The sequence below is a fragment of the Phaseolus vulgaris genome, chromosome 5, assembly GCF_000499845.2.
Source record: "Phaseolus vulgaris cultivar G19833 chromosome 5, P. vulgaris v2.0, whole genome shotgun sequence".
Classification (NCBI taxonomy): domain Eukaryota; kingdom Viridiplantae; phylum Streptophyta; class Magnoliopsida; order Fabales; family Fabaceae; genus Phaseolus; species Phaseolus vulgaris.
In genome coordinates, this window is record NC_023755.2 from 38,221,418 (window position 1) to 38,282,365 (window position 60,948).

Here is a 60,948-nt window from a genome sequence, read left to right on the forward strand (position 1 = left end):
AATTTTTATGCACTAAATTTCTTTTCTTAATACTAACAACATGTACATATTTGAACTACAAATAGAGTGCTGAACAGTTCTAAGTTTAAACAGGTTCATTCTTACAAAAGGAGTCTAGATTCAGAATGTCATTTTGAATTTTACTTTAATATTTCAAGCTGAGAGAGAATAGAAGGACTATTGCAAATGATAACTACTCAAAAGTCAAAAACAGTTTCAAGACATGTGAGGATAAAGGTAAAAAGACTTGAGTAGTTCTCAGCAATTCATTCACTGTGACCAGACTTATAAGTAGAAACAAAGGATTTACGATTTCGTTTTTGGGGTGCTATGATGATGAAAGAGGGAGAATGGAAGATCAAATTGAAACTGAAAGTGTAGAAAAGGGTTTAAATTTGGAAGTGTTATAGCATTATAAGACAACAGGTAGCATTGTAAACTCTCAAATTCATGATTGAAATAAAGAAAAGAAGGAATTAATGATAGGGTATCACCGAATGGAACCATCAAAATCAGACTTACCCAGGAAAAAGGAAACTAAAAATGAGAGCAAAGAACAAAACAAGTAGATAAAATAAATGATACTGGGCCTCACTTCCTATCTGATCATTGTAACTGGTAACATGAAAAGGAAGAAAGCTATTGCACAACTTTGAAAATGGTTACTTGCATTGCACACCCGCTTCAGCAGCACGACGAGGCGTGTTTTTGCGCCTGCTTCCATTATGCCTAAAGCCATTGGACTTTGTCAACTCTGCAGTGGTGCTTGATCCATTGCCAATGCCATTTTCTTCCTCAACTGACTCTAATTTCTCTTTTACCTGTGAGCTTCTCTTCCTTTTCCTTCCATTTTCTGCTGCTGTGGGACTTTTAATCTCCTTGTTAGAGATTCCATTCTTCACACTGATGTCACTGTCATCTTCTACTTTCTCTACTTCTTCTTCATCATATTCATCCTTTAGCGGTTTTTGTGGCCTCCCTCTTCTCTTTTGCATGGGAACTTTTTCATCCTCCCCACTTGCAGTATCCTCGTGATTGATAACAGTTAGTTTTTTACCCTTTCCTCTACCTCTACCCATGCTCTCAAAATCCTCACAAAACTCGTGCTCATGCAAACAAGGATCACACCTGCAACAAAAACACACAATGTCACACATACTATATTCAATAGAGATGCAATAATAGGATTCTTAGAGATAAAGAGGTAAAGCCTTTAAAAAGGGTTGCACAAACACAAGCTTAAGAGCCACCTCCACAGCATTACAAAAATGAAATTCTGATCTGAAATAATATCATGGCTATGATTTGTCACAGGACAAGAGAAGAAACAAAAAGAAGTGTATTCCCCCATTTGATTTTATATAGAAAGAACAAAACTTTTTCCTGGCCAATTGTGCTTCAGCTTGCCACACTTTTATTCTCCTGGCTTAAACCAATATACTGTACTTCTGGGGCTTGATCTTTCAGTGAGACCACAAAATTACTAAATACTTCAATTTTTAGCTGTATGGAAAAACTTCAGTCTTTAAAAAACTGAAAAAAACTAGGTAAAAGAGATGCATCTTCCCAAAACTCATAAAAAAATAGATTAGGGCATATAGGAACACTAAGAGAAATTGACAGTTCAGTGAAATTGTAAATCAATTGAGAAATAATGAACAAGATAAGCTTCTAATCTCTAAACCCCAAAGAATCTCCAGAAGAATCATAATAAACCACGAAAGCAATAAGCTTGTAATTGGAGAGAACTGACAACAATCGAAATCCACCAAGTCACCATAACCTCTCGAAACCCATAAATCGAAAAGCACAGAGAACATAAGCGGGCAAAAGAAACGCATTTCTAATCCTAATCCAAATTCAAGGAACAGAATAAAAAAAACAGCAGCAAAAATAGAAAGAAATAATTAAAAAAAAAAACATACTAACCGTGAATGATGATAAAAAGATTGGCACAGGCAGCATGAGACTCAAGGAATGGAATCTGCCAAAGCCCTCAAAAGAAGAACTCTAGAAGAAGCAACACCCAGAGAGTTAGCATTATTATTTATCGGGAAGCAAGTAGATTCGAACAGTGAAAAACTGAAAAAAGAAATAAAAAACGTAAATTTTTCAAAAGGGCATAAAGAAAAAGGCAGAATGATCTTAAGAAGAAGAAGCAGAAGAAGAAACAATGAATACCCATATGATGAAACATTGAGAGAGATTGATTGGTAGAGTAAAATGAGGATTGGGTCTAATGGAGTTCCAAGTTTGAAGAGTGAAAGAAAGGGCCAAATGAAACAGAGGCGAAGTAGGGATAGAAAGAAAGGAAGAAAGAAAGAAAGAAAGAAGAGTTAATAGATATTTGTGTATTGGTTCTGAGCCTGTGACTCTGTGTACACTTGGTGTATTTATTTATTTATTTAATGCTTATATCGCTCAATGCAAAGCGTGAACAAGGGACATTCTCGTAATTTCGAACCAAAGTGTCTGCACAGATAAAAGAACAGTGTACAATGAGCAGGTACACACATATAAAAGAACCGTTAGTGGTTGTGTTTGGTGCTTACGTGTGTTGTGCACTTGTGAAACCTAGTTCAGTGCATGTCGAATTTTCAAGTGCAGATTGCATGGAATCTGTGGTGTCTTTCAAGTTCCAACAACAACGATAACTGAAACCTAGGTAATTGGAAAATGAGACATTCTCTTTAGGGACATAGATTATTATTGCATTGCATCATGTTTCAAATTAGAATCTGTGATGTGAGTAGGATTCAGACACTGCTTTAATTTGTACCCTAATAGAAAAATATTATGAAATGGACTACATTGAAATCATCAATGACAACAAAAATTAAATCTAAAATATTTGTTTTAAGCTATTTTGCACTAATCATGTTCGTGGATAAAATAGATGGAGGATTATAAATAAAATTTGTAAAAAATATTTGTAGGGTTTAGGGTAACGTAACAAATGATTGGGCTATCAATGTGTTATTAAGTCATTAAAGAACTAGTGCTACTTGATGAAGAAGACTAAAAGTGACAATGAAAAAATGTTCAAGAATTTTCACCCATCAAAATTTAGGGCAAAAATTCTTAAAAATGATCTACGGGTGCAGAAAGTTTTGAGAATGAGAACTAGAAATGGAAATATAAATTCGATTCCTTCCACTCAAATGTTAGCTAAAAGAAATCATACATATGGTGATTCAAGTCAATAAGCTTTGAAAATTTTGGATTTGTGTTTATCTCTTTTGTTTGCTTTAGTTGGTATGAGTATTTCTTTTTTTTATTATTGTTTTACTTACCTCTATCTGAATTTGTATTTTGTTGTTTGTGTATTTGTTTATTTTATTTTTTTGCTGTTTGTGTTTTTAAAATGATTGTATGAAGGTAGAGTGTTAAAATGGGTGTAGTATGTAAGAATTTTGCAACAAGAGTTTCTCTATAGGGTAGGTAGGAATTGCAGCAATAGCTTGTTTAGGTGATAGGTTGTTTGGTATTATGCATAAAGGTTTGGAATATCTTTGGAGTGTTCTTCTATTTAATTATCTATTTATTTTTGCTATAAAAAATATATTTTATTCACTAAAAGAAAATTATCAAATAAAAATCAATTTTAGATAAAAAATAATAATTAGTTGTTATATTGACTAAATTAGATATCATTTTAGAAACTAAACACATTTTTTTTCTAAATTAGTTTTTATTTTTTTAAACGGTTTATAAATTGATATCTAATTAGCGACCAAGTTTTTTTCTACCAAATTTAGAATATAAATAATTGGTAGTTAAAACCTTGATCGCTAATTAGATACTGATTTATAAACTATTTAATAATAATAAAAACTAATTTATAATTTTTTTAAAAAATAGTTTCTAATTTAGTTAATATAGCAATTAATTATATTTTATCTCTATAGTTAATTTTTATTTGATGATTTTGTTGTAGTGATGGGAATAAAGTGATTATATTAAGTACAATAAATCAAAAGTGAAAATTTTATACAAAATTCCCAAGTTGGTAAAAGTTTTTGGTGTGTCTTTGTGGTTGAATAAAAGAAAATCAATTGAAAATCAGCTCTTGGACCCTGCTATTGACACCCCAAGTTTGTCTTAAAGTTGTGAAAACACAAAAATAATTTTGGGTACTTGGTTAAAAATACTTTCCACAAAAAATATGTTTCCATTAATTAAAAATCAAGAAACTTGTATATGTGGTGTTATTTTTCATTTTCCAAATAAAAACAAGGAAAACTTGTTTTTTTGTGTTACAGTTTTTTAAATAACACACCAAAGATAGATTTTCATAAATAAATAAAAAATTCTTGTATAATTTTTTTATATAATAGAAACACAATGATGACACTTAAGACACAGTGCATTTAATTTTTTTTATACTAAGTGGAGCACTCAGCTCTCACACAGTATAGCTACATTAATTAACACTGTATACATTAATTTCAACCAACCAACCCACACTAAGATTGAGGATCCCAATTTCACTTCGAGATATCTCTTTAATTGATATTAATTTTTTTATCAATGAAAAAAAATTAAATAAAATATATATATATATATATTAATATATGTATAAAACTAAAAAACAGTATAGAAAATGATTGATATTAGACGAATTATTACGAAGTGGACTTTAAGTCTAACTCAATCCCATAAAATCGACTCATGAAATTGAGGTTTGCATCCAGTTATATATAATGAAATGTTCTCATATCTAGTCGATGTGGGATCTCCAACACGAATTAAAAAAAAATAAAGATGAGCTTTAGACACAATTTGTGCACTTGCCCGTGTTACACTTTAATTGCTATTAGTAAAAAAATACACACTTAACACATAAAAGATTAGTCTAAATTAACATAAACCAGTAAAATGAGCCACATTTTTCTTGAGTTGTCTTTTTTAGGTGAGTTTTTTCATTCCTATTACATTTATATTATTATTATTATTATTTACTAAAAAAAATTGTTGATTAGAGAGAATCTACTACATTTATGTTATTATAATTATTTATTAACATTAAATTAGTTAGAGTAAATCAAGTTAGCTCTCGTAACTAAATATAAAACTTGTAATAAATGTACCAGACGAGTTTTCTAATTATGATGATTATTATTATATATTCTTGTTATGATGATTATAATGGTGATTATATTATAATTATATTATTATTGTTAATAATATTATATATAATAATAATCATGTATATTATTATTATTAATCATATATATTATTATTAGTATTAATAAATATTATTATTATTAATAATAATTTGAATTTTGTAATTTGTAAATAAGTGGAATATGTGATTTAAATTTGAAAAATATTTGAAGAATCGAAAACAAAACAAAAACATAATGTAGTTTTGGAGTTTAAAAACATTATTTTATTTTATTTTTTATTTACCAAAGAATTAATTATATATATATATATATGATTTAAAATACTTGCAGTTCTAAAAATAGGACTAAAGTAACAAATTTTTAATAATCATTGCCTATATTAAAAATAATTTTAATTAAATATAATTTAAAATACTTGTAATTAAATGTTACTTTTTTATTATTTTAAGTCACACTTTTTTTAATGTGATATTTTTTTTTATGGCCACGTCATAAAATTGTGGCTTAAACATCTATGATTCGAAAAATATGATATATAATAATTCATAAGTCTCATTTGTAAAATTATTATCTTTTTGACTTTTAGTGCAATATGGTATAAATAATCTATGATTTTATAAGTGGGGTTTGTGGTAGTCCTTAAACAATAGTTATAAAACTCTTGCATTTTCTATGTTTAGACAATGATTATATATGTGTGACCTAGTTTAGTGTTGCAATGAATATACTTAATTTTTTCATGTGATATAAAGTTAGGAATGAGTTCTTAAAGATGTAAAATTTAATGGATAAAGAATAAAAAGAAATTATATAAAAAAGAATAAAAAAAATCGTTATAACAGTTATATTAAATATTAAATTTATTCACTCAAGCGTCTAGTATGAAACTTGAAAAATACAATAAAAATTATTTGCTTAAGTGATGAGATGACACTCAAGTAAGAAAGAGGTCAAAGCAATTTTCGTTTCATTAAAGTTGGTGTCATTTATTAAGTGATGTAAGGTTGTTTCAAGCGGAAAAAATCTTCCTATATTTGAAGAAGCAAAGTCGTCCAAGCAGCTTGCATATGATGATATATATTTAAAAGATGAGATGATTTTGTGATTATGCTCAAAGAGCTATAATATTAAGAAATTCATTACAAAAAGAAAATAACATAATTTTATCGATAATAGATCACATGAATTAATAATTAAAGTGTGAGAAACTCAAAAAGATTTGTGCATCTAATAATTACAAAAGTAGATGCAACAAATCTTGTTTACATATCAAACTGATAATGAATTTCCAATATGCTATAATGGGTCAGTTGTTGTTATTTAGTGAAACATGTCTAATATGAGTAATGTGAATTTTTTAGAAGACATCTAATATACAAATTACTTTGATTTATCAATATAAGGTAAAGAATTTTGTAATATTAAGATATTTTATAGTATATAAATAAATATAAATTTTATGAAGTTAATTTTTTTTTTTAATAGGAAACATTGAAAATGAATAATAGAGTTGAGGTATGAGTGTGTTGAGAAATCCTTGATTTGCATATTCTATTAGTCTCTGGCATGTTCCCAAACTAATTGAAAATTTGAAATGCAATAGAAGTTAGCTCAATGAATGGAGACAGAATCAGAAAATATGATGGGAAGAAACATTAGTGCTGAAAATGAGAATATTTAGTAAGAAAAAGAAGGTACATAAACAACTTTCTATTGCATTCATATAATTAAGAAAGTCAAAAAGGGTAAAAGTGTAGTTAACTCAACACGCATGTTTGCCTTTTCGTTGTCACCAAAGTTTTGCAATCCTCTGTGTTTATATTTCAATCTCAGCCTAATATGATTTGTTTTCATCATTCTGATTTCTCATGGTCGTACATGAAATTTCCATAAAGTTGAACTTTACTTAATATCTATCTCTTAATATTTTTTTAAGAAAAAAAAAAAGAAATTAAGCATGTGAACATCAAATGCAAGTGAGTTGCTATAAATTTCCATAAATGTGTGTTTTCATTTCACATTCAACTGTTAACTTTCTTTATTTGCTCATCCTAATTATACTTTTTATATATTATTTTTTTTCATGATATTGTTATATGACACAGAGAAGTAGATATAATTTTAAGTTTTTTATATTTTTATTTTATAATTAAGGAGTTAATTGTCATATGAAAATGTATTGATTAGGCCGAGATGTTGAGAGTCCAAAAGACCGTAAGAATATTGAAATTAAAATAATATAATAATAGAATAAAATAACACGGTATCAAAACTCAAAAAATAATAATTAGGTCAAAAACACTAAAAATATACTTAGTAACGGCAAGATGTGAAAAGTAAAAGCTCAATCAAGTTAAAGTCTAACAACGACCATTATAAATGGGTGATTTGTTAAGTCTAACAAGTAAGTAGAGTGTTTTTATTTGATAATCAAACAAATTGATTTTGACTTTATCATTGGAGCCCCTTGCATACACAAATCCACTTGAGATTGATCTTGAACCTAAAAGTTGAGAGTTGAACCAGATCCAATAACTGAGTGATGAGTCGATAACAAGCCCAACATCAAAAGACTAGCAAATCCAATAACCAAAAAAGTCAACATCAAAAGACTGAAAAGTCGAGAGGAAAATGAATTAATTGTTTATAAGACCCTATAAAAACAAGAAAAATTAAGATAGTAGTGGAAACATTATGGTTATTGTTGTTTTGGAGTCATAAATATATTATAGTAAAAATTGTTGTTGTTATTTTTTATTTATTTATTAAGTTGTCGATTGAGTGACGCTTAAACGAGTATACAAATACATCAATCTTATCAACCAAATATGTGACTAAATTATAGTATAGAAGTGTAGTATAAACCTCACATTGTAAATTAATTTTGTAAGGTTTAATTTGACTTAAAATCTATTACTTAAAACATATGACAATGATACACGTGTGATGAGACGAAATATGATGAATGAATTATACACAACAATTTTATATTAAGAGAAATTTATAGTATAATCAATCTTCATTATAAAATTAATTTTATGAATTCTTTAAAAAAACATCTTAATTTAAATGAAAATGTTATGAATGATATATATTACAAGAAGTGTTGTAACTTTTGTATTTTTTTGTATTTTTTTTCTCTATTTTTATTCCCTATATAAAAAAAAAGCACATATACAAATTAAACACATAGATTAACCATATTCGAAATAGATTATATCTTTTATAGAGTGGTAAAGGGGTTTGCAATTCCATGATTGGACATGTATAAGTATCATTTTGTCCTAATCATTAAAATAATTTTGATATGGTGAAATCAACCAAAAGCATCTAAACCATATATGAAAACCATTTGATTAAAACATAAGGATCGCGGAATATTTGTCCACGACAAAGACACCTGAAAGCCTTCTTCCATCATACTCATACTTTCAACTTTCAATTCTCCATATATTCTTATATTCTTTCATCCCCTCCCTTTCAACTCATAAATTCTTTCTCCTTTCACTCTATTATAATTTATTTTTTTAATACAATATGCCCTATTTCAACTCATATCATGTCAGAATTTGTCGAAGTAATTGTGTTGAAGATCCTTCATCGATCAGAGATCATAATATTTCATAATATATAGTGGATGTCAATCTTATCTCATGAGTGGTCTTATAAATTTTACTTTATAATATGGTATTAGAATCATTTAAAGTCCATTATAACGAGGTTTGTTGGACTTATCAAGTCACCTGCTATCAGAATATCCATAATTATGCAATTTCGATGTGAGGAATGTGTGTTGGAGATCCTACCACTGCAAGAAAATCATTGAATAGAAACTAATTTTGGAGACAAAAAATAATTAGTTGTTATGGTGACTAAATTAGAAACCATTTTAAAGACTAAAATAATTTGTTGTTTTTAAATTAGTTTCTATTATTGTTAAATAGTTTCTAAATTGGTATCTAATTAGCTACCAAAGTTTTAACTACCAATTATTTAGATTCTAAATTTGGTAGTAAAAACCTTGATAGCTAATTAAATAACAAATTATAAACTATTTAACAATAATAGAAACTAATTTTTTTTAGTCTCTAAAATGGTTTTAATTTAGTTAATATCATAATTAATTATTTTTATCTCTAAAATTAGTTTTTATTTAATGATTTTTTTATAGTGTACATCGACAAAAGATTAAAGCATAGTATGGACCCTAAATTTTATCTCATAAATCGATTTTATAAAGTTTAGTTATCCTTAAAATTTACTCCTTAATAATTTTAATAATAATAATTACAATACCGTGAATGAAATTAGTTTATGAAGAAGGAAATTAGTGAAAAAAAATGCAATTTCAAAGCCTAAACCATTTCGATTCCATCAAAAAGTTTCAGTAAGATCTTAATTCTCAGTAACTTTCTTTTCATGGTCCCTTTCTACACCAGTTTATTCTATCATGATGCATCACCACCAATTATTCTTTTTAGCTTTTGGAAGGTTTTTTGTCATTATTATTTTAGTTGAGTGTGGTTCTGACTAGTTTCGTTTTACCAACTCTTGTTTAGGTTTTTTACTCAGCCAACAGGTCAAAAGTTGAAGAGGAAAAAAAGAGATTAGGGTACAAAAAAAAGAAAGGTATGTATATTAAAATAGATTAACTTTAACAAAAAATGCTAATTATATTTTAACACATAGCACTGGTAGTATCAAAGATTTTGCATTATTAATTCATTTCAAAACAATTTTGGCTTTATTTTTGGATGATTATCATCGAAATTAATATATTCACCACACGTATTAATTTATGATTGTATTACAGTATTAAAAAAAGCTATAATTTCCATATATTTCCCTTTTAGATAAGTAGTAAGATGGATAATAAACATAATAAAAAACGAATTAATATGAAAAATATTTCATCTGCACATTTTGATAATTGTATTTATATATTATTTATATCTTTCTTTTAATATATTATCACATCGTTTCGAAGTCGAATCAATAAAAATTTATATTTATCTTTCACTCTTAATTCTTCAGTGTGTTTTTTAAAAATAAATTTATGACGAAACTATAAGTTCTAGCATATAATAATTGATCATAACTTAACTCAATAAATTTAAGATTAAGATTGAAACATTGACACCGTGTAAGAACCTTATAAATTATACATTAAATATATAAATATGTATAAGTTTAGTTTGTGTTGAATTAGACTTGTTTAAAAAAATAAATTGATATTTCAGTATTACTACATTTGTTATTTTGTTTTAAAAATATACTTTTAGTTTTGTTCAAAAATGCATATCGGTAATTTTAATTGAATGTACACTTTACTTATTTAACATGTTTATTTTGAAGTATAACTGGTAATGTTATTTTTAAAATATAAACCAACAATAAAAAATTAACAATATTCATTTCTTGTTTTCAGAGCTAAAAATTTCCGTTTTATATAAAAAAATAGGGTGATGGAAGGGGATGGAAACATATTTTAATTTTTTAAACCGTCCCATTATTTTGCTTTTAAAATAATAAATTAACAACAAAACATTCAAACTTAGTTGTCTGAGATACTAGGAAAACGTTTGTTACTGCATTATTTTATAATCGAAAATAACAATTTATAAGATTTATTATTTTTAAAATCAGATATACTTAGTTAACTACAAATACCGTTGAAGATATTAATTAATGTTTCCGAAAATATTAATTTATTTCATTACCACATTAAGTAATCTAATAACCGTAAACTTTTTTTTCAGTCCATTTTTTTTTTCTTTTTACTACTAAAAAATGTTATCTATAGAACATTTGATGAAAAAAAAATATTATCTTAAAATCTAATTTAAAAAAAGTATTATTATTTATTTAAAATTATATATAGAGATAAAGATATAATTATATTATTATTATTATTCTTCCACTTTCCAAACCTCTCGTTAGTTAGGAGGAGAAAGGATCGAAGGAAGAAACCATAAAGCAAGACACTTTTTTCCTTCTCCTTCACCTTCCTCTCTAATCCTGGGTTCTGTGCCCTAGATTTTTTTCTATCACTTCTCAACACTTTCGATCGTTCCTAAATTCCAAACCCTTCACCTTCCGCTAGGGTTTCTATGGATTCCGAAGACGATATGCACGACGCCAACGACATGGAGTCACTCGACGACGATTTCTACAGTGGCGAGACCGAGGACGCTCCCATGGATTACTACAGTGACTACGATGACGTCGCCGACGACTATTTCGAAGACGCCGATGATTCTGACCGGATGGAGTCTCGCCGCCCCGAGGTAGGTCTATTCTTCCACTCACTTTTCTGATTCATTTCTCTTTTCTAGCTGCGAATGTTCTATCACCTGCTTTTACCTACTGTCAAGTATTAAGTGATTCGAGTCAAGGAGGCTGGTAACTCGACTCTTGCGGCGGAGTAATTTGCTGCACTCCAGCGTCGATGTATTCCGATGAAAAGGATACTGTTCAAGCTTTGCGATGATACGTGATTAGTTTGAATAAATTCTGGAACTACACCGGAGTGTGTGGTTGGTAGTGCCGGAATTTGCGCTCAATTGATCTCGATGACTGATGGTGTTGATCAATCGCTGTAATCGGTTGATGTATCGGGAGGACGTGGGTTTAAACGGTGGAGACGATTTTCACTCCTTTTCTTTCCTGTTTTCTTGGAAATGAAAAACATCGAATGGATTGTAGCATGCAATCTCTTGGTTGCTTATGGATGTGATCACGAGTGCCCTAGTTTCTAATTCAAGACCTGTTGTGTTACTGGTGTCTCTGTTTTTTTTCTGGAATCATGTTATTCCTGTCCGATTGACGGATCCCTGTTTGGATTTCAGCAAAATTTTACCATACTGAGGGAATTGGACATCCGGCAGAGGCAGGAAGATGACATCACAAGAGTATCGGCAGTTCTTTCAATACCGCGGGTTTCTGCGAGCATCCTACTTCGTCACTATAATTGGTCAAATTTTTTACCTTTTGACCTTGTATTGATTTTGTTTTCTGTTGCAGTTTTGTGTAAACGTTTAGTTTGAAGCTGCCTTGTATGATATGTAAGGTTTTGTCTCTTTTATTGTTTACTCGTATACTGAAGGAGAGTGAATTGGCGATGCAGGAGTGTTAGTAAGGTGCATGATGCTTGGTTTGCTGATGAAGATCAAGTTCGAAAAACAGTTGGTTTGTTGGATAAGCCAGTTTACCAGTATTCTAATGCTAGAGAGGTGAGGCGTGGTTGTTTGGGGTTTAAAACAGGTCAACTAATTTTAAATTTTCTTGTCATATGCTGTCTGGGTTTCATTTAATCTTCACTGCATGAATTATCTCACATTTACCTCTTCTTGTGGTCAGCTTACTTGTGGCATCTGTTTTGAAATGTATCCTCGTTCACGGGTTAAATCTGCTGCTTGTGGTCATCCTTACTGCTATTTGTGCTGGGCAGGTATTACCTGTGTGCCATCCTTCTGTTCTTTGCTTGTCTTGACATTGTTATTTAATCATGCCTTGCTCTGTTGTCTTTTTCTTTGGTTATAGTGTCAATACATGTACATCAATATTCTTTCCTTATTTTTAATAATTGTGTTAAATCACGTTCTTCTATTCCTTTTTACATGCTAGGATATATTGGCACATCAATTAATGATGGTCCGGGATGTTTGGGGCTGAGATGTCCAGATCCCACTTGTGGTGCTGCTATTGGTCAAGATATGATTAATCTTTTAGCATCTGATGAAGATAAAGCGAAGTATGACCGTTACCTTCTTAGGTCCTATATTGAAGACAATAAGAAGGTATGTTGTAGATTATTAATTTGGGCTTTGGTGATGATGGTAAAGGAATTTATACATTTTTTTGTACTGCCAACTGCAATCTTGTATTAATTTGTTGACAATTTGTGTCCAAATTATGCATTCATAATTCTTCACATGTTGATTTAACTGTTGTGCGGCTACAAAATGACTATGAATTCCTACATTTTATGATAAATGGTCCATTAGTGAACACGTAATGTTCCCCTACCATTCTTATTAAAGTCATGCTTATTTTTTATGATCATTGATGTTCTACACTTTTTGACATCCTTCTCTATTTCATTGTCTAATCCTGCTCTCTGTATTATGTAGACCAAGTGGTGTCCTGCTCCAGGTTGTGAGTATGCAGTTACTTTTGATGCTGGAAGTGGAAATTATGATGTATCTTGCCTTTGTTCATATAGCTTTTGCTGGAATGTAAGTTATATATAATTTGTTTTAGATTTTTATAGCATTACATTTTAGAATTTTCATATTCCACTAACTGGTGTGTTGTTGGATCTACAGTGCACAGAGGAGGCTCACCGCCCAGTGGACTGTGGCACTGTGTCAAAGTGGATTTTGAAAAATAGTGCAGAATCCGAAAATATGAACTGGTACATAATATATTTTGAAATCTGTAGATATTAGCTTCTTGATGTGCTGTATTAATTGTCCCTGTTTGTAGTTTGCAATAAAATTTATAGCATTTTATGCCTACTTTATGTCAAGGAGTTTTTATTACTTCTTATAAATGTGTATTTATCAATGCCTTCTTATACGTGTGTATTTATCAATATTTAATAAACTGGACTGGTTATTGAACCTATTATCACACTGGTTCAAGGTTCAAGGGCTCAACCATGTTCGAACTGGTATCTATATAGTATTCTAATTTTATTTAATATATTACATAATATTCATTAGACTCATTTTTGTGAAGACTAATGTCAAATTACAATCCATTTGTTTTTTTGAATCTTTACATGTGTGTGTGTATAGATAGATAGATAGATAGATAGAAGTTGATGACACAATATTAATTAAAGGGAAAATTGGACTTCCCTCTTTAAGGTTATACTAAATTAAACTTGCATCCTCTGTAGTTTTAAAATAGACTCTTACCTCCCGTATGTTTTAATAAAAGCACACCCACACCCTATAATTTTTAAACAAGCATTCACCTCCTTCATGAATTTAGTAAATGACATTTACCTTTCATATGTTTTTAATAAAGTGACACTCGTATATCTCCCTTATTTTATTAATTATTTGTTTGTTTATAAAAAAATCTTTAATTTATATATTTTAAAGCTATAATTTTTTATTTAACTTTTAGTCAATATGATACTCTTAATAAAATAAGGGAGTTGAGTGTCACTTTATTAAAAATATAAGGGAGTTGAGTGTCCTTTATCAAAACTATAAGGGGATGAACCTCTCTTTTAGAGGGGATATGAATTCCCTTTTATTAAAAACATAAGAAAGGTGGATGTCTATTTTAAAACTAGAGAGAGGGAATTATTTAGCATAACCTCAATATGGTAAATGCAATTTCCCCTTAACGAACACATTACAGAACGCTAAAGGGGAGCAACATTATACAACACTGATTGCTTGTAACTTTCCTATATATGACAAATGATTCCTTTGTGATGGTTTTCCGCAACAAAACTAAAGAATGTTCTACAAACTGGTGATCCTTTGCGAATATTTGATTTTTATACTTAAATTAGGTTTAATGATAAGCTGGAGGAGTGTTAATCCTTAATTTGAAAGAATGAAAAAACAGAAAATGAACCGTACAAAACTGTGTTTTTACTCTCTTTTTTTATTTACATGTTTACTGTATCAGTTTTTAATCCATGGAGTATTCATGTATTGCACTGCTCTATGCTATGCAGTGAAGTTCATAGTGTAGAAACCTAGCAATTCATGTTTTTTATTTGATTGTTCAATACGGTTTGGGATGCAAAAGATTCAATTGAGGAGCCAATAACATGGCACCTGAAATTGCTTTGCTACAGCTCAGATTTTTGGAATTGCTGTGTACTACTGATTCACTGTGTAGGTTTGTAAATTGTGTGGGCAACACAGTTTCTGCAATATGATTCAATGTGATATGATGAAGTGAAAAGACACTTAAACTAAAAGTAAAAATGGACAGATATGCATAATGTGCAGTTTCCACATTAGTATGTAGGAAGAAAACCTATTTTGTTAATCTCTTTCTGCCAATTTGTCCTCAACTATACCTGAGAGCAGAGCTAGGAACAAACTTTAGAGTTCAGATTTGGACTACTTGGCTACCTACTGGTTTTGAGCTATAAGTATATGAAAGATATTCTTATCAATATATCTTAAAATATTGTATAACATCTTAGGTGTTAGCTTAGGATTGACTTTCATAACTCTTCATGATTTCTTTCCTTATTTGATTTGATTAGGTTATAGAGTATAAATAGGGGTCGGTGTTTTTTTTTTTTTTAAATTTCAGATCATAGCTTGCACATAAAATAATTTTGAATTTTTGCTTTGTAATTTTTCTTTGATTCATTCTGTACATAAATCCTCATTTTGTTTTCGAGAGATAGATGTCTCACATTTTGTTAATAAGATATAACTATACATCAAATTTGTAATATATTTCAAGCTACTCTTCATTGCTTCTGTGAATGATATGATCTGTTACAATTTATGATTCGCACTTAAAAGTTGTGCTTCTTGATTCAGAGGTTGAATTATGATTTGATATATGATGACCAGTGTCCATTTTTATACACTACTATAGTATCATTTTTGGAGACTCAAGATTTGATGCACTAAACCAACTATTAATTAATGTCTTTCAGGATACTTGCTAACTCAAAGCCGTGTCCTAAGTGCAAGCGACCAATTGAAAAAAACCAAGGGTGCATGCATATGACTTGTACGCCACCTTGTAAATTTGAATTTTGCTGGTATGTTTTTTCCTACCGGATTATTTTGCATGCTTCTACTAAACTTTTAACTAAACTTGATATATTTTTTTTTATCTGCATAGGCTATGCCTTGGTGCATGGTCAGACCATGGTGAAAGGACGGGCGGTTTTTATGCTTGCAATCGTTATGAAGCAGCTAAACAAGAGGGAGTGGTAAGGGACCTTGGAATACTCTAACTTTTCTTGATTCAGGTTTCAGGCTATACTATTATCTGACTACCCCTGGCATATATTTTGGTAATGATATCTGCTTATTAACTTAATCTTGTTGCATGTAGTATGATGAAACTGAAAGAAGAAGAGAAATGGCAAAGAATTCGTTGGAGAGGTACACACATTATTATGAGCGGTGGGCCAGCAACCAATCTGTATGCACAACTCCATACTTTTTCTATTCATTATCATTATGATTTTTTATTTACAATTTCCACATCCACTGTTTAATTTTTATTTTGCTTGAATTCCTTTGGGTTAATGACATATAACTAATTTTATTTTTCTGTAACTATCAGTCAAGGCAAAAAGCTCTTGCAGATCTACACCAGATGCAAACTGTTCATGTATGTTATACATACTTTATTTCTTGTTTTCTCCCATCTTATCCCTCCTTCCTCTTCCCTCCAATTAGCTTCCATGTGGTTTTGACAACTAAAGTGAACTATAATTTTTTGCACTAGGGAAAGCTGATTTTTAAACGTGCTTTGAAACTTTTAGGAATAATGGAAAGTGAAATTGCAAAAGGCAAAATATGTTTAGTTCCTCAACTTGACACAGTAAAAATATTAATTTATTCATCCTTTCATTGTACAATAACAAAGAATTGAACGTTGAATAAACAGACTGAAAATAACTACCCAAGTTCTTGGTCTTTCCTGCATTCCTCATGGCTGCACTTTTTTATTTTATTTTTTGCTTCTTTCTTAGCCTTTTGATTATTTTACTGTCAGTTGTTTGTCAATATAAACTCTCAAAACTAAAAAAACAAATATACCTCCTGTATGGCTTTGGCATTTTCTTGCTTATAATTAGAGCTTAATATATATGTTTTTCAGGAACTGTAAAATTGTGTAGTAATTGTCCTTTTTTCCTTTGGCAGATTGAGAAGCTTAGTGACACACAGTGCCAGCCTGAATCGCAGCTTAAGTTCATAACGGAGGCCTGGTTACAGGTAAATGAATATTAATGATTCGGTATAATAAATTGTATAATTTGCTGATTGTTTTATGAAACTTTCAATTGTTTTTGGACTGTAGTAGTTTTTTATGAGGAACATGTCTAGACGACCTTCTTTATAAAGACATGAGAGAGAAAAAATAAAAAGGCACAATTTAAAAATACAAACCTAAGAAAAGTTAGATGAAAAAACTTCTGCAAATTAACTTATGCAGTAGTTAATTTTAATTTTTCTTTATTTTTTCTCCTAGAATTGGAAAAGTTCTTTCAAACAAGTTTTCTGACTCATGATGGTCTTATGATGAGAATGTTTTCAACTGTTGTAAACTGGAAGGCCTTCTAATTTGAATTTCATGTTGGCAGATTGTTGAATGCAGGAGGGTGCTGAAATGGACATATGCATACGGGTACTATTTACCGGAGCATGAACATGCTAAAAAGCAGTTCTTTGAGTACTTACAAGGTTTGTTTATCACCTTTAATTTAATTTGAAATGTCTTGCATTTGTGGTTGTTCCCTCTACAAACGATACTCTTATTCCCACCAGGTGAGGCAGAATCTGGTTTGGAGAGACTTCATCAATGTGCTGAAAAGGAACTACAGTTATTCCTAAATGCCGATGGCCCATCCAGAGAATTCAATGACTTCCGCACCAAACTAGCTGGATTGACCAGGTAGATGCCCCTGTTTGTATAGATGCTCACGTTTCTATATTTTATATACATCTGATACCAAGATCCATATCAGTGTCCAGATTCTGGAAAATGTCGGTTCTCTCGGTCTATCAATTTGGTTCCAGTGTGCAGTTATGTATGTTCTGTAATTCATTTTGTTTTGGCAGTGTGACTAGAAACTACTTTGAGAATTTGGTGAGGGCATTGGAGAATGGTTTATCCGATGTGGACAGTAATGGGGCTGCTTCGAGCAAAGCAACGAGTTCCAAAAATGGAGCAGGGAGCAGCAAGGGGAGAGGAGGAAGAGGAAAAACAACTATTCGAACTAGCATATCTGGCAGAATGACTGATGACAATCATTGGTCTTGTGAACATTGTACCTATGCAAATGTTAGGTCTGCCACCACATGCCAGATGTGCAATCAACAGCGGCGATGAAACTTGGATCCTCCATAGAAACAAATGTCTTCTGCCTCAGTCAGGCCAATGCAGCAAAAGCTTAAATGGAGTCTTTACTTCCTGTTATATCATCTTCTGGCTCCGTTTTGTAAGGCTATTTTAATGTGAAAGGGAAAGGGGGTTAAGTCGCGTAAGAAAGGTTATCCTCTTGCACTCCTATTGGATACATCACAATTTAATGTATATAATGTTTTATCTTAAACTTTCCGTGTTGGGTTTATGCAACAGGCTTCTGTAACTGAATCTCATATACAGAACATACTGGAGATGAACACAAATGTGCTTGTTTGTGTCCTGATTTCTTCTAAATCTCTCTGCACCTTCTTTACTTTTACCTTCACTTCTGTATAAGCTCCACTTGTTTTTTCTTAAATTCCAACAATAAGAGACCATTTCACACAAATACATATACGTATAACGCAGATTTATAGCTCTTGTTTCACACTTCTTTCAAGCTATGGAATGTGTATGCTACTTTTTATCTTGTCAAACACTGAAAGACGTTAAGGATATGTATGATAGGATAATAATAAAACATAAAATAACATTATATATTTAAAATATATTCAATGTTTAGTGTATGCAAGTAATAAATTAAATAATAATAAATAATATACTCAAATGATAATTTTTAAATTAAGTATACTTTATATTTATAAAGTAATATTTTCTTTATATAACCACTTTTATATTCTAAAAAATAACATCTTAAAAATTATTTAAATAATTAGTATTTGATTTTAATATTCTAGTAAATTATATAATTTAAGTTTACGTGTTAAAATAATTTAAAATATAAATACATATAAAGATAACATGTTAAATAAAAAGTTATAATATATAGATGAATATTAATAAAGTTATACTTTATTTATAGAGTTATTTACCTTTTTTTTCTTAAAATTATATGAATTTTGTAAAATTAATATTACGATTAATTTTTTCTCTCTCTCTAAAGTAATGATACACTGTAGTAATAAAGATAAAGATAATAGTATTATGTTGCGTAACAAACAATTTAATTCAAAATTAACTTTGTAAATGCTTAACCAAAACCAAGGTTACTCAGATTCTGCAAATCCTCTGACATAACGACAGCAAGATAAAGAATAATGAAAGATTCCACCTAAAGAAGGAAGCAAGACAATGTTGTCGTTGACTTGGAGGTGTTAGATTTGGACCTACCAATGACTAAATTAGAAGTCTGAAAATAATTTTATTTCAAAATCCCTTTAATTAGGTATTCTTGAACATCTTCAATTAATCAATTACTCAAGTCAGAAAGAGTGTGATGATTTTCAATTCCTCCACCAACAAAAGCAGAAGTTCAAAAATGTATTCTGCTATACCATGACTGTAGAATTTAAGAAACTCAACATAAACTCACGAGTTTAATCCTCATCTTAAAAAAAAACATGTAAATTTACTTATTCTTGTATAAATCATTATATATTTACAATTAAACAAACAGTAAGAGAATGATATTGCCACTCAAAAAAGTAAACAAAAATAGGCAAATATTGAAAACTGAACAAAATCTATGACTTCCCCAATTTGCTTCCAGGATCCATCCCCTCTTCTGAGTTGGTGATGACATAGCTAGATTCTGTGAGAATAGGGAAACTGCAATCTTGCAGTATCAGAGAAAATCTTTTGTTGGTCCATGAAGAATCCAAGGCTAGTAGAATCACATACAAACCCACCAATACAGAAATTGCAAGACAAAGATATTTGTCTTCTGTGAAGCTTGCTTGAGACATGAATCAACACTTAGAAGAGAGAGAAAGAGAGATGATACTGAAATGGAGTGTTTGAAGTTATATAAGCATAGAAGTTAAAGGTATGAGACAGAGATTTTTTAATGATTAAGTTAAGATTATGTGTATCTTGTCCCTATGTTTGGGGGGAAGTATGTTCCCACCAACTTGCTCTAAATTCCAATTCCAAACATTTTCAATTCAATCATGAATCTCTGGGTAAACATCAACACAACAAGGTGCATGTATCACAATTCAGAAACAACCACATCAAAATATATTTTAATTAACAAACTAATGTTCCATATTTAGAATATTTCTTATAATATAATTGGTTTATCAACTTGTAACTTTCCAAAATCTATAAGTAAAGTATAAACATATATCTATATACTATTTATTCGTTTTCATATTTAACATAGTTTAGGAATACATATCCAAAAATAAATATAAATTATAAATAATATAATATTTATAATAGGAATGATAAATAAATTAGTACTTATGAAAATATCTGAATTTTGTTTGCAACGAAAAATATATTCAGATTAACTAATTGTAAGTATAAGTACAGTCAAACCTGTAGTTATTCTATTTCCTTCATTCCTAATTCATGTCATACATTTTGAAGTTCTATATAGTGTATGTTGCTTCACAATCATTTGATTTAATATAAAAAAAATACCATACAAAACAAAAACAAGAAAATTATTAAATAAAAATTAATTTAGAAAATTAAAATAATTGGTTACTATTTAACTAAATTAGAGCCAATTTTATAAACTAAAAAAATATTGGTATCTAAAGTAGTTTCTATTATTAATAAATATTTATAAAATAGTTTTTAAATTTATTTCTAATTATTAGTTACCAAAATTTTGGCTACTTACTACTTTGTATTATAAATTAGTCTCTATTAGTCTTTTAGAGACTAATTTAGAATCTAAGATATTAATAGTTAAAACATTGATAGCTAATTTAGATACCGATTTATAAATCATTTTATAAATTTTTACTAATAATAGAAATCACTTTAGATATAAATAATTTTTTAATCTATAAAATAATATCTAATTTAATCAATATAATGAGTAATTATTTTTACATATAATTTTAGTTACTATTTAATAATTTTCTTATAATATATAACGTGTTGATACAGATAGTCACAAATTCAAATTTTAACATATAAAAAACAACATTGATATATCTTTACACATAAAGCACCTATTTAAATAATTAACAACACATATATAATAAATTAATGATTTTGAAAAATTATTATTAAATATAAACACTTATTTATATGTGGCATAAACTCATTAATCATTAGTCTTACTTTCTGATTCACATCAACATTTTCAATCCACTCATAATACACTCAACTCACATAATTAAATATAAACATTAGAATAAATAAATATTCAATTTAAATCAATCAATAATAAAATAATTAAGTTAATAAATATAAAAAATTACTAATAAAGAAATGGCACTTGAGTTATCCTTTAAGAAAATAACAATTTTTTTATATATCACCAAATCTCTTGAACTTAATAGTTGTACTAAACATCATTCACTTAGCAATTTAACTTTGATAACTACTAACTTTTCACACCTTATATTACCATATCACTATAATAATGTACATATTTTCATATAGAATAATCAAATAATCATCACCCATTAAAAATATTTTAACACATTAATTATCCTTTGTAAACCATTTATAAATGGTCAAATTAAGTTCTTGACTACTAAGAAGTATTTTTTGGTAAGAAATGATATTTTCCAATAAGAAAGAGATAGTATGCAATATTGTCCTTGCTTACAACATTAATCTAGAATAACATGGTAAAAAAGAAAATAAAATTAATTGAACTATTTTTTTTATTAGAACAATTGCTATTTAGAACAATCTAGAACATTAATCTATTTTTTATTGCTAGAGTAACACGTAAACACTTGAACAAAATGAGTAAATATAAAAAATGCAAAGAAATTCAATTTGAAATAAAATTCAAAAATTCCCATTCAAAAACACATCCTTTTCATTTCTTATCCAAACCAAACCTCATCTTAATCCAAATTGACTTTCAATTCTCATAATAATCACCAAACATATAAATCATATTTCAAAACCAATTTTGTTATATTTCCATGTCAAAAATCAATAACAGTCATATTTTCAAAATTTCTAACTCAAAATATAATTACATCTTTATCAATTTACCATCTCTCAAATTTAGTAGGATCGAATAACCTTCAATAATCAAATCATATTTTTTTTAAAACTATAATTATATTATTAAGCTTAACTTTCAACCATCTCAACAAAATCAATATTAAACTTTGTTATAGTACGCCTAATAGTCTCACATTGCTTAGGAGTCAAGACCAAAGACAATTTAAATACATTTTTCTCCTTTAACCATCTGAGGTGTCTTTTAAGGACAAAATAGTGATGGAGCTTTGAGCTCCAAAAAGAACAATAGCTCGGATACAGTGATTGACCTTAATGAAGCTATCTCAACGAACTTAAGGCTAGAACATTAGCGCAATTTGTGGGGATGGAAAAGTGGTTCCATAGACAAACTCTCGTTCTCTTAGCCTTATTGTTCTAGTACGCCTAATTGTCTCATATCACCTAGGAGTCGAGATCAAAGACAATTTAAATACACATTTTTCCCTTAACCCTTTGATGCGTCTTTTAAGAATAAAATCGTGACGAAGTTCCAAGTTTCAGAGTGAACAATATCTTAGATGTAGTGATTGACCCTAATGATATCTCAACTAAATTTAGACCACAACAAACTTCAAAATTCCTAATTCATTCAAAGCTGATATACTTGCCTAACATAATATTCTTCTAATTTTAATTCCTATAAATAAGATTATTCAATAAATTCATTCCTTAAGAATTATAGATAACAACTAAGAAGTCAAACCTAAAACAAAGATACCAATGTGGACTACTCTTTTATTTTAATAAATACATACTATGTTTATTAATATTAATATAAGCATTTACTAAAATTAATAAAAGCATTACATTTAATCATATTATTAATATAACTATATCTTGTATTTAAAAATGTCAAAGATGTTGACAGAACTAATAATTAACAACATTATACAATTAAAATACAATAATATAATTTAAAATATTTTTTATATATTTATCTAAAAAGTTATACATGTAATAAATACTATATTATATTTAACTAAAACTTAATAAATACATTCTATTTAATTACAATTAAATATAATTATATATATTAAATTTAATATATACACTCATTAATAATATAATAAAAAAATGTTATATATATATTCTTTTGAAAAGTCAAATATTTAATATTATAAAAACTAATATAATATATCTGTTAATTAATTAAATAATAAAACTATTTAAGGATAATATTTATTTATTTATATATTTATAAAAATATTACGAAGAAATTTTTGTATCAGATAAATTTTGTCATGTAAGTAAGAATCATAAATATTGATAATTGTGATTTTTAAGAAGGATAAAATTCTATTTAGTTAATAAAAAGTATTACTCAAAATATTTATATAAATGTTCTAAAATTAAATATAGTGTTATTTTTACCAAAATATTTAATTAATTATCATATTAAATTATTTAATAAGAATAACATAATATGATTTTTCATTAATTTTTTTTTTCAGTTTAGGAAAGTTACAATCAAATCTCCCATGATTTTTAAAAAAAAAACTTAATATAATATCATTACCCAAAAAAAATATTTTCTAAAAACGTTATTTTTTTTTGGGAAGTAAGCTAAATATGAGTTTTCATTTTTAATTCCCATCAAACTATAAATTTTATTTCTACCAAACATCTCCACAAAGAACAATTTTTTCAACGAATTTGAAATCATAAATATTTTTTTATATCTAAATTATTTAAAAAAAAATATGTTTTATTTTATAATATCATAGCAAACTATTATGTTTTAATTAGTTATTCACCAATGACAAAATATGTTAAATTTATTCTACTACTTATCTACTGCCTCTCAAGTAACATGCATCAAACATTAATTAGTATAAGAATTTGTCATGTTTTACGTTATCTTACTTTTATCTAATTTTTATATCATTTTAGTTAAAAACACAATAAAAACAAAATGAAGACCAGATTAGTGCAACTTCTTTGGACTAATTGAACTTGTTTTGGGATTAAGAGACAACAAATCAAGTGCTCAATAATTATGATTGTATCACGTTATATTAAGAATTTGGAATTAATATATTTGTTACAAATAATTAGTCTGTGATTTTTTTTAAAATACACAAATAATGATATAGGTTCAAGTAAGAGTCAAGAGATTACAACTTTTAATCTTTATATATATATATATATATATATATATATATTAATATGATTGTATTATTATATAAAATTAAAACTTGTAACCTCTAATATATTATTCCTCGAATTTCCTGTATAATTAAGTGGATTCGAATGAGTTTATATATGTTTTGATTTAAAGTTAAATAAAAATAATTTTGTATATATTAATTTGTAATATTTAATTATAAAAAAAAGCTTAAACCCTAATTCTGTGTATATTTAATAAAATAATAATTAATTCTATAACCTCAAAATATTGTACGGCGCGAAAGCGCGCGAAGCTACCTTGTTTGGCATTAGGTTTACTTAAGATTAAATCCAATTATTATTATTATTATTATTATTATTATTATTATTATTATTATTATTATTATTAATATTGGTTATGTATTCTATGCCCTAATTTATGGTTTTTATTTTGTTGTTTCTAATCCCTTTTTCTCTGCCTCTCTCCCTAATTAAATCTCTTAGTCAACTCAACTTCATCACTTGCATCTCAAATCAAGGTAACCATTTTCTCTTTCACTTCTTCTTCTTCCTTTTATTTTCTGTGTTTCTTCTGTTCACTACTTTTTAACTATGTTGAATTCAGTATGATTTCGAATTATATATTTTTGTTGTACAACTTTAATTGTTAGATTAATTAAGTTTTAGATCTTTTTTGTATAACTGTTTTGTTGGGACTGTTGTTTATGTTTTGTAGAGATTTTTGTTGTTGTTATATATACTTATAAGATTGGAACATTCGTAAATATGTTTTATATATTTTTTCTGATAAAAAATTGTGTACATATTCTTTTTCTATGGTAAATTAAAATATTAAAGAATGATTTTTTTATATACTGATATGTTGCTTTTGATTTTATCTTCTATTTTTTTCCACTGGGAATTATCTGTTGTGAGTTTATGAAGTAATAGTTATGTATTTTGATTATAAACCCTAGTGTCTTTGTTCTTGGCTTAGATTAGTGTTGAATTGATTCCATTCCTTTTATCTAACCTATTAAATCAACTTATGTCATAACTTTATTTGTTGTTTATATTTGGCCCAATCTTTTGGCTTTTTCATTTATTCACATATTTTAGGTTTTTCTTTTCTTTTTTTTAAATATTAATAAAAGATTGATTTTATATCATATATCTTTTCATTTATTCCCTTTTTTCATTATTTTTTAGGGCAACCTTTCTTTTCATGTTTCTATTAACAATAAAAAAATAATTATTATTTAAGGGGTAATACAACTTATGCATAAAATCGTTGAAGAAATCAACCATTTCTGTTCCCAAAAGTCATTAACTTCTAGAACAAATCTGACCAATCTAATTACATCATTTATTTGAAAAATATAAAGTGTGTGACTAGGTGAATTTGATAAATGATATTGAAAAATAAAATGTTTTGTAAAATTGATTTTGTAAAATGTGTGACTAGGTGTATCTAATTACGTTTTTATTCTAAAAGAAAATTAACAGTGAAAAGATAAATTACTATATATTTATTTAATAATAATTTTATCACATATATAGATTTATATCAGCAATGAAACCAATAATATATATATATATATATATATTTTACTAAATTTAATAAATATATTATTTAATAATACTATCAAAAATATATATATATATATATAATATTTAATAGATAAAATAATTAATATCTTGCTTAGAATATATGAAAATATTCAAAATATATTAATTATATTTTATAACATTTTTAATTATATGATTAGAATATTATATATGTATGCTGACATTTTTAACAACAAAGAAATACATGTTATGCTGATATTTCAAGTAACAACAATCATTTGCCATCACATGCATGAAAAAATATATATTATTAAAAAAAAGAAAAAAAAAAGGAAAGAAAGAAACACATGTTCTCTTCAATTTCAATCACTTTGAAGCCAGATGTGTTTACTCTTCAATTTTAACATCTTTCAACCCTAATAAGTTCATACAAATAACAAATGGAAAATTAAGATATATGGGAATATTTATAAACATTTTAATTATTATATTTATATATTAGTTTATATTGTTAGAGTTTGTATTTTTTAGAAATCATAAAAAAATATATTCATAATCAATTCCTTTACATTTTAACAAACGTACAAGGATTATATTTTTATACAAGTAAACGTTTAGTTGTAAAACTTAACCAAACAAAATCGTTTTTGATAAAATTATTTGAATCAGTTTATATATACATCAATTAAAAAAAAAGTGTCCACAAGAAGTTGTAGCTATCATTTTAAAGATAAACATTATAAAAACTACAATGATTTTTCATTAAATAAAAAATATTTAAAAAATAATAATATCATAGTTATCTAGTACAATAATCGTGTATTTTTATTGAAGTTTTAAATCTTGGTTATTATTCCAATCCAAAGCGCGAAGCTACCGTGTTTGTTTTGGCATTGATTTTACTTAAGATTGAATTAATTGATATTAAACGCCAATTATGACCTTTTAGTACACACATCACCACTTTAGTGGCGTTATTTGTTCTTCCTATTCCGTAACACATTCCTCTAATCCCTTTTTCTCTGCTTCTCAAATCTCTTCCTTATGATCAAAACTCCGTTACGCCACTCTCAAATTAATTACAGGTAACCCTTCTTCTTTCAATTCTCCATCACCTTCTTCTCACACTATTTTTTTTTTCATGTGTATATATTTTTTCTACCATTTTTTTTTTCATTTTTCGATTCTTCGTTTTCCCATTATCATAATCTCTAGTGAATTATACGTATTATATCTCTATTATTCAATTTTCAGATTTACACGATTGGATCCATGTTTTGGAGAAGTGATAGATGAACACTGAAACATTGAATGATATCTGAAGGTATTGTTGGTTATGTGAAGTGATGGAAAGAGAAGAGTGTTTAGAAATAAATGTATGTTTTGTATATTGGTGTTTATTTTATCTGATTGCATGTGATGTGATGTATTATATGTTTGTTTATCCTAACTTTTGCTAATTAAGCTTTGTCCACTCTTTTTAGGTTTTAGCCCTTTTTTTTTTCTGTGATGATATGATGTGCCTTTCTCATTCATTAGCATATTTGATATTTTCTTTTTGTTTGTTCCTCATTTCAAATATTAACCATGAAATGATATAGTTGAATTCTTCATCATCATGAGCTGCATTTGGTTTAAACTTGAGATTAACAAATTTCAATTCACAAAATAATGAAAAGAAATTTTTACTTTGGAGGTACAAAATAGCTGAGTTATCTTTTAACCAAAATCTAAACATTGGTTAAAAAATATGTTTTTTCAATTTCTTCTTCTTCTCAAGTTTTCCAATTTGATATCTGTTTTCCATTGGGGTTGCTTGTTAGGAAAACTTTTGAAAGTTTTATTTTTTATTAAATTTATTTGCTTTAAATTAATTAATTTTACAATATAGAGATTTTATCTTATATGTTTTTATTCTAGGAACAAATAAATGCTAAAATTTGGTATAGTGTTTCTAATCCACCCAAAACAAAACCCATCTAAACTTATTTCAATCATGGATTTTTATCATTTTTTTGTGTGAAACTAAACAAGATAATTGGTAATTTAATAATGTGAATTTGGATGATGAAATGTGAATTTAAAGAAGCAGTACCAAAGCTCTACTTTAGTGACAGAGGGGAGGGAAATCTTTTTACAGTGACATTTTTTTCTTCTAAATATATTAAGAAAATGTTATTCTGATAACTACACATCAGTTTATAACTGTTATTTTGTTATTTGATCAATGTTAATCTTTTTTACTTTGTAATAAGATGCAGTGATTTGATCAGTATTTTCTTTTTTACATTGTAATAAGATGCAGATTTTCAACATATCAGTAATACTCTGAGAGTATTTTTCTTGTTAAACCAATGTAACAGTGTGGCATTGATTCCTAATGAGGATAGCAACTGGAATGAGTTTACCTGCAAATGGAACTGGTTTCTGCATGGGAACTGTACATAAAATGACAAGTCATTTATGTAAGCTTAGAAACCAAGTGGATGATATTTGCCTGCAAGTATCATCAGACAGCAACACCAAAGGGCCTTCGCTATCTGTTGAAGACAAATCTTATCCTGCTAATGCATTTCTTCCTTCTGTGAATGTGTTAGCTTTTTTGTTGTTCTTGGTGGCAAGCTCTTATTTTCTTTTGCGCAAAAGTGTCGATACTTTTGGCAGTTGTAGAGAAAAACATGCACAGAAAGTTTCTTCATCTGACAGTACTGTCTCAAATGCAAGCATGAAGAATGATGCAACCGCTGCATATGATAATCTCAGTATTTCTGAGAGCTCAGGGTGCTCTCATAGAATTTCTTACATGAACAGCTATAAGTGTGATGCTTACTTTGAGATTTCAGATTTGGACAAAGCATGTTACATGAATTCTTTACTCAGCCTTGAAGATGATGATGACTCTGAGTGGCTCTCTGATTTAATGCCTTGTGGAAGTTCCTCTGAGGAGCCTTCAACTCCTCTTAGTTACAAGTCTGATGCTTACTATGAGATTTCGGACTTTGAGCAAGGATGTTACATTCATTCTTTACTCAATCTTGATGATGAAGATTCTGAATGGCTCTCAGATTCGAAGTCTTTTGAACGTTCATCAGAGGAACCTTCAACTCCTCTTAGCTACAAGAGTGATTCATATTATGCGATTTTGGATTTTGACAAAGAAAGTTACTTGCATTCTTTACTTAGTCTTGAAGATGAAGAATCTGAGTGGCTCTCAGATTCTAAGTCTTTTGGATGTTCATCTGACAACCCTTCAACTCCTTTTAGCTACAAGTTTGATGTTGCTTCTGAGATTTCAGATTTGGACAAAGCTGTTTACATGCGTTCTTTACTTAACTTTGAAGATGAAGACTCTGAATGTCTATCGGATTCGAAGTCTTATGAATGTTCATCCGAGAACCCTTCAACTCCTTTTAGCTGCAAGATTGATTTAGCTTCTGAGATTTCCGATTTGGACAAAGCAAGGTACTTGCCTTCCTTATTCAGTTTTGAAGATGATGACTCTGAGTGGCTCCCAGAGTCAAAGTCGTATGCTTGTTCATCTGAGAACCTTTCAACTCCTCTTAGACACAAGAGTAACGCTTTCTCTGAGATTTCAGATTTGGACAAAGAAAGTTACACACATTCTTTAATCAATCTTGAAGATGAAGACTCCGAGTGGTTCTCAAATTCGAAATCTTTTGAATATTCATTTGAGAACCCTTCAACTCCTCTTAGATACGAGGGTCAAATTTCACATTTGGACAAAGCAGGTTACTTCCATTCCTTACTAAGTCTTGAAGACGATGACGATGATGATGATTCTGAGTGGCTCTCAGATTCAAAGCCTTATGCATGTTCACCCGAGAACCTTTCAACACCTCTTAGCTACAAGACTGACGCTTTCTCTGAGATTTCAGATTTGGACAAAGCAAGTTACATGCATTCGCTGCTCAATCTTGAAGGTGAAGAGTCAGAGTGGCTCTCAGATTCCAAGTCTTTCGGATGCTCATCATCTGAGAACCCTTCAACTCCTTTTAGCTACAAGTTTGATGATGTTTCTGACATTTCAGATTTGGACAAAGAATATTGCATGCATTCTTTACTCATTCTTGAAGATGAAAACTCTGACCGGCTCTTAGATTGTAAATCTTATTATGAATGTTCATCCGAGAATTCAACTCCTCTTAGCTCCAAGTGCGATTCTTACTATAATGTTTCAGATTTGGACAAAGCAAGTTACTTGCATTCCTTGCTCATTCTGGAAGATGAACACTCTGAGTGGCTCTCAGATTCAACTAGTTGGGACATTGTGGTTCCTCCTTCAGTCTCTACTTGTTCAAACTTTGGCGACTCAGAAGATAAAAATCTATTAGAAACAGCAGGCTTAGAAGAAAATTTCAGTGCTGATGAACCACTTTTTTGGCCATTGGAAGGGAAAGTGAATTGGAATTCTGAGGAAACTTGGAGTTCATTTTGTACCTCCCCGAGGAGAAGGTTTGCATTGAACTCTGGTGTGTGCAGTGTGAACAAAAAAGAGTATTTTGCTTTGGGTGAAGAGGTACCCATTGAAACATTGATGGGGCTGAAGGAATTTGATGGACATGAGGGGCTTCTTCTTGATTCGGAATTCAATGATGTTTTTGTGGTGGACGAGTAATATCTGCTATAACCTTCCTAACCTTATGAACAGTGAGATGACTGCAACTTACTAAAGTAAATCACCATATCAGAAGACTTAGGTTGTTAACCCACATTACCTGTTTATATGATCTAATGTTTTTCTGTGTCTTGATTAAGTATGTATTATCCTAATTCGACAACATAAGTAGTTAGGCACGGTTGTACAGATAGGTCACATGATGTTCCAGCAGAAGTAGTTAGGTTAGTGGCTAAACTTTTGACCATGCTCATGTATTTTCACAGTTTCTTCATTTTGTTTTTGTTGTTTGGTTTGTATCACATCATGAGACAGTAAGGCACTTTTATCTAATATTGTCATCAGCAGATAATTTTACCTCTCAGCTTAATTTTGACCTATTGCTGTATTGATGCTAATTGCTTTATTAACTATTGAGTTTAGAGTTGAGATATGTTTTTGGTATTTTAGATAGGGTCCCATATTCAGACAACTCCAAAGGAGTTGTTCCAGCATCCAACCGTCCACCGTCCATGTGTCAAAAAAAATAATATTTTATTTCTCTTGTGAGATTTAGGATTTTGTTTCAAAAGATTTAAAATTTTGTTGATTAGATTAAATTGTGAAATTAGATTAAAAGAATTGGAGTTTAATACATTGTCTACACTTTTTCACATATTCAGGATTTTTTTTTCCTTGAAAATATCATGGCGTGTTGGTTGGAGTGGGCATGAGGTGGGGAGAAAATGAGTTAAATCAAGTTTTTAGAGATCATGAGTGTAGAACAATGTCAATTAATCACAAAATTCACTCAACTTAGAGGATGACAGTATGAGATAACCCTAATAAAAATATGCGGTGATTCTAGTAAGAATATGTGGTGATCCTGATACGTGATAACCCATATTACACTTTCTGGATAGACCCAATTCTTTTAACTTAATTTCACAATCTAACATAAGAACCAAAATTTTAAATCTTTTCAAAACATTTTTATAGACCTACAATAAAAATAAAATATTATTATTTTTGGCATTTGGTGGTAAGCTGGAACAACTCCATTTTATAGTTATTCAACCATTATTTTTGTTTTAAATATATTTTTTGTATTATAAAAATCATTTTTATTTCTAATATAAACTGTAGATTTTTTTTTGTACGTAAGGAGATTATTAAAATAACTTTTTATTGATATTTTTTTTAACTTAAGAAACAAATTTTTAACGTGACTATACATTTATCTGAATAATAAGTAAGTATGAATGAGTATATTATAATGTTTGGTATGAGTAATAATTTATAACATTTACGTATATAATAAATCAGAAAAAAATATTTTAGTAATATACAATTTTTCTTATATCTTTTATAAGAGAAAATGAGAGATAAGCAGATCCTTGACCTCCCCACGAGCCTCATTTCTATATTTAAGGTCAACTCATTGTCATGTGCCCCAAATTTTTTTTTTAAAAACAACTTTAAATAATTGAATGGATTCGGCAGGTAAATAAATGCAAACACAAGAATAAAATTCAACAACAACCCCTTTTATATTATCTTTTCATTTATTCGTCAAAAAAAAAGTATTAATACTTTTTTTCTTTAAATTGAGCCAATTTAATATCACGTTAATCTTCATCTTTCTAAAACTTTCAAATTATTTTCTTAAAGAACAAACTAAACCGATGTTCACATGATACCTGTACAACTTTATAAGAATATCTTCTGCAGTATAATTTTTTTATGATATTTTTTTTAATTTCCTAAAATTAATTCAAATTTGTTGGATTAGGGTTTGCCTTCTAACAGTTGAGTAGAAATAAAAAATAAATAAAGAATCCTTCTTGTGATGTTATTTTCCGTACATAATACAAATTTCAAAATTAAATAAATATAGTGTTTATTGTCGGATGTCATTATAGTTTTTATTATTAATAATAATAGTAATAATTGAAATCAAAATTTATGTTACTCAGTTATGAGACATAAGTCCCTACTACTTATGCTAACTAATTATGATAAATATACACAGTGTTTAAAGATAAATGATTCAGTTTTTATTTATTTATTTTTTCATAAATGGTTGGTACAAATAAAGTAAGGTGACAAAAATACCAAACCATTTGCGGAGTAGGATATATGTTTCATAAAATTAACTCATTAAGTTAATTAACAACTTGCATAAAAAAAGTTAACTAACAAACATGTTTAATTATATATTTGGTAGAAAGTAGTTGAAAAGTTAGCTCATAAAATATACCTAAGATAAGAGTTGGATTCTTATAAGTTAACTTTTTAATTAAATTAAAATTAGTTGATAAAATTAACTTGAAAAAATAATTGATAAATATAAAAGGATATATTTAGTTATTTAAGCTGAAAAGATATTTGAAATTTTATGTTATATTTATAGTCCTTTTTTATTTATATTTAACTAGGTTTTTCATTTTAAAAACAATTTCATATCATACATATCTTAAAAAATCAATTCAATTATTTTTTTTTAAATGTAATCCATAATTAATGCTGTTAATAATTTTATATAATAATGGTTAAAAATTCTACAGAACTTTACTTGTTACCCTGAAAAGGTTTTCGTATACAAAATTAAATAACAGTTTTTAACCCCATAATAATGCGTTTTTATTAAACTATATCCTAAAATTCGTAACAATTGATGTTTAAAAATAGTAATTAGTTTTAAACTCCGCTGATATTTTGAATATTTTTTATTTTATATATATATATATATATATATATATAACTTCTTTAAAAAGAAAAATGTTCCATGCATAGTTTTTAAATATTGTGGATTTTCGTTAAAGTTTCCAATCATAAATAAAATATACCTAAAAAAATCTGAACACAATGTGAACAACTAATTGAGCCCTATACCAAAAGAATAGATAACTAAGTTAATTTTTTATATATATAAATGATTATCATGTGGTTAGTGCCCCAAAGATCCTTACACAGATCTTACCTAAATTTGAAAAATAAAAAAATGGCAGAGTTCATTGAAAAAGAAGATAAAGAAGTATAGACTATACATGTTTAAGTCTCGAGAAGATAATCAACGAATCTCACAAGCAACACCTTCAAAATAGCAATGTGATTTTCTAATATAATATTTTTAAATATCATTCACATGTTTCTTTTAATTACTTTAGGAAAATCAGATTTATGATTACTCATATTTTTCGTGAAAGTATGCGTGTGTTGATAAATTGACTAATTTTTTATTTATTCATAGATGATTTTTTTTATTGGTATAATACGCTACCATCTAATCTGTTCTTAAAATTATCTATGAATAGGTATAATATACCTATATATGATTTTTGTTAATATATGGGTTTTGGTCTAGTCCCCCATATTTTTGTATTTCTTTTTTCTTTTTTAATAATACTTTGTTTTTATGTGATGACAAATGATTGTTGTTGCTTGAGGTGTCAACTTACCTGAGATGTCAAGTTGAATAATGATTCCTAATATGAAAGCTTTTATTTTAAAAAAATTATAAAAATAGTAGTTTAGAGTACATGAAATCCTCTAAAATTATTCTAGAGTTAAGTTTTTCATTTAGGCACTCTTTCAAGTATTTGAGAAGTTACTCTTTGGACTCTTTAGACAAAAATATATGTCATTATTTTTTAGTTATTTATACTAATAATATTATTTTTTTTATATTATACAAATAACTAAGCTAGATTCAAGTACCATTAATCATGATTTGTAGATTATTTAGTGTACATTTCTCGATAATTGTGTTCTTAAACGCCTATTTCTAATTAGGAGACATTTATCGCATATGTTGATGATATGTCGAGATATTTCAGAATATCGAATTAAATCTTCTAAACACTTCAATAGTATACTACAAGATCTCAACTTCTCAAACACTTCAATAATAAAGTACATTACCTCATTATCCTGATAGTCAATAACATACTACCAAATATCATTAGTTTTGAAATCGATAATACTCTATGAAACATCATTATCTCAATACTTAATATGATTAGTTTTGAACTCGATAATACTCTATGAAACATCGTTATCTCAATCCTTAATAGCACACAATCCGACTAATAATAATATAATATAATAAATATAAAAGAGGCCACCGAAAAGAAAGTAAAAAAGTGTATTATGTTAAACCTGGGTTAAAAATGAATTAGAGATTAAATTAAATATTAACTTAATTAGGAAAAAGAAGAAAAGTGAAAAAAGGTGTAGTCTAGAGACAAGCGTGTGATATGATCTGGCCCCACCCCGTAAACGTCCAACCAAAAACATACAACGTAGATACATGGAAAGGGCATTTTGGGAAATACGTGCAATGATGCAGGCCTCTCTCTAACTTGGAACCTTCTCTGATTCTGCTCTTCTTTCTTCTTTACAAATTGCTACTTCCAACTTTTGGCTCTTTTTCCTTCCTCACCAAATCCAAATCCTCTCTCTTCTTTCACACTGCCATTGACCTCTTCTCTCTCAGGTACTCTCCTCTCTCGCGCGATTCTCCTTTTCCCTCAATCATTTCTGTTCCTGATCGTCTCTTATTCCGCCTTCTCTCCTTCGATTCCGCTTCCAATTTCTCTTAATGTGTTGTTTAATTTCGCTATTTCAATTCACAAGTTTCTTTTCTTACTACCCGCGCCACTTCCGATTTGAAGCTCGTGCTAATTCGCTACCTGCTACTGCCTTTTCCTTTTAGCCACCCGTGAATTTTCCCCTCTTTTTAGCTCAGAGACGGGACAGAACTTCAATTTCTCTGCATCCTTCTATTTAATTGACTACCTTAAACTGTGTTTCAACTTCATAAATTATAGTCTTTCTCTTTCTTTTTTTAAATTGGCTTAAAGATGGTTATGATTTTGTTTCTTGCTTTATGATTGCACGATTCGGTCGCAGTAAAACGCACTGAATGCTTGTGATTGTTGCTATTATTGTTTTTATTTTTATGTGTTATATTTAAATTTTGAACATGTTAGAGTAGCTCGTCTTATCGGTTGTTGCAGCAGATTGCTTTTAGTATCTACTGCAATGCGTGCACCGGCGTTGCTTGCACAGTGCTTACCTGGATTAGTGCCCCATGATCGTGGAAGTCTCAGCATATCCTCCGTTCCTGAGAAAGATCTTCATCTCCCATCACCAGCCGTGGAGATTCTCCCTTCCAAGGTACAATTCCTGTTTCTAGAATCGGCTATCCTATCACCAGAACCACTCAACTCCCTGAAAAATGTTGTGGTTAAAAAGTGTGGCGCTGATTTAAATTTGTTATGCTTTGCAGGCAGTTCTCCATGACAAGGATAATGGGGAGAATATGGATTATTTTAAGGTACATCTTAGTGTGGTTCGTATTGTAGTATTTGTTTTGTGAAGGATGGCTGAGTCAGATGGCTTGTCTCCTGAATATACAATTCTTTATGGCAGATTGGTGTTATAGAAAAAGGTTTTAGATTTTTGTTGTTGTCTCTTTTGTAATAAATATCAATACAGTGGATGTGAGTTTTATATCTCGACATTGATGTATGAGAGGCATTGGTTTCATAAAGATTTTGCTTCGATAACAAAATTTGTCTGCTAAGTCATACTGAAATAAGATGTTTTGGTTACATTCCATGGTTTATTGTATGCTTTTGAAGTGTTTTCCACGATGGGTTTTCAATCTTTTTTAATAACACCTAATATTTTTCTTTTTCTTGAACACTGTGCGTTTATTTTTTTTTAGATTTCCTCGTGGAAATCTTATCTTCAACAAGATTAAGGTAACGTTACAGTTTTATAGTTTCACGCTGATGCTCTCTTAAACCTCTGGCAGGGTTTAGTTAGTATTGCTGATATTGTTGGATTCAGTGGCTCGGAGGCAATATCCTTGAAACCTGACGGTATGTAATTGATGTTTTCATGCGAACAAACATTTTCTTCCAATTTCATACCTCCATAAAAGTAACTTACTTGAGAATTAATACGGCATACATCCTTATTATGTTATAATAGTGTTCTTAAACCAAATTATTATTTGGCATGAAAGGAAAGTGACAAATCTTTACGGTTAGCTTATTATCATCTTAAAAAAATTAACCAAGCTCTAAATCCATATTTTATCAGAAAAAAGATAATGACAAGATTCGTGTTGAGGAAAATGTCTTTTCACAGTTATGCTTTTGCTATATACATGTAATTTATTGTCTCGCGAATATCAAATTTACTCATTTGACTTTGTAGGTTCTCTGAAATCCTGGACTAGTTCCATTGATCTTGTCAGTGTTCTTAAGCATGAGATTCGTGATGGGCAACTGACTTTCAGAGGAAAAAGAGTACTTGAGGTATATTGTGCATGAACATTTTATTGCCTTGATCTTATTCAATTCTTGCACTGCATTCGTCCTGTCCTCACTTTTCAAATGCTCAAAATATTAGCTACATCTATGAAACTTCCTTCTTTTGTTCTTCCTTGATCCCTATTCTTTCAATCATGTTTATTCTATTCCCCCTGGTCCTTTATATAAAAAACAAGTTAGTGTGTTAAAAACACTATAGCTTATTTCTTATAAAAAGGACTAAAGGTAGTTTTGATCATTTGTAATTTACAAATCTCTTTGCTTTCGTGTATTTTGCAGCTCAGTTGCAACTATGGACTGCCTGGAATTTTCGCTTGCTTGAAGGTATGCAGTTTTGGGTTGGGGTATCCCTTAATCTTTTTGCTGGTTCATTTGTCACTAGTCTATTATGTATAAGCTGGAAATAATACATTAGGTAGATGTTTTCCTACAGCAAATTGATGGACACGAACGGAAATTTAAATTGTGTAGGCAGTGGTTATTTGTCATTGATTGCTTGAATTACACTGTCTTCTTGGTGTGATTGCCAAGAGTTTCAATTTTTTTGGGGTAATATTACAGACAGACAATCAAGTAAATAGCAATACGAGAAACTTGTAGTGTTTTGGGGAGAATAGTTAGCAACGAGTAAAAGTTTTACCTCATTCAAAGAAATACACTCTTTGGAAATAACTTGATTTCTCCTCTATTTGGTTCTTTATTTAACAGGGGGCTTCTGTGGTGCATTTTCAAGATCAGAGTGCAGAAACTGTTAGATGCACAACTATACCAAATGTCCTTGCTAATCTCAAGCAAGCCCGTGATAGGCAGAGTCGACAGCCTGAATCTCCTCTTACTCCTTCAAGACAGACTCTGGCACCATCGGTTAACTTTTATGCTGGGGACTGGGAAGAATTACCAACCGTGCTGTCTATTGTGAAAAGTGATGGATATGAAGTTATGCCTGGAATGAGTTTGAGTTTTTCTGAGGAAGATTTTATGGAAGGATGTAGTAGCCAAGATGGTAGCATCATTGGCCATGAATCTTACTCAAGACGGTCTAGGAAGCTCTCAGGAAGTCGAGCATGGGAAAGAGGCAGTGAGGCGGATCAAGGAGAGGGTGGCTATGATGTTATCTTAATGACAGAGATTCCATACTCCATTACCTCTTTGAAGAAGCTGTATGCACTTATTAAGAAGGTTTGTTTTCCTATGCTTGGTTGTCTATACTTACTGAAAATCTTGTATATGCTTTCCTTACTCTGTTGTTTTGGTAAACATCGCACATGTGGCATATGTTTATTAGACAAGTGGCTGATCATGATGTGCTTGGATATAAGTTGTGTCTTCCACCCTCATTTGTTGATTGATTTATTTTTAGCCTTGGGCAGTAGCAGCGTATTTATAATGATGCAGTTGTAACTATGCCTCTGCCCGGATTTTCAAAGTTTCTCCTTTTCTATTTTAACCGAATTATTAATATTAAATCGAGTTTCAAATTGTAACCGCGTAACTTTAATTCTTCTTCCTTATTTTCCTTTTGATATCAGTGCTTGAGGCCCCCATATGGTGTGGTATATCTAGCTCCTACCAAGAGGCACTATGTTGGATTCAGTAATGGAGTACGACAACTAAGAAGTCTGATAGACGAGGAGGGCGTTTTTGGAGCACATTTAGTCAAGGATTTGGCTGACAGGGATATCTGGAAGTTCTTTCACAAGTAAACCATAATTCGAAAACCAGATACTTCCTTGGCAGACATACGTTAAAAATTCTAATAAAACCATACATTTTATAATGTGAATCACAGGCATTCTTTTGTTTTTTAAATCTATAATTTCTCCATTTTTCTTATAGTTTATGTGATCAATAATGGAGGTCCTAATTTGAATGATCAGTTTATGTGATCATCAGCGTGAAACTGCCTCATTAATTCGCACATTTATCCTCGAGATTTCTTTGATTAATCCTCGACATTAATCGACCACCAGGTTTGAAAACGAATACAGTAATTTTAAAGATCTTCATTAAACAAATGTTTATTAATCCATGTATGCTAAATAATCCTATACATGAAAAGAAGGAAGCAAAATTTCAAAAAATATTAACAGGTATCCTAAAGGTACTGGTTAAAGAACTAAAAGTAAGATTTGTTTTATTAAAAAATATTAATATATATTTATGGTGACGAAACTTAATATTAGAGGGAAGGAATAACTTTAGCGATAGAAGCGAGTCACAGCGATTGGTAAGTAAAAAAGTGTGTGATGACATTGAAGGTTGCATTGAGAATATTGAAATACTATTTCTTCTAATTGTTTTAGCAAGAACCAATCAACTAATTTATAATAATTAAAAATAAATAAATTTAATGAAATGCCAAAAGAAAGGAATCACATTCAGATGAAACGTCAAACAGGCTTTTAAATTGGGCTAATAAAAGCAAGCCCATAAGAAGAAGGGTCTTGAAGCAAAAGTTAAAACCCCAATCTAAATTGAGGGTGCGTGGGAGAAAGTAAAGCGAAGTGAAGAAGAGTATCGAAGGATGGAATCTGGGAGTGTTGTTGAAGGCGAAGAGGAGGAGCTGAAACGCGTGCCGCTCAGGGAGAGGCCGGAGTGGTCAGATGTTACTCCAATTCCGCAAAACGACGGCCCCAACCCCGTCGTTCCGATCCAGTACACGCAAGACTTCGCCGACGTTATGAATTACTTTCGCGCCGTTTACCTCGCCGATGAACGCTCCCCTCGCGCCCTCGCTCTCACCGCCGAAGCTATCCAATTCAACTCCGGCAATTACACTGTACGTCTATCTAGCTCTCTCTCTCTCTCGATATCACAACCTAAATAATTCGAATCGCGTTTCAATTTTCCTCTGCTGTAAATCTTCATTACTCATTCCTCACTAATATGTGTGTCGTATAATCATATTTGAAGTTAATGCTTCCGATTGCATTTTGCGTATGACGATTGAACTGATTTGTCTGTGTTTATTTTTTGCAGGTGTGGCATTTCCGGCGGTTGTTACTTGAGTCGCTTAAAGTTGACTTGCAGAGTGAACTGGAGTTTGTGGAGCGTATGGCAGCTGGAAATTCCAAAAATTATCAGATGTGGTGAGACGCTCTGCTCTGCTCTGCTCTTTGTTCGTTACTTTGCCGCTACTTCATTATTGCGATTGGCAATCCTGTTAGCTTGTTCAACAACTATTGTAAGATTAGAAAATAACGTCGAATCAAAATTTTCACGTAAACTAAAATCTACTTGCAATTACTGTTTCCGTAAGATTGGTTGTTTGACTTCTCCCAAACCTTATAAGGATTTTATTATTAGTTAGGAATCACATAAGTATTTATTTGTCTTTTCATATAAGTAAGTTTTTGTCGTAGACTTTGTTTTGATAAACTTCTTTATGTAAGAGAAGAAAATAAGAAGGTAGAACTTCTTCATAAGCTTAAATCAACTTGTGCACTTTAGTTTTTGACAAGTTAAAGTAAATAAGAGTGCTACCAAAGTTAGGGGTATAAGTTGATTTGAGCTCACACGAGAAGCACAATTCATTTTATCTTCTTATTTTCTTAAATGCTTATAAAGAAGTTTATTTAAAAAAGGGTTTATACTGTGAAAATTTATGAACTGTGGTGTCTTTGAAGTAGGTGCTTTGAAATGCTTTTTTGTTCATAATAATTAGCCATTCCAGTTGCACAAAAACATTTATACCATGATTCTTCTGTATGCTATGTTTGGTATTTGACAGTCGTTTCTTCTGTTAATCATGTGCGTTCATGCTGTCGTGAATTGAAGTGCTTCTGAGTATAACTTCTTTTTGTACACACATCATATTGATCTTCATGCCAGATGTTTTGTAGGCATCATAGAAGATGGGTTGCTGAGAAGTTAGGACCTGAAGCTAGAAAGGATGAGCTGGAGTTCACCAAAAAGATACTCTCTAATGACGCCAAACATTATCATTCATGGTCGCATAGACAGGTTTGTTTCTCTTATTGTCACCACAAATCTAAATGCTCACAATTTTAGCATTTGTATCTTTGTCTGAGGCGTGGTTTAATTATTGAAACCCTTCTTTTGTTGCGTGGACAGTGGGTTCTTCAAGCACTTGGAGGATGGGAAGATGAGCTTAATTATTGCTCAGAACTTCTTGAACAAGACATTTTTAATAATTCTGCTTGGAATCAGGTATGCAACTATGTTACCTGTTATCTTTAGTCTGAACAGGACCATGTCATAAATACTCATCATGGATTTGCTTGATTGTTACCTAACTAATTGAGGTCAGACGCCTTCTCTCACACGTCCTCGTACCCCTAATCTTACATTTCTAATTTCTAATAATTACAATTGAAAAATAAGTATCTTCCTTGTATTTTGTCAAAGTTCCGTATCAACTCTAATTTAAGCTAATGAGAGTCATTATTCTCTTATAGGCTTTTTACAAACTTTAGATCTCTAATAGTAAATTGATTTGAGAATCAATCTCTTCACTATAATTTAGCTAGTAAGAATTCAATGCAATGCACAGGTATTTTATAAAAATGTAAGATATTAAATTAAATATTTTGGAAAATTAAATTTAAATATTTTGGAAAATTAAATTAATTGACAAATATTATTTCAATGATAAATATCTAATAAGCATAGATTTTTTTTTTAATTTCTAAAATCTCTAAACTATTCTAATTAACAAAAAAAATATTTTAGTGATGATTCACAAACATATTGTTATATTTACTGTTGATTGAAGGAATTTAAGTGTTGATTAATAGAATTATGGAAAGTAAAAATCTTCTTTATTTGAGTAACTAATAACACATGTTACTAGAAATTCATGGTTTTATCTGAATAAAGATTTGCATGTAAAATGTTGTTTAAGAAGAAAGAGTTACATATGATGTGGTTTCCTCAGAAGAAAGGGTATGATTTAACTTCGTGAGAAAAAAGAATGAGGTCTCAAATTTAATATATGGGTGTGAATCAACTAAATTCTGCAATTATAACTGTTAAAAGGGAAAAATTTGCCACATGTTGTGCTTGACACCTTCTTGTCTTCTTACCCTGCCTAATTAATTAACGAAGAAGTAAAATCATTGAGTAATATAATATGCTCAGGGGTAAAGTTATTAATATTTATGACAAATCTATTTTACTTTTAAAAAGTTTTCTTCCTTTTTTTTCTTAATTTAGAAAATTAACATTTAATAATTTTTACAGAGATATTTTGTCATAACAAGGTCTCCTTTCTTGGGGGGGCTAAAAGCTATGAGAGAGTCTGAAGTGCTTTACACCATTGAAGCCATTATATCCCACCCTGAAAATGAAAGCTCGTGGAGATATCTACGAGGACTTTATAAAGGTGAAACCACTTCATGGGTAAATGATCCACAAGTTTCTTCTGTGTGTTTAAAGATTTTGAGAACTAAGAGCAACTACTTGTTTGCTCTTGGCACTGTTTTGGATCTTATATGCTTTGGTTATGAACCAAATGAAGACATGAGAAATGCCATTGACGGTGTAAATGCAGTAGATATGGATAAACAGGATTTAGATGATAATGGGAGAGGTGAACATCAAAATTTAAATATAGCACGAAATATTTGTTCTATCCTAGAACACGTTGATCCTATTAGAACCAACTATTGGATTTGGCGCAAGAGCAGGCTTCCTCTGTCAGCCTAGTACCAAAGTTATTAAAGGACAACTCTATGTCATGTGTAATTTTTATCTGAGTTTGTTGGAAGTGATGCCTCATGTTGTTTCTTTCAGTGCACATTTATTTACTTTTGTCATGTCATTACTGTCATTTTGAGTGTATGGATTGAAAGGCAAATATAGTTTAGTCTCTGCACAATAACAAATTTAAGTCTTTTCCTTTGCTTTTCAAATTGGATCCATAAATCATCCCTAGCTTATCTATATATAAATTTAGTGAAGGATCTTTGTATTGTTAGATTAACATTGCGCAATTCAACAAAGAAAATTTTGTACAAAATGAGGAAAGCAGCAGAGCCTGCCAGAGATTACCTCTGATTTGAAAAAACCAACTAATCAGTCGGATCCGATGAACTGATAGGTAGTGTTAACTTTTTTTATGATATACATGTGATCTTAGAAATTTTGTTGAAGACATAACATATATATAAAATGGATAATTGTAATATATTTTTCGTTTGAGTTCTTGATAAGGATATACAAATATGCATCAATAAAAATCAAGTTATACAAATATTACTAATATTGATATCGTTTCTACCATTTTTTTACTTTACTTTTACCCCCCTATTATTTAATCACGATTGAAGATCTTTCATCTTTTTTCATCTGTTTTACTATTCTTCTTTTTTCATTCGTTTTTAAGTGAATATAAGATTATTCCAATATGACAAACATAGAATGGAGATTTTAATTGTTATAAGAAATAAAAACTATAAATGATACATGAAGTGAGTATTTCTAAATAGTATAATGAATATAAATTTAAACTATACAACTATATATAAATTAAGAATACTTTTTTATTAAAAATACTTTTGAAATCATCATGAGTATATGAATAATATTTGTTAACAAAAAAAAAATCAAGTTTGCTTTCAAATAATCCTAAGATGCAGGGACAAGATACATGTATCATTAGGGTAAGTTTGGTGATTTTTTTTTTTTAAATTACCGAAATGGAAAGAATTTAAAATATTTATAAAAATGTACAAATGGTGGTTTCGAACTTATGATTTCACTTTTTAATTAAAAAACTGAAAACTTATTTGTTAATGCGATTTCATATTAGTTTTTTTTTAAAAATAAAAGTAGAATTGTATGAACAAAGTATGCTTTATAGTAGATTTTTTTTTATTTTAGTTTTAAACAGAAATCGTATTTAGCCTTTCTCTTCTCTGTTTTTGGTCTCTTAACCTGTGGCAGTTGAAAAACTTCACTTTTAAATTATTATCACCTTCTTTCTGTTTCACCCAATCACGTGACTCCCACAAATTTCACAATAAAAGTTACCATCAATCAATTTATTTGTATACTTTATTTAAAAGATAATTATTTATCTCAAATCATATTATTATATATCTTTTTCTCTATCCATAATTTTTTTAAAATCGAGTATTTACAAAATTAATTTTTAAAATTTTAAGTATTTTCTATTACTTGCATAAGTTCTATTACATATATTAAATTGAGATACATATTAAAAAATAATATATATTAAGTTTTTCTATTATCTGTAAAAAATATAGACTCTTACAATGAAATATTATTGAGAAATCAAAGAAAAAAAGTCTAAAAATATTTTTAAAATGAATTAAAAGAACTAATCTAATAATAGAAATAAATATTCTAAACAAAAACCAATAAATTTTCTATTAAGGTTTACACTTTTAAAAAAAGGGGCATTCCGAGAATTGAACTCGGGACCTCTCGCACCCTAAGCGAGAATCATACCACTAGACCAAATGCCCATACATTTATAAGCTTGTATATAATAATTAACAATATATTTTAATTACTCATTCTTATATATAAAACGAAATTTTATTGTTTTACAAGATACCCATAAAAAGTTATTAATTATAATTAGATTTAGGATCTAAACAGCATAAATATATCTTGCATGGTTTATGGTAAAGGTGAAGATGTGAAGTAAAATTAGTTTAAGATACAGGAAACACTATCCTTTTATAGACAGCTTATAAGGGAATTATGATTAATGTTTTACAAAAACAATGTGTCCATTCTTCTTTAAGTTGATCTCAAAAAACAACATCTAATAAATCAAATACATGAATAAAGTTCTTGGAGATGTATGATAAGTATTATTTTCAAAATTTGTAGAATGAAGATTTTGCAGTCTTAACATGATAGTAAAGTTATTATCTTATAATCAGAAGATCTTGGCTCCTCTCACATTAGAAAATGAAATAAATAATTTCAGAATATCCAATCTTGATATTACGTGTACATGCATGTGTTAGAAGGTCAATACTTGATGTTCTTCTTATCCAGATTGAAATTACTTATGTTTCTCTTATTTGAAAGGAGTCAAATCCTTCCACATGAACCTCAGAAAAAGTTGATCAGCTCCAATAGGGTAGATTAAGGCTTCTTGTTCAGTGTAAGTTTTTTGGAGTTGGAAAAGCTTGAAGCCTCCTTGTATGCTGATGGACAGAAGCTACTTACAAGACACTCTCCACAGTGAGGCCGTAGAGGAGTACAAATTGATCGTCCAAATCCTACCTGTTTGTATTCAAGTCAGAGAATGATCTATATCTTAAGTATTAAACTCAAAACTATCATCATCAGTTGTCTAAAAATTTGAATGATCAATAATTATTATCTTTAATTCTGATTTTGAATGTCATTTATAATATGATTTTAAATGTAATTTACAAACATGTGAATTTGAGAAGTCTAGAAACTATTTGGAGAGATTGTATTCTCTATCTGAAGAGTAGCAGTGAAATAAAATATATTATCTATTCTCAGTATACACAATGTTGGAATATAAGATAGAAGGATTAAACAAGCTGCAACATGCTTGTTATAATGCAGTAAAAACAGAATAGTATGGCACCCAAAGTAACCATATAGGGCATCTGTTGAGAGTGATATAGAATCAAAAGAAATGAGCTTTTTTTTTATCAGCCAAAAGAAATGAGCTTAGCATACCAAAAGAGGATTTATTGGAACCCATTCCTCCTTTGGAAGCCATCGTTGCAGCCCTTGTCTGGTTTCTTCTGGTGTCAAAGTTTTCTAGCAAATGGAAGAGGATTAATAACTTTCAATTTGTAACACTAGAAGCAAAAATTCTTATCTGCTGAACATACTCATAATTGCAGCAACTTTCAGATACTATTAAGAAAGATACTGTTAAAAAATGTACTCAACTTATGAAATGTTCTTAATTCTGATTGATGTGTAATCTCCAACAGATATCACAGTTAACAAGTGATATGGTGTGATAGTGAATCAGTGACATTCCCTTTCTGACATAAATATTAATCACATAAGATATATAAGCCCTGAATTCTTAGGAATTCTTCGCAAATATTTACCTCCTAATTGCCTTGTCTGTATCAGAACCTAGATGGCTAGATGTTGGGAGACAATGAACCATGCAACAAAGGCTAATAATACTAGACAGTTGGCTTCTAAGTTTTGAATAAGAAACGAAACTAGTAACACTTTGTAATACCAGTAAAAAATATTATAATAAACATATTTTTCAATATGAATGTCAATTTCAGAAAATCAGTGAAGAAGCAAAAGATGTGATGCCACCAAAGTTGTATGAACCTGTTTTGAGCCTGATCTGGAAACCCACCCAAGACGATTGCAAATGCGGTGGACGTGAGTATCTACACATATCCCTTGGACATTGTTCCATCCCATAATCATAACCTATATTGCCACTAACAAAGTGAATTTAAAGAAGAAAAAATTGAACACTGTTATCACTAATAAAATGAGCTTAAAAAGTATAAATAATCATTTTTGTCACTATAGGTGACACTCATTTAGGAATAGTCCTACTATGAAAAAAAAAGATACATAAGTTTTAGTTTCTTTATCCTGTTAATAAACATTGGTCCCTGGTGATTTCATTCTATTTCACACTTTAGTTCTTAAAAAACATAAACTTTAGTCCCTGCACACCTTTATAAGGACTAAAACTTGAGCTGTTTCATACAGGGAATGATTATTTTAACAAAAACTAAAAGGAAAAGTGTTGTTTGAAATAGAAAAGCATTTTGTATGTACCAGATGAGCAATCTTAGGACCTACTCCTGGCAGCAAGAGTAGGTCCCCAATTGAGCTAGGTATGTCTCCATCATACTTCATGAGGCAAATATTAGCAATTTTCTTCAAGTTACTGGCTTTTCTTGTGTAAAATCCAACCTTGAAAAAGAATACTATAAAGTATAAGCATATGGTACATAACAACGAAAGAATTTGACATGCTAACATGAAAATTATGGAAATAATGGATGCCTCAAAGGTAGCAGCATCCTTCATTTGCCACCAAATCCAGATTATTTGAATCACATGAGAAAATGGTTTCCTGCAGCTACCATAGATACTTTGGCAAAGAACATACAGGGTAAATCAAATTTTTGATGGTTTCTTCATCAGCTTTGTTCATTGCTTCAGCGGTAAGAAGGCCATTTTCACGAAGACGTTGAGTCGCTCCTATTCTTAAAAGTAGACACTTGTAATTAAAAATCTAAAACAGTTTAAATAAGCAACTTGAATATGATCACACTAAGAAAGCAGGTGATTTAACATGATTTGGGGAGGAGGGTGTCAAGCAGAAGTATTTTTAACCACAAGTATCTCGATCAACATCAAACCCACTCATATAAGAAATTATGACATCACTTTCAATCAAAAACTTTAAGAAAATGAATTTATGAGCCAACTTTCTCATTTTTACTCGATATGAGACTCGAACTCAAACTTTGATTCCTAACAAAAAAAAATAATATTAGTATCTTTTTCCTTAGATTAGAATGAGTCTGTGTATGCTGCAATGCAAGCTAACAACAAAAGAAAACCAAGAGAGTCCTTAAAACTGTAGAAGGCATGCATACTTACCACGAGTAACATGCTCCTTAGTTTGGCTTGATAAAAGGGAAGATGCCAAGACAGCAAATCTTCTTTCCTGGTTGTAATCATCAGAATTTACATAAGGATAAATTTCTCCATAAAATCATGCTTCATACAGTATGCTGAAATTAGAAGAAAATCTAATAATCACAGTAGTTAATAGAAAGTCCCTGTGAAAATCCAACCAATTCAGGATTCAAAACATGTATTGATGAGTAATTCTAATAGGAGCCAGCAAATAGGTTATGGATTAGTTCGATGATAATGGTTAATGATTGACCCAAATTCTGTGATGGAATAACTATATCCTTCTTTTCCCCACTTTGGGATAAAGGCTGAAACCAACTTAGTTTTCACTACTCTCCTTACCAACCCTTGAATATCAAACCAAAGTCATGATAAGTTTATTCAATTTCATCTCATTCCATCCATCATTATAACTGAGACAATGCTATAGAAAGTATATATTATAATTTATAACTTTATAATCACATTTCTAAACAGTAGCAGGATTCAATGCTAGATCTTAGGAGGTACACTATTATCAGCAGCTTCCTCGCGTGCAACTGGTTCATGTTCATCTGCCGAACTCCTCATTTGGCGAATCCCTTGAAGAACCTTTTCCCAATTCTCAGGGGCTTCACCTGCATATATGAACTGCAAAATTTAAGCTTCCTGAACCAAGGACACAGCCTGGAGGAAAGAGACACTCACTCACCTCTTGGAACCAATTCATTTGCAAATCCTGGGATCTCCTGCATGGGAATAAACTCACATCACACGTCATTAGAATGAAACTTACTCTTGAAGATGCAGTTAACAGGTTCATATCACAAGTGAAAGAGTTTTCACAAATGGGACCAATTAAAGGATTCAAAAGTTCTGATTGAAAATTGAAATTCCGGAGGCCAGAAAAGCTCAAACAACAATGAAAGTCTCACTTTCTGATGGTTTTCTGTTTCAATTTGGGGAACGTGTTGAAGCTGCAAGCCTTTTCTGGTTCTTTTGCTGGTCACAGAGGCTCCAAGTTGAGACACTGAAGCAGAAAAGAAAGTAGGAAGTTTATTTGTGATGGAGATGAAAAAAAGAAGAGTTATTCTTAGAAAACCTGAATGAGGTTTTGAGGAAAAAAATTGAGTAGTTTTGGCTGAAAGGGAGACATGGATTCGGCCCAAACCAAACACAGAAACGACCGACATCTGAGGAAAAATGTTGTCTTTTAGATGTTTATGTTTTGAAGTGAAGAGAATAGCTGACTTCTACCAATTGATCTTGTTTCTGAATCAGAGGGTATGACTATTAATCTTTAACTATGTGTTCCATATAGATATGCTATTTTGAGTTCATCCTTATGGAGTTTAATGACACTAAGTGGTTTATTTGTTGGTGTTCCATTGTTATGAAATTCTCATATGCATGACTTGCTTATAAATTTGATGGTACCTCTCAAAGCTGGATTCCAAGCTAATGTACTTGTTAAAGAACTAGACTTTGAATGTTCATAGAGGTAATCCCACAAGTTAACTTTCTGATATCATATTAAATTTAATTCAACTTCAATTTATAAGATGATGAGATTTGTAATAGCATACTATTATTTTTAATCTATGTGAAATCTTTTTACTAATAAAATAAAAGATTGAGCTGCTATTCAGAAGTCCTGTGATTTGGATTCGGCCCTTCTGGTGTAAGCATAGATAGAAATGGCTTACCTTTTTGGTCCGTGCCTTCCTTAGGTTCTTGGTTTTGTTAACTGCAATTAACAATATTAAGGAAACTGCAGTTACTTTTTTTATGGATAAGCTTTCTCATAGAATGGTGTGTTTGATTTATATTAATGCAATTTCAAGTGGTTATTTATTATATTTCTTTAGGTTTTCTTATTTTAATGTATAATTATGTATTTTTGATAAAATTTAAAATGTTTTGACGAAAAATGTAAGCTTAATTTTAATTTTGGTTTCGGTTTTCTTTTTCATGTAATTATAGTTACTTAATTTTAAATATTCGTAATTTTTTGTTCAAAATTCCCTTATTTTTAGTTACATGCAACTTTGTTGAATATTCAGATTAATTATATGCAAAATTTCTATTATTTCAAAAACTAAATTGTGTAAAAGATTAAAATTGTGTAAAAAGAAATGCAAAAACTAAAATTATGGAAGAAAAAAAGAACTAAAATTGCAGATTTTTAAAAAATATTAGGATCAAAATTTCAATTAATCCTAAAATATATTAATTAAAAATTTCATATTTTTATTAGTCAACACTTTTATAACTCAAATTTGCTATTCAAAACTTTCGTACTCCCTTTTCGTTCTGTAGTCTCTATTACGTCTTTTTCTTTTCCTGTCTACTCTCTCCCTTATTTCCCGTTCTTCTTTCACCTCCATCTCTATCAATATTAATATTTGCATTTATTATTTTTTACAAGGTTATCTAACATTATTTTTTTAATTGTATAATATTATAATAATATTCATTTTCATAAGTTCAATATTAAAATTTAGATTTTTAAACTTTATTTTCATAAGTTGAATATTAAAATTTATCCTGTTAAAATTTGCAATTCCAAATTAAATAATTGATTTATTCAAACAAAATATTTAAAAGAATAAAATTAAATAAAACATTAAATTTCAAACATTTTATATTAATAACATATAGTGATATCAAAGAGATAGATATGAATTGAGTAATTATGATCATGTATTAAATTTTTCTTTCCATCTCATATTCGTCCTATCGCGTTATTTTCCATCACATTATCACATCTATAAAAGAAATTCTTACACCCATACACACTAAAAATGAAGTATACGTGATCCATGTGAAATAAATATAACATATTTGATATTAATATATGTATGAAAAATTAAAAAAAAAATAATATACGTATAGCAATACGCCAGAGCTTGCTTTATCAGGAATTGGGTAGGGATAGGGATAAAGCGGAGCAGCCGCACAGGAATTCATTCTTCACGACTCATGAATCATCAGGAGCTTCAAGCATTTGGTCCACACTAGAGAACCACAGAAAACGGTTTCAGCAAACCAAAAGTATCAACAAAACCCTTTATTTATAAAAAGAATATTGACAAATATTACTATAATTTATAGACAAAATCGTACATTTGCTGAAAACAAATATTCACCTCTCCCAACAAAAGAAAAAATTTACTCTCCTGCATATTTCACGTAGTTCGGGCATGAATGGTAGAAACCATGAAGAAACATTTTAGCAGCATTGCAAAGAATGAAAAAATGGCATGTATTGCAGGTTAGTGTCATTAGCATCCCGCAGCTCTCAAAAATTTATCGTAGGGGCTGGAAGGAGGTAGCCTCAGAGAATGTTGCAGCCCATAGTCAGGAGAATGGTCGAGTGCTTGATATGATTGCTGAGTTACTAACTTCAAATCACTTGGTGAATATTCCAGTGCCTATACAATCAACGAAATTACTCTTGTTTACTTTGGGAGTAATACATCGGTCCACAAATAAGTTAAAACATGGCACAAGACAAATCATGGATTCAAAACCTGACTGACAGAATGGTCCTACCACCCCATCCATCAATTATATAAAACAAAGAATATTTGCGATACACTTATGACACTCCTAAAATATTCCTTGTCAGTCGTTGAGATCTCACGAAGAGTGTGTGCACTCTTTGTTCCAGTCTTTACATGATATGTGATCTATACCAACGACTGTGTTGCTAGTCTTAGTCATCAACAAATATATGTTCATACCATCTCAAACTCGGTAATAAATTTCTAATAGAAATACAGAGTTCATGAAAATAAATTTATGGAGAATATTATCACAGATGATTGTCTTTAAGTTTATGGGTGCATTTCAATTTTCAAAAATATATAATTGGTTAATAATTAGTTCAAACCCTACCTGAATGTACTCAACCACGATAGTCAATACGCCAAACTTTTAAAAAAAAAATAACCAATTGAATGGCAAATAGATCCTGAATTTTTTTTCAAAATATGTACATTCCTGACTGAAAAATTAAACTTCTGTAAAAAAATGCTAACCTTAGCATGTAGAGGGGCAACTGTAACTTCATTTCCACTTGAAAGAATTATGGCGTTATTCTCTTGTCGATGCTTGAGACTCTGAATGACGGACATCTTCTGTTGTTTCCCTGCTACAAGTGCCTCGCACTGGTCCTTCATTTGGTCATAAGGTAGAGGACTTGAAGAAGTGGAGAAACTTGCAACTTGCCGTGAAGTTTCCAAAACCTATCCATAAAATAATGTCCATAGTATGTTCAAGGAAAGAAGAAATAAAATATCCTCTCTCCGGTATCATACAAACAAAAGCAGACAAGTTTTTACCGAATCTAATAGTTGATTAACATTTAGAACATCAGGGTAGTTGGTTGACAGTGATGTTTTATGATCCGACTGGCTTCCACTATGCTCAGGTCCAGTCTCTTCCCCCATCAAATCACCCGGAATCATTATCTGAAAAACCAATTACAGCATTTGGCACACAAGTTTGACAAGCCACTAATTTTAGATGCAACTTTGGAGACTTTTACCTCATCAAAACTTGGGAATTCAACCAGAGCAAGAGGAGAACATGGTCTTGATGTCTCCATAAATGACAGAGGTCCTAATGGATATGCATCATCTGAGGAAAAACTCTGTAGAAGTTGATTCTTTATGCTAGACAATTCATCCTGGTAAATATGGAAAACAATTCTAGTTATCTCCCCACATACTTGTACACCAGTACATGAGCCACAAATTGAGCCCTCAGCCCACATACTTTTATACAGTACTGCAACTTCTGCTAAACAGTCCACATTTTTGCATGCTTCACAAGTATTATTTTCTAAAATATAAAAGTATATACTTTGATAGTTTCCACATCCTTGCTACTCAGAAGTTCAATGGCGATACACCAGATATCATTTATCACTCTAGTAATTACTATGTTCAATCATGTATCACACAATAAAATGCATTTAGCACTTATGGGCATTAGTGTCTACGACGTAGCACTTGATTAATAGCAGCCTAGGAAATAGTCCCCTCAACTAAGTATTTCTCAAGAGACTATAAATATGGGTGATATGCAGAACCTATGTAAAATATTACACCCTACTGAATAACAATAAAGCATTTACGTTCTCTAAATTCTCTCTGAAATAGTATGTTCTATCTTCTTTTAAATCCTACCCTACTACATTCAAAATAGTGAAGCAAATCAAAATACAATGTGTCCTCACTATTAACCTTCATTTTTCCTTACTCCTTATTGCATTTGGAGGGTTTGTATGTCAATAATACATATTAAAGAGTATCAAAGCCACATTTCTTTAGCAAATCATTAACCGATTATTAATATAGGTAAAAAGTATACTATTAATTTTCCAAGCATATCAACGTATTCTTTAATCAACCCAAGCAAATTCACATTACCTCAGACAATATTGAAAATTTAGTCATAAAGTACGATATTACAGTCTCTTTCAACTGCTTGTCATCCAATTCTACAGCTAAAAGAGACTTCAAAGCAGCCACCTCATCTTCCTGAGATCCATAAATTATATTCTCTGATTCTTTACAGACAGCCAGCAGTCGGATGTCATCAACCAATTCAAGAAAAGGATCTACCTGTGGATTTATAACTTTGACCAGTCAATCTAATCAAGAGTAAAAAGTGAAAGTATGTAGTGACACTCAATTTTGTGACATTCAATTTTAAAAGGAAGATGAGGGAATGAAAAATGTGGATCAAGTCCAGAGGTAAGGTAAAGAAATTAACTGCTGCCTCGGTCAGTGAAGCTTTAACTATTGGAATTAGATCAGGGAGACTGCAAGCCCTGGCAGAGAAGATAAGCATGTATGAAGCCAAGGTAAAAAGGGACCTCCTACGAGATGGTTGTAGACCTCCTTTAACAAGCACGTAAAAGAATGTCAGAAAAGTTTCACCAGAGAAAATATTATTCTCAATTAAGATGATTTCCTATATATGTAGCAGAACATTTGGAGAACATTTCTTTGTTTTGTATAAAAAAAGACATGGAATGATTATTCCACTACTCAAGCCTTGATTCCATAGGGACAAGATTTCTCAACGTCTTTCCTTCATCCAGAGTAAAATTTTGTCTGTAAAATCTCACCTTCTTGGTCCAAAGAGATCCTCCGGAGGGAAAATGCCAGTTGAAAACATCTTACTAAACCCATGTGATTAGACACCTGTGAAAAACAATTAGAACTTCATGAACTTAAGGCAAATCAATCATGTACTATTACAAGGCTTAAAAGTGATTAAGATTAATTTTAACATATGTAATATGCACAATTTTTTCTTCATTTCTGACAAGATAAAAATTCCTGTCAAAATAATACAACCACTGCCACTAAATCAATTACCAATTTAAACAAGGTTCTTGTTAACGACCATTTGAGTATAGTTTTACTCCTATTGTAAATAGACCCTTTCTTTTGTGTTAAGCTCTTGACAAGTGTACTACTTTGATAGCTGTACTCGGTAAACTAACTCCTAGTTACTTACAGGTTGTTAGGACATTCTTCTTAGTCAGATACATTCTGTTAGCTTCTCTGGATCAGCAATATATAGCTGACATAACTCATGTACTTTGGCTTTTGATTTTCAATCACACAATACAATTTCTTTTTATTCTAATAACAAGTGCCCTAAAGGAACTAGTTATGTAGCATTAAATACCTTAGTAAACATTTCTAGTTGCCTAAAAAAGGTAAGTTTTAAATAATATTCTGTATTTCTAATAGAATAGATACTTCCTTTCCCAATAAAACTTTCTATTTCTTTATTTTTTTAATGACATTAGTTAGCATATGTCTTTATACAATTATAAATGAATAACATTTAAACAAGATGAGTACCGATCATAGGTCTTTATAAGCAATCAGAACACTAAGTACGCTAAAAACCATACTCACCTTAGAACGACTAAATAATAAAGCAATGCTATAGGTGTGTGCCATTGCCTCATAATTTGCAGGGCCATTTCCCACAGATGTTGCCTGGACCCAGATTGAAGAAAGTAGAAGACTAACTTGATGACTGCTTAGCCTAAGAGAACTTTGATCCTGAAAATTTCAGACTCAAAGTTTGGAACTAGAACAATGAAGGATAAAGGGTCTCTATTGTTGGAAAAAGGAAAAAAGAAACAGCCCAAGTAACTCAACCATGTATTTAACATAATTGAACTAAACAACAATAGTTAAAATTAAATTACAATGAATATGAATTGCAAATTATTTTCCCTCTCCAAACCAAAAACACACTATTAAATGCATACAATTAATAATGATACATAAACAAATTCTTACCTCGTTTCCATCAGTTAGCTTAGGAGAAAAACTGTAGCCCCTATATGGATGAATTGCATATTTCTTCCCATTGACACCAGATATTGTCTTTCCTTCTTCCAGTTTCCCGTTAAAGTTTTCATCTCCAGAAAAAGTTTCATGTGCAGTGGAGAAGCTGTCATTCTGTGCCTTATGAGCAATCTTTGTTTTGTGGTCCAACCAAGGAGAAACCATGGATGGCATAAGCACCATAGAGAAGATGCTGTGTGCTCCAATTTGTGTTTCATAGTCAGGATGAGCCATGGCCAGGAGCAATTGATGAAACAAGGCATCAGGGAAAGCCTGGATAAGTCAAAAGGTGACCCAAAAGTTTAGATATTTACTAGACCTAAGCATAAAATCCCATTTCCAATCCAAGTAGGAACACTTGCCTTATTGTGATATGACACATTTGGAACGGAAGTGATTAATTTTGCTGTTTGATAGATAGCAGAGATTATTGATCTTGCTGTGATGGTAGTAACTGGGATATTCTCCAGTGCCACAGCCATCAAATCAAGAATTGGTCCTATATCCCCAACCTGTTGTTATAGTAGAACAGATCAAATTGGATCTGTGGATATCTAGAATCCAGGAAACTTTACTAAAAAATCACAGCTAAGGCCCTTCTGTATGATGCCAAGTGTGAGATAATAAAAAGTTAGGAAGACAAACAAAAAAGTGATACATAATGTAGCACAAATACCTTCTTTGAAAGTTGTAATATGCACATTTCTAAGGCAGACTTAAGTTCAGTATTCAACCTATATGTACCATCTCCAATGCTGGATGTTTCAGCTAAATTTTGCAGGCATTTCCTTAAATGTTTAATGAGATCCGATATTGCACCAATGATTGCAACTGAAGCCTGCTGTTTCACATTTTGTGCAAGCTGAGTGGTGGTTTTAATAATATCAATCTGAAGGATAGGCTGCTTAGCAACATTTTTATGATCCAAGTGCTTGACCAAAATGGACAACAGAAGATGGGAGTTATCTCCTGGTGTTCAAAAAGTGATAATCATTTATATAGAAAATTAGATAAAAACTGCATATGTAAGAAAAAGTTATAACATTGAATGTTACAAGGCTACCTGATTCTGCTAGAAGGGATTGCAAATACAGCAAAATACAAGAAGCAACTCCCTTTTCAGGAGACCAGTGGTTTTCAGCATCAAAATTGTGAAAAAATGGTTCAAGGACACGCCGCACAGTTGTAGCTTCCTTGGCCAATTTGGCCATATTATACAAGCAAATTTTTGACCAGTAAGCAGGATCTTTAGCAGTATCTCTGTAAAAACAGTGAACAAAAAAATGGTTGTCCGGATGTCATATGTTGGCTTTATACCAAGACGGAGATAGGAAAACAGTTAGAGAAGACCTACAACTTGGATTCTGTCTCAGTTCCTGTCACACCATTCTTCTCCTTGATTTCTGATAAAGAATGTAGGTCTCCTCCTTTGGAATATCCTTGGACCAACTGGCTCTGAGATTGTGAATTCAATTTCTCTAGTTTGGCAAGATTGGATTTGGATTGGAGATCCGTGAAATTTTCCAAAATCACTGATATAATCTATAGAACAACGTTTAAAGTAAGACAAGTATAAACTAACGTCAAAAGTCAAACGCTGAATTGTGGTTATAAATAAATACATACAAACTAAATTACATGTTTAATACAAGCCTTTGCATAATGTCTATCTCTGACAGAATCAACGAATAAGAAGAGTTGGGAAATAATACTTACTTTGTCAAAATCCATGCAAAGATGTGAGTGATCTCCCATGAACTTCACCTAGACAAACATAAGGAGGAAGAACAAAAGGCATCCAGTGAAGGTATAAGTGACCTTGAAAGACAACTAACCAAATATACTGTGGTAGGAACAGGGTAACCAGTAAACAACTTGAATGATTTAAATGTACCACTCTAACAATTTTGTTCCCAAAATAAAGCTTCTAGCCTTCTACAGTTTAAATTACTAAAAAAACCACTTTCACTCTTTAATTTTAGAAATTTTCATTTCATTATTTAGATTACAACGGCTTTAATTTTTTTAAGAATATTAGTTAAAGAAAGTTTCTATCAGTATGAAGAAGTTCAATATCTAATGACTATTTATCACAAATAACTAAAACTGTTAGTAACCATCCTTGTCATACTCTTCAGTCAGGGGGGTTGATTACATAAAAATCATCAAAATGTGCAGATTCTTGGACATATTGATAAAAAAAAAGAACAGAGAAGTCCTTGCAATTATAAATTTACAGGAATACATAAGCAAATACTGCAACAACAATGGACCAGAGAAGGAGAAGTACCATATAGGATAGCGCTTGTAGGCCAGCTGAACGTAGAAGCAGAGCTTGTTCATTATCTCCCACTTCTTGAGCCAATTGACATAGGTTTGGTATAAAACCCTCTAAGTTGAACATGTATGTACCATTTGTCTACTTTAACACAAAGGGTCAATATCACTAAATTTATAGCATATAAAGTAGAAAAAAAACTAGATCTGCAAAATGCAATATATTAAGTACCATAACCTATAATAATACAGACTTCAAAGTTAAATTTAAATTGGTGAAAAACTGCTTTAAATGGGTGGAAAATCTCTTGCCAACTGAAGCAATCCTACTGTAATTTTAACACTAACAAGTCCAAAAGGTTGATTAACCAAATACCTGGCAATCTGTAAATTCTACAAGAGTCTTGCAACCTAAGATCTGCATTTCCTGTGAACGAGTTTGCTCTAGAAGCGTTTGAAGGATCCCTAATAAACTATTGGCAAACAGTGACCTGCAAGATTAAGAAGCATGTTTGAATACCATTACTTGCCATAGTAAAGAATAGCATCCAACAACGAAATAAATCAAATGAACAAGAACTTTATGGTAAGATGCTTTAGATAATAGCAAATAGGACTACAGGAGACAAATTGACACTTAAAGACCCTGCTTAAGGATACTAAGAAAAAAAATTGAAAAAAAACAAGAGTTCTAAGCCTGACCATGTGTTAAAAAGTACCCATACAGACAAAAGTGTTTACATGAATGAAACCTGGACACAAAGAACTCATAAATGTCCATCAATTTCAAAATGGCCTCCGCAATGTAATACATTTATGATGCCTGAATCTACGCATTTGAAGATAGGTCCTTCCCCCAACACCCAAATGTGTTTAAATGAATTTGATCAGGAACAAATAATAATCAAATCCAAGGAACACGCACTTAACTTATACTGTGGAAAACTTACATCTGCTCCTTACATGTCGATAACAGTTTTCTATATACGCACAAGACCACTTTCACCGAACCAAAGTTTTCATTACGCAAATCCTTATAACATCTTTGCTCCAAGCTCTCAGTAATCTGCCAAGACAAAACAGCAAATAAATTTAGATATTTCAGAGATCAGAAATCAACAGTGAAAATGAAAAGATTCAGGACTTAAAGTGGCTAAATGGTGTCTCTTTAAATTAAATAAATTCCAAATAAGATTTTGGTGAAGAAAAACTGAAAACATTCAGCACACGGAAAGGCTTATAAATACATTCAGTATCAGTTTCTTTATTTAAGTATTAAATAGAAATGATTTCCTTTAGTTTAGCCGCATTCAAAATATTAAATAATCAAGTTTTCCTTCAATAAAACATTCAGAATTTTATGAAAATATTGTGAAGCATTACGGATCAGTGCTTCAAATTTTGTCACTGTAAATCTCAGTGCTTAAGTTGAAATTATATAGTTTTATATAAGAAACACTATAAACTTATATATACTAGATTGATATTAACTTAGTAAACTAATAATTTATATGTATTTGAATGTATTGATATATTTATTATATTCATAAAACGTATTGCTAACCCTTATTTATACTAGTCATAATCCTTGCTAATTAGGGATACAAATGGTAAGATAAGGAAATGTGGTAATTTATACTAAGAGGAAATAGGGAAACTAGTTTTAGGGGATAACTAGATATTTTAAGATATGATATAATATTTTCATATATTGTAACATCAATTCTATCAAACAAGTGTTTATTGAATGGCATCCAACTGGAACTTCTACAATAATACTTTAATTTAATCAAATCTAACAGTTTCTTACGAGAATGATTATATCTAATTTCCTCCACCATCTCATAATGTTCTGGTTGAATGAAACAAACTAGCCTAGAAGAGATGAAAACAAGGGGGAGATTATTAAGAATAAATTACCTTAGGAATTCTCAATGGATTCCTAGAAGCATACTCACATAGCTTTCCAATTTTCCTATCATTAGGCTCAGCAACCTGAAAATCACAGTAATCATCACCAGATATGAATCAGAACAGGGCTAAGAAGAGCTCCTGAACATTCTATGTTCGCTAAATTCAAATAACCTTAACCAGTACAAGAAACAGGTCAAATCCACCCCGTTGCCCGCATTTATCATTATTCATCTTAACATAACAGTGCACCAGCCACTAAGAGCAATAGTAATAATACACAAGATGGTACCACTTAGTTTAAAAACTACACAAATAAACCACCCGATGCATGCATTAGCAAACAATTTTTACCAAGTCAACTTATAATTCTTGGGTCCCGTGAGACTAATAGCCACCAAGCAAAGACTGTGTAACAACAAAAGCTGAAAACCTCACCTGATTACGTGGGAATATATCAGACATCAACTTCTTGTAACGTTTCACCGGTTGCCTTGATCTTGCACGCAGAGAAGGACAAAACACACAGAGGTTACCACAGACGGGCACAACCCGCCTGGACATAACCCCCATTTTGCAATGAATTCACAAACCCTGCCCTGAAACATTTTCCACAACAAAATTCACTTCCCAAATCACCTCAACCATTCACATTAAAGTAATCAGAACTCAAATTCCTACGAATTCACAAAGCGAATCCAATTCAGCTCGATCAAGAGCCCGCCCGCACAGGGTTTAACCAATTTCCACAATAACAAACGAACGCTCCAAAATTGAGGAGCAAACGAGAGCTACATACTGAATTAACTCATCATCAACAATTCGCAGCGAGGATTGTTTGTTAGGAACGTACCTAACCTATTCAAATCATACAATTTCCACTCCTTCGCAAAATGAAGCGTCCGCGATCGCGATCTATGCAGAAAACAAAATTACGAAAACAGAAAAACAATCGAACACTGAAAATCGTTGTATGAACTCGATCAAATCCAACGGAAAACAAAACCATATAAAATTAAATTAAAAAAAAAATTACCAGGGAAAATGGCAATGGGGTTGGGGTCAGAGGTGCAACTCTTCCCCTGCCATTGGCGCTATTATGAAATGTAACGTTTTAATTCTTACAACCAAAATGCGCATTATAATTAAACCACCATGAACCCATACATGTCATTTATCACCAATATTATTAATTTTTCCATATAATATATTGCATCAAATTTTATTTATTAAACAAATTACGCTAATATAGCATCATCGCACATCGTGGACCGTTGATGTGAAGTTGACCACACACAACTCTTCATCATCACATGCTATCGATTTTTTCATAAGAATTAACGCTTTTGTTAATTAAAATACCGGGTATTAATTATTTATGAATTATTATTAATATATTAATAAATAAATAAATTACTTTAATTTATATCAAGTAAATAATTTGAGTTTTTTTTTCTAAAAGATACTCATGAAGCTCTTTATAGCTATGTAGCACGGACACTCATACGACACGAACAAGGACACAGAGATACGTAAAATCTCTAAAATGTAGGACACGGGGACACGGATCTATATATTATATAATTATGAATTATATAAATTGACAATAAAGATTTATGTGCACAAGTATGTTTCAGATTAATTTTTTGAGCAGAAAGATGTTTTTAATGACTGGTTCACAAGGATTTGTTTCATATTTTTACAATCATAATAACAATTTATATAATAAAGTTTGAATTTTTAGAAAATTAATATATTTTTTCTTTTTAAAATTGTATTAGAACTAGCCATTTAAGTTTAAGAGGAGTGTCTGAACTTCATAATTTTATAGTATCACGCGTAAAGTTTATGCTTTTAATGAAAAAAAATTTAAAGGATAAAAATTATTAAGTGATGGATTAAAAGGGTTTTGAGTT

The 60,948-nt window shown here is 30.3% G+C and overlaps 7 protein-coding genes and 1 non-coding gene across 22 annotated transcripts; 4 read left to right on the forward strand and 4 right to left on the reverse strand.

The window, feature by feature from the left end:
• Positions 1–427: 427 nt before the first annotated feature.
• On the reverse strand, positions 428–2,490 carry LOC137835780 (uncharacterized). Of its 2 annotated transcripts, none has more exons than XM_068644435.1 (3): positions 2,182–2,490; positions 1,930–2,010; positions 428–1,128 (listed from the first exon to the last, which is right to left on the reverse strand). In XM_068644435.1, the coding sequence occupies exon 3, from the start codon at positions 1,077–1,079 to the stop codon at positions 663–665; it is 417 nt and encodes a 138-aa protein (XP_068500536.1). In that variant the 5' UTR covers positions 1,080–1,128; positions 1,930–2,010; positions 2,182–2,490; the 3' UTR covers positions 428–662. The 2 variants fall into 2 exon arrangements, with proteins under 2 accessions (XP_068500536.1, XP_068500537.1); XM_068644436.1 differs by having other exon boundaries at positions 1,930–2,082; positions 2,182–2,386.
• An 8,538-nt stretch (positions 2,491–11,028) lies between these two features.
• LOC137835781 (probable E3 ubiquitin-protein ligase ARI7) lies at positions 11,029–18,524 on the forward strand. 2 transcript variants are annotated; one of them, XR_011085144.1, is made up of 16 exons: positions 11,029–11,416; positions 11,978–12,102; positions 12,256–12,361; positions 12,489–12,579; positions 12,756–12,928; positions 13,262–13,366; positions 13,457–13,545; positions 15,781–15,888; positions 15,972–16,062; positions 16,188–16,277; positions 16,422–16,469; positions 17,006–17,077; positions 17,446–17,545; positions 17,630–17,756; positions 17,924–18,354; positions 18,444–18,524. XR_011085144.1 is itself a non-coding variant. In XM_068644437.1 (15 exons), the coding sequence occupies exons 1-15, from the start codon at positions 11,240–11,242 to the stop codon at positions 18,192–18,194; spliced, it is 1,773 nt and encodes a 590-aa protein (XP_068500538.1). In that variant the 5' UTR covers positions 11,029–11,239; the 3' UTR covers positions 18,195–18,524. The 2 variants fall into 2 exon arrangements, 1 of the variants encoding a protein (XP_068500538.1); XM_068644437.1 differs by having other exon boundaries at positions 17,924–18,524.
• An 8,331-nt stretch (positions 18,525–26,855) lies between these two features.
• Positions 26,856–30,897, forward strand: LOC137835782 (uncharacterized). 2 transcript variants are annotated; one of them, XM_068644439.1, is made up of 4 exons: positions 26,856–26,977; positions 27,147–27,216; positions 28,256–29,354; positions 29,505–30,897. In XM_068644439.1, exons 3-4 carry the CDS (start codon positions 28,273–28,275, stop codon positions 30,526–30,528), a joined length of 2,106 nt encoding a protein of 701 aa, XP_068500540.1. In that variant the 5' UTR covers positions 26,856–26,977; positions 27,147–27,216; positions 28,256–28,272; the 3' UTR covers positions 30,529–30,897. The 2 variants fall into 2 exon arrangements, with proteins under 2 accessions (XP_068500540.1, XP_068500539.1); XM_068644438.1 differs by having other exon boundaries at positions 28,256–30,669.
• A 3,949-nt stretch (positions 30,898–34,846) lies between these two features.
• LOC137835784 (uncharacterized) lies at positions 34,847–38,687 on the forward strand. 3 transcript variants are annotated; one of them, XM_068644441.1, is made up of 8 exons: positions 34,847–35,005; positions 35,532–35,688; positions 35,801–35,848; positions 36,332–36,398; positions 36,739–36,839; positions 37,134–37,178; positions 37,563–38,033; positions 38,384–38,687. In XM_068644441.1, exons 2-8 carry the CDS (start codon positions 35,554–35,556, stop codon positions 38,555–38,557), a joined length of 1,041 nt encoding a protein of 346 aa, XP_068500542.1. In that variant the 5' UTR covers positions 34,847–35,005; positions 35,532–35,553; the 3' UTR covers positions 38,558–38,687. The 3 variants fall into 3 exon arrangements, with proteins under 3 accessions (XP_068500542.1, XP_068500543.1, XP_068500544.1); XM_068644442.1 differs by having other exon boundaries at positions 34,861–35,005; positions 35,529–35,688; XM_068644443.1 differs by having other exon boundaries at positions 34,922–35,005; positions 35,507–35,688.
• Positions 38,688–39,290: 603 nt separating this feature from the next.
• Positions 39,291–42,727, forward strand: LOC137835783 (protein farnesyltransferase/geranylgeranyltransferase type-1 subunit alpha). Its single transcript, XM_068644440.1, has 5 exons — positions 39,291–39,633; positions 39,834–39,943; positions 40,697–40,817; positions 40,929–41,024; positions 42,057–42,727. The coding sequence occupies exons 1-5, from the start codon at positions 39,379–39,381 to the stop codon at positions 42,519–42,521; spliced, it is 1,047 nt and encodes a 348-aa protein (XP_068500541.1). The 5' UTR covers positions 39,291–39,378; the 3' UTR covers positions 42,522–42,727.
• Positions 42,728–44,233: 1,506 nt separating this feature from the next.
• Positions 44,234–44,305, reverse strand: TRNAP-AGG (transfer RNA proline (anticodon AGG)). The gene has a single exon. It is a non-coding gene; the product is annotated as a tRNA-Pro (tRNA).
• A 381-nt stretch (positions 44,306–44,686) lies between these two features.
• Positions 44,687–48,851, reverse strand: LOC137835785 (endonuclease III homolog 2, chloroplastic-like). Of its 7 annotated transcripts, none has more exons than XM_068644450.1 (10): positions 48,559–48,851; positions 48,392–48,486; positions 48,169–48,205; positions 47,988–48,094; positions 47,439–47,505; positions 46,942–47,033; positions 46,605–46,742; positions 46,140–46,244; positions 45,513–45,596; positions 44,687–45,076 (listed from the first exon to the last, which is right to left on the reverse strand). In XM_068644450.1, exons 1-10 carry the CDS (start codon positions 48,647–48,649, stop codon positions 45,020–45,022), a joined length of 873 nt encoding a protein of 290 aa, XP_068500551.1. In that variant the 5' UTR covers positions 48,650–48,851; the 3' UTR covers positions 44,687–45,019. The 7 variants fall into 7 exon arrangements, with proteins under 7 accessions (XP_068500551.1, XP_068500547.1, XP_068500548.1 ...); XM_068644446.1 differs by having other exon boundaries at positions 44,687–45,080; XM_068644447.1 differs by having other exon boundaries at positions 44,687–45,080; positions 48,169–48,202; positions 48,559–48,785.
• Positions 48,852–50,137: 1,286 nt separating this feature from the next.
• LOC137835786 (protein SEMI-ROLLED LEAF 2-like) lies at positions 50,138–60,314 on the reverse strand. 4 transcript variants are annotated; one of them, XM_068644451.1, is made up of 22 exons: positions 60,069–60,314; positions 59,886–59,947; positions 59,471–59,631; positions 59,042–59,116; positions 58,072–58,187; positions 57,498–57,612; positions 57,135–57,263; positions 56,561–56,608; positions 56,199–56,386; positions 55,908–56,104; positions 55,521–55,813; positions 55,207–55,356; positions 54,797–55,117; positions 54,404–54,553; positions 53,599–53,674; positions 53,241–53,368; positions 52,895–53,089; positions 52,009–52,149; positions 51,803–51,931; positions 51,500–51,706; positions 50,606–50,890; positions 50,138–50,473 (listed from the first exon to the last, which is right to left on the reverse strand). In XM_068644451.1, exons 3-21 carry the CDS (start codon positions 59,603–59,605, stop codon positions 50,741–50,743), a joined length of 2,943 nt encoding a protein of 980 aa, XP_068500552.1. In that variant the 5' UTR covers positions 59,606–59,631; positions 59,886–59,947; positions 60,069–60,314; the 3' UTR covers positions 50,138–50,473; positions 50,606–50,740. The 4 variants fall into 4 exon arrangements, with proteins under 4 accessions (XP_068500552.1, XP_068500553.1, XP_068500554.1 ...); XM_068644452.1 differs by having other exon boundaries at positions 59,891–59,947; positions 60,069–60,209; XM_068644453.1 differs by having other exon boundaries at positions 59,714–59,947; positions 60,069–60,209.
• Between the last annotated feature and the right edge of the window lie 634 nt (positions 60,315–60,948).

Coding starts and splice junctions, on each gene's coding strand:
- LOC137835780 (XM_068644435.1), bottom strand. CDS start 1,079: ATGGGTAGAGGTAGAGGAAAGGGTAAAAAACTAACTGTTATCAATCAC.
- LOC137835781 (XM_068644437.1), top strand. CDS start 11,240: ATGGATTCCGAAGACGATATGCACGACGCCAACGACATGGAGTCACTC. Junction 13,367..13,456: donor CATATAGCTTTTGCTGGAAT/GTAAGTTATATA, acceptor TTGGATCTACAG/TGCACAGAGGAGGCTCACCG. Junction 17,757..17,923: donor AAACTAGCTGGATTGACCAG/GTAGATGCCCCT, acceptor TTGTTTTGGCAG/TGTGACTAGAAACTACTTTG.
- LOC137835782 (XM_068644438.1), top strand. CDS start 28,273: ATGAGGATAGCAACTGGAATGAGTTTACCTGCAAATGGAACTGGTTTC.
- LOC137835784 (XM_068644441.1), top strand. CDS start 35,554: ATGCGTGCACCGGCGTTGCTTGCACAGTGCTTACCTGGATTAGTGCCC. Junction 35,849..36,331: donor AGAATATGGATTATTTTAAG/GTACATCTTAGT, acceptor AACCTCTGGCAG/GGTTTAGTTAGTATTGCTGA. Junction 37,179..37,562: donor GAATTTTCGCTTGCTTGAAG/GTATGCAGTTTT, acceptor TTTATTTAACAG/GGGGCTTCTGTGGTGCATTT.
- LOC137835783 (XM_068644440.1), top strand. CDS start 39,379: ATGGAATCTGGGAGTGTTGTTGAAGGCGAAGAGGAGGAGCTGAAACGC. Junction 39,634..39,833: donor TCAACTCCGGCAATTACACT/GTACGTCTATCT, acceptor TATTTTTTGCAG/GTGTGGCATTTCCGGCGGTT. Junction 41,025..42,056: donor ATAATTCTGCTTGGAATCAG/GTATGCAACTAT, acceptor TAATTTTTACAG/AGATATTTTGTCATAACAAG.
- LOC137835785 (XM_068644444.1), bottom strand. CDS start 48,649: ATGTCGGTCGTTTCTGTGTTTGGTTTGGGCCGAATCCATGTCTCCCTT. Junction 48,206..48,391: donor AAACAGAAAACCATCAGAAA/GTGAGACTTTCA, acceptor ATTCCCATGCAG/GAGATCCCAGGATTTGCAAA. Junction 46,743..46,941: donor TCAAAAATTTGATTTACCCT/GTATGTTCTTTG, acceptor TTCTTTTTCAAG/GTTGGATTTTACACAAGAAA.
- LOC137835786 (XM_068644451.1), bottom strand. CDS start 59,605: ATGGGGGTTATGTCCAGGCGGGTTGTGCCCGTCTGTGGTAACCTCTGT. Junction 56,387..56,560: donor TTTGCATGGATTTTGACAAA/GTAAGTATTATT, acceptor GTTGTTCTATAG/ATTATATCAGTGATTTTGGA. Junction 51,932..52,008: donor AATTCCCAAGTTTTGATGAG/GTAAAAGTCTCC, acceptor TTGGTTTTTCAG/ATAATGATTCCGGGTGATTT.